This window comes from Grampus griseus (assembly GCF_964374135.1).
Source record: "Grampus griseus genome assembly, chromosome: 5".
In the NCBI taxonomy this organism is placed as follows: domain Eukaryota; kingdom Metazoa; phylum Chordata; class Mammalia; order Artiodactyla; family Delphinidae; genus Grampus; species Grampus griseus.
The window spans coordinates 48,066,655-48,125,491 of NC_138998.1; the positions used below are offsets into that span (position 1 = coordinate 48,066,655).

General features: G+C 39.8%; 2 protein-coding genes across 4 annotated transcripts in view; both read left to right on the forward strand.

Annotated features, from left to right (window-relative positions):
- The first annotated feature begins 1,395 nt into the window (after positions 1–1,395).
- SKIL (SKI like proto-oncogene) lies at positions 1,396–34,581 on the forward strand. Of its 3 annotated transcripts, XM_082655491.1 has the most exons (8): positions 1,396–1,488; positions 3,081–3,414; positions 3,778–4,843; positions 16,566–16,659; positions 25,498–25,730; positions 28,777–29,018; positions 29,313–29,537; positions 30,200–34,581. In XM_082655491.1, the coding sequence occupies exons 3-8, from the start codon at positions 3,802–3,804 to the stop codon at positions 30,356–30,358; spliced, it is 1,995 nt and encodes a 664-aa protein (XP_082511617.1). In that variant the 5' UTR covers positions 1,396–1,488; positions 3,081–3,414; positions 3,778–3,801; the 3' UTR covers positions 30,359–34,581. The 3 variants fall into 3 exon arrangements, with proteins under 3 accessions (XP_082511617.1, XP_082511616.1, XP_082511618.1); XM_082655490.1 differs by having other exon boundaries at positions 3,081–4,843; XM_082655492.1 differs by lacking the exon at positions 3,081–3,414 and having other exon boundaries at positions 1,409–1,488.
- Positions 34,582–49,517: 14,936 nt separating this feature from the next.
- The window catches only part of CLDN11 (claudin 11), a gene marked incomplete at its 5' end in the record, with an annotated part of 13,603 nt that continues 4,283 nt past the window's right edge, over positions 49,518–58,837 (forward strand). The window contains 2 exons of the mRNA XM_082655541.1: positions 49,518–49,743; positions 53,296–53,460. Of these exons, the coding sequence (XP_082511667.1) occupies positions 49,518–49,743; positions 53,296–53,460 (391 nt within the window). The remainder of the gene's footprint in view (positions 49,744–53,295; positions 53,461–58,837) is intronic.

Here is a 58,837-nt window from a genome sequence, read left to right on the forward strand (position 1 = left end):
TGGACCCCATACGAGTGACCTCGAAGCAGTAAAACCAGGAGAAATGGGGCGAAAACTGGCAAAAAGAAAAAAAGGAGGGGGACGAAGCTCGAGTCTTCTGAATTTGGTGCACTGAGACCTGGGGGTCAGTCTCCTGATTTTGCGGTGGGGCGGGAAAAAGGGTTTTTTCTTGATGTTTCGAAATATGACGGAGCAGCTCGGCAGAGTTCAATATGCTAACTAGCCACCGCGGAACACAGACCAGGGAGACCACTGTCCGGCCCCGTGGGTCACAGCCGAAAGCTCTTCAGTCGTCTCTTTCCTCGTCTCATCTCCTGATCGCTTCCAAAACAAAACCCCAAAGCCCTCAGGAAACACTGCAGAAACATGTAATTTCTAGCTCCCTTTTGGAACCGAGAGAGCAGTCTGGTGAGGGGGTGGGAGGAGGGAGTCTGAGAAGCAGAGACAAAAATGTTTTCTCTCTGTTTTGCCGGAACTTCGGCCAGCCCTCCGGCCCGGCCGGATGGCGGAGAAGGTCAGCCCCGGCAAGACGCCTGGGCGGAGGCCGCCCGGGCAAGGCGGGGGCCGCCGGTGTGGGGCGGAGCGCAGCGCCAGCAGCTGGCGGGGCGGCCCTCGGGCGGGGGGGCCCCGCAGGGGCGGGGGGCAGCCCCAGCGCGCAGGGCCCACACTGTGGGGGGTGCGAAACTGGGAGGCCGCCGCTCGGCTGCCTCCGGGGCGGGGCGGCCCAGCTGCGCCCCGCGGGGGGAGGGTCGCCCGTGCCTGACCTCGGGCGGCGGCGCTCGGCCGGGCGGGCCCTGCCTCCGCCCTGCCGGCTGCTGGGGTCGCGCACAGTGCACCGCGCGGCCGCCCTGCCCCCTCTCTCCGTGTCGTGCGGCGGCCGAGCGACCAGGGCGCCCCCGGGTCTGGCCCGTCTCCACCGAGCAGCGGGTGGGGCGGGGGCGGGGCGGTGGCGGCCCCAGACAGCCGGCTGGGCGACTCGAGGAAGGAAGGAGGGAGGGCGGCGGTGGGGGTGGGGCGGGGAGGGAACATCCTGTCTGCGCCGGGTGCACCGCAGACAGCGCCGCGCGCCAGCCGCCCAGACGGCGCGCGGGGCTGGGAACGCCGGGCGCGCGCCTGGGGGGAGGGGCGCGCGCGCCAGGCGACGGGCCGGGGTAGCCCTCGGGAACTACAATAGTCCAGACGGCGCGCGCGTCCCCGAGGGGCTAGGAGCCGCGAGGCGGCGGCCGGCCCGCGGGCAGGGTGCCGCTGCTGGCTCCGTTCCCCTCCCCCCCGCCCCTCCGCCCCTCCGCCCTCCCTCTGCCCCGGGCGGCCGGAGACGGCGGCGGCGTCTGCGGGAAGCCGTGTGTCTCCGCAGTGACGTGGGCGGGCCGAGGACTCGGTGACGTCAGAGGGCTGTGTGTAGCGATGTGTGTGGGGTTCGGAGCGGCGCCGGCACAGCCGAGGGGAGCGGGCGAGCGGCGGCGGCGGCGGCGGCGGCGGCTGGCACAGGTGCGGCCTCGGCTCGCTCGGGGGACGCGGCGGGAGGCAAGGGGCGCGCGGCCCCCGGGGCGCCCGACGGCAGCGCCGGGGGTAGTGGGGAGTTAACAAAGCTCATCGGGCTTCCTGGGGCGCGGAGGCCGGAGTCGGGGGTGCGGATGCGCGGGTCACGGGTGGGGTCGGAGCCCCGGGGCGTGGGGGCGCGGGGCGGGTGTCTCACGGCGTATCTTGTCTCGCTGATGCCGGGCGGTGGGCAGGGGCAGGGCGCTGCACTTGACCGGAGCCGTCGGGACCCCGGAGACCTGGGCGCCAGTCCCCGCCCCCCCGCCGCCTGTCTGTGCTGCGCGGGGATGCCCCGGGCTCGACCCGGTTGGTCGGCGCCCAGCGGCTGGGGGATCCCGGCTGGGCTCCCCACCCGCCCCTCTCTCTTCTGGTCCCGGGCGGGCGAGGGAGGTGCAGCCTTAGGGGAGCTGAGATAACACCCGAGAACTTCCCGGGGAGAGGGTGCACGGGGGATTTCCAGTCTTCCCAGCGGCCCACTCAGCGGGGTGGTGTGGGGAGGGCCCTGGGGGTGTTCCGAGACCGCGGTGGGGTGCTCCTTTTCCTCCACTTCCCACGACCCCCTGGCACGCCCCGAGGCGTCCCGGGTCCCTTCCTCCCCACCGCCCCGCCGCCTCCTCGGGTTTGAGATGGGTGGGTGGCTTTGCGTGGGCCGAGGATTTCAGGGTTTGGGGGCTCCCCCATTCTAGGTCTCGCCTCCTCCCCTCTTCCTTGGCCAGCGTTGGCTGAGGTGTTCCTGTGGTGGGCGAAATCAGTACGTTGGCTAGTGGCCTTGGTCCTTAACCCTTTGGGTCTGTTTTAAGGTAAATTCCTCGCAGTTTGGGAGGCAAAAATTTCTATTTATTGGGATTCCTTTTGGAATTTCTCTCAAGAAGGAAGTGGAAGAAGAATCTCTTCTTTTTTTCCCTCTTCCTCCATTTGCATTCTTTGTGAGGTCTGTCTGCCTTGTGCTTTTTGTCCCGGATTAGTCTTGTTCAAGGATGGAGATTCCCAGGAGTGGAGTCTGTAGCTTTTGGCTTCCATTAAGCAAATTCTCTAACCCTTTAAAGGGAAAGTTAATTTTTGCTTACAGTCATTCCAGAAAAATAGCCTACACTGACTAGATGGATTATGCACTTAAGATTGTAACTTATATATGGTAGGTATGTTAACTAGTATCTGATTTTTTTGGATGAAACTGGTGGGTTTTTTTTTAAATTGAGAGATGAAGTAATAGGTGATTTTAGCTAAAATGGCATAACTGAGAAAACCTTTAGTATTGAGTTTTGGGTGAGATGATCTCTTTAAGGTTCTTCCTGTTCTGAGTAGGAGTAACCCTCTCCCTTTTGAGGGATATTATTGCAACCTTTACCCATTCTCCGAATTGCTTTCCTATTTAAATGAAGGTACTTCTAGTTAACTGGTATTAGATTTAAAGGAATCACTCAAGTGTCACCTTTGGTAAAGTGAACTCAATTTAAGATTAAGAAACTATTTTCAAACTGACCCTTCGGGCTCTGGAGCAAATTCAAATGTAACTCTCCCCTAACCTCCTTCTCTTCCAGATTAATTAAAAGAAGAATGAACAGTAATCCTGAAGATAACTGGGCAGTTTTTCTTTAGGTTTCATTTTTAATTGTAGAAGTTCAAGTGGAGTCAGAGACTCTTCTTAACTGGTGTGAGGATTTATACAAGCCTTCATTTTGTCCACACAGACCAACAGATCATCATTTTTAGAGAAGATACTTTTTTCCCTCCTTTTTTGGTGTCCTTGGTGCCAAATACTAAATTTGGGTGCATAATTTTGCCTCAAGTAATTGCATAAACTTTTTGCGTGTTGTGCTTAAAACCAAACCAAACTATTGCGTTGAACTTGGACATCTTGAATTGAGAGAACTGGTAACTTTATTTTAATACGTATATCTGAAGAACTTAAGAAAACAAAGGCTTCCTCGGAAGTGTGCCTCTTAAAATTATTTTCTGTGTTATTAGACAATAAGAAATTTTATAGCACTTGCAGTGAAATTATACTTGGAGTATAAGCAGAACCAAAACAAAGTTGCAAAATCTATTGAGTAGTTTAGGGAGATCTCTTTGGAAATTTAAATTTTCTGTTTGAATAAGTTACCATAAGTATTGGTATACATTGTGTTTCTCTCTTCAAATAAGCAACTAGTTAACAATGCAAATCTCAGACTGACTTATTTAACACAATAGTTTTTAGCAATGGAAAACCTACAGACAAATTTTTCCTTGGTTCAGGGCTCAAATAAAAAACTGAACGGGATGGGAGATGATGGCAGCCCTCCAGTGAAAAAAATGATGACAGACATTCATGCAAATGGAAAAATGATGGTAAACAAGATGCCAACTGTAAAGAAGGAACACTTGGACGACTATGAAGCGCCAATGGAAACTGATGAAGAGCATGTCAAGAGAACCTGTGCCTCTGTGCCTGAACCTTTACATTTAAATCCCAGTTTGAAACACACTTTGGCACAATTCCATTTAAGTAGCCAGAGCTCTCTGGGTGGACCAGCAGCATTTTCCGCTCGGTATTCCCAAGAAAGCATGTCACCTACTGTGTTTCTGCCTCTTCCATCTCCTCAGGTTCTTCCTGGTCCACTGCTCATCCCTTCTGATAGCTCGACAGAACTCACCCAGACTGTGTTGGAAGGGGAGTCTATTTCTTGTTTTCAGGTTGGAGGAGAAAAGAGACTCTGTTTGCCCCAAGTCCTAAATTCTGTTCTCAGAGAATTTTCACTCCAACAAATAAATACAGTATGTGATGAATTGTACATCTATTGTTCAAGGTGTACATCAGACCAGCTTCATATCTTAAAGGTCCTGGGAATACTTCCATTCAATGCCCCGTCCTGTGGGCTGATCACATTAACTGATGCACAAAGACTGTGTAATGCTTTATTGCGGCCACGCACTTTTCCTCAAAATGGTAGTATACTTCCTGCTAAGAACTCATTGGCCCAGTTGAAGGAAACTGGCAGTGCCTTTGAAGTGGAACATGAATGCTTAGGCAAATGTCAGGGTTTATTTGCACCCCAATTTTATGTTCAGCCAGATGCCCCGTGTATTCAGTGTCTGGAGTGCTGTGGAATGTTTGCGCCTCAGACATTTGTGATGCATTCTCACAGATCACCCGACAAAAGGACTTGCCACTGGGGCTTTGAATCAGCCAAATGGCATTGCTATCTTCACGTGAACCAAAAATACTTAGGGACACCTGAAGAAAAGAAACTGAAGGTAATTTTAGAAGAAATGAAGGAGAAATTTAGCATGAGAAATGGGAAGAGGACTCAATCCAAGGCAAGTTTTTTTTTTTTAATAGCAATTTTGAATAACGGTAATGGTTTACTTTGAAATTAAAAGTCTATTTAGAATATAACTGTTAAACTATTACTGCTCATGCAACAACAGGAAAAACTCATCTAAATAATATGTTATGTTTGTATTACACGTTTTAGGCTATAAAGTGCTTTCCTGTATGTGTTCTCATTTGATCTTCCAAACAACCTACTGAGAGAAGTGGGATTATTCCCATTTTACAGATAAAGAGAATGAGGCTCAGAGAGATCAAGTGGCTTTCCCAAGATTATATAGCCAGGGAGTGGAGGATTTGGGGCTTCTTTTTCAAGCCATGTCCTTGTTTTCACACATCTTGCTTTTTGATGACTAAATCAGTTGTTTTCCTAGGACTCGAGATAATTTACACTTTGGTGTTATCTCTATTTGCAAATGATATAATAGGTAGCCCAAACAACTCTGGTGGTGGGCTCCAAACAGTGTTTTTTCAAAGGTGTATTTAGGATTTCTGACATTGTTTCTGTAATTGAATATTCAGACTTGATCAGTACTGGAGACAAATGCAAAAGACAGATTTATCTGAAAATTTCGTGATTCTAGTCACCAAGAATTTTTTTTAAAGAGAGGAATAATTAAAAAAATTATGGCAGCTAGAATAAAGATTATTTTATTTTTTAAATTAAAAAAAAATTATTTTATTTATTTATTTTTGGCTGCATTGGGTCTTCATTGCTGCACTCAGGCTTTCTCTAGTTGCAGAGAGCGGAGGCTACTCTTCCTTGCGGTGCACAGGCTTATCATTGCAGTTGATTCTCTTGTTGCAGAGTGCGGGCTCTAGGTGCCCGGGCTTCAGTAGTTGTGGTGCGCGGGCTCAGTAGTTGCGGTTCGTGGGCTCTAGAGCGCAGGCTTAGTAGTTGTGGCGCACGGCCTTGGCTGCTCCGCGGCATGTAGGATCTTCCCGGACCAGGGCTCGAATCTGTATCCCTGCATTGGCAGGCGGATTCTTAACCACTGCACCACCAGGGAAGCCCAACATTATTTTAGATTAAATAAACATTAATATAAAAATGTCTCAGCAAAGAGATTTTAAACTTATTTTCCCACTGCATTATCTGGTAGGCTACACTAGTTCATTCTAAGAGTTTGAATGGCTGGCTAATACATAAGATTTAGGCTATTAAATATTCAGTTTGTTGATCTGGTTTTTAAATATTTGCCTACTCGATTAAAATCAGTATAATAGCTAACACTAAGTGTTTAAAATGTGGCAAGCATTGCTTTTGAACAGTTTTACACGTACAATTTTATTTGATTGGTACCACAAAAGATTGGCTGTGTTTCATCTTAAGAATCTAATATTTCCACTATTAATTAGCTTTTATTCCTTGAAATATCTCTGCCCTTTCTGCTTCACAGAAGTATTAAATGACTGAAGTTTATTTACAGCAAGATTAGAGCTTGGGCAAGAAACTTAAGGTTTCATGGCCTGTGCTTTAAACCTTTCAGGTTTTGAGGGAAATTTAGTTACAGTGTAGTTTAAAGACAGTGATTTGCTTCAGAAGCCCAATGAAGATAATTTCAGACTTGAATTCAGGGTAGTTTGCTACTTGCTGATTCCAAACCGGTCAGTACTTCTTGGAAATTCCTTGCCTGTGGCTACTAGGTAAGTTTATATTGTTTAACTGATTTTAAAGCAGAATTGACTTCAAGCCAGTTGTCACATTGTTGGACATGCTTACAGCTGGCCTGGTCCCACGCTGAAAATAGTGTTTAGAATTGTCTGTATTCTCAAAATGTGGAATGCCCCTTTTGACATTTATGATATCTTGCCCTAACGTAACTAGGACTCTCACATGTCCATAGGTGGCCACATTATTTGCCAGATATTCTTGGTCTAATCTTGGTTGCTCTGACATAAGCATTTTGGGGATAAATTACTTTGCCTAATATTCCTGCTCTGTGTTTGTGAGAAAAAATATCTGAGAACCATGATAAAGGTTAAAAAAAAAAGGTGATGAATTTACTTAACTGAAACTGAATGTGCTAGGGTTTGGTTAAAATTGAAACTGTCCTTCATCAGGATGTAGTCATTTATTGTCTCAGAATTTATTAATTTGAATTCAGTTTTTATTTGGGGAAGCCGTGAGATTTTTTTCCCCATCTTTTTACTATGTTATGTTTTGCAGTATTTGCCAGTGTTTCTGGTGTGTTCTGTTATTTTTTCCAATTTTATGTGAATTTTAAGCAATTTAAGGGAATTTGAAAATTTCCAGTAATCAAACCTTTAAGAAAGAAGTGTTTGGGGAGTTCATGCGTAGTAATACATGCTTGCCACTTCACATTTTGAAAATTTACTCCTCAAAACTTGGCGAAGTAGTTCTCTTTTGAAGTTGAGATGAGAAACCGATGGGTTCAGATGGGTCACGTGCTTCTGGTTGTATAACTGGTAAGTGGTAGAATCAGGAGTTGAATGCATTTCTTCTGACTTCAAGTCTAGTAATTTTGCCTACTTTTCCCAGAAGCAAACTCAGTAGCAGAAACTGAATTTTGAGAAACATTAACTTTTCTTATCAACTTACCTTAGTATAATGGTTCCTAAGCTCTCTGTTAACTTGTATGTAGACTAAGGTATTTTACTGGGAAGGGGGCACGGAGATAGTCCTTGGCTGGGGAACATTTTTCATTATCTTCTGTGAGTCACTGAATTGGTTGCCCAACAAACCAAATACATCCAGAGAAAGCTCATTTAAAAAAGTCAAAACAGGCTTTTTTAAAAAAAATTAAAGCATATGCTAAATATATTAACCTCTTATCTAAAGGTCCTTATGTTTAGTGTGAACACTGATGTAATTGGGTATGTTTAGTTAATGTAGTCAGAGTAGGTTTTTGAATTTTAAAAATCCCCTCAAACTCAGTAGGCAATTGTTTGAAATGTAGCAACTGTTGAATTATTTCTAAGGATGGAAATTATATTAGTGATGGTCACCAAACCATTTGCATAACTAAAAACTATATTTGCTTTGCATAGTTAGGAGCTATATTTAGATGGGAGAAATAAGTGGTAGAAGGTCAGTGTTCTAAGTGAAGAGCTGACTATTCTTTGCAGACACCAGAGGTATAGTATTTTGAACTCTCTCACTCAGGTCACCACAAGAAATAATACTTGATTTTTAGATTTGCCTAGGTTGCTTTGCAAAATGGTGTTATCAAAACTGTCTCTTCATATCATTTGAGTTTTTTATGTTTTTATTAGAAAAATGATTATTGTATTTTATAGTGCACAAACATATGGAAGAATATCATATTCTTGATTCTTTTCCATATCTCCAGTGGGTATTGTTTATTTGATCTAATTCTGATTTTGTTGAATCTTAGTTTCTATCTGTGGAAAAAAGGTTTGCCAAGCAAACTGATCATTTGTAAGTAAAATTTGAAGGGTGATGTTTCCTTGAGATTATTTTCAAGCACATTAGAAAAACCTATTTGTAGTCAACTGATAAGATCATTATAGGTGATTCTTTGCTGTTACAGCATGTGGCTGACATTCTCCAGTTCACTAAGTAAAGATGGTTTATGCCTTTATAAATTTTTAGGGGTTAAAATTTAGATTTCTAACATTTAGACTTGAGTACTGTTAGGTAAGTAAAATAATACAGTTCTTACTTTGCTTAGGGAAAAAACCCTATGGATTATCTGTGATGCAAATAGATTACCTAAAGATATCAACTTAAAAGTTTTCCTCTTAAAGCCTATTAATTAAACATTTCACTTTTTTTAGTTTTGCATTTTTCTTACAGTTCATTTCTGCGAGGTCATTGGCAATAATGATAATCCTCCAAAAAATTTCTCCCCTCTTGTAAGCTATTATACTTTTCTTTAGGAAGTGTGTTTCTTGGTACCAACCTAAGTGAGGTAAAGAAATACACTAGAGAGGATGGGTAACTTGCAAAGAGTAGTGTTGGGACAAAATGTGTACCAGTAATAATTATGATAGATTTGATGGTAATTTGTTACATCAGAGGCAGAGTTTGCATTTTATGATTAGCATAAATTTTTATTAAGTGGCTATAAGGTCAGAATCAAATGAAGTATTTGTGCTCATATAAGGGACGAGTATGAATATTTTTTTCTAACTTTATAAAATTAACAACTGTCTTAATGAGTTTTGAGATGATCTTTTTCCTGGTTTCCCAGAATTTAGTTTACTGCTTGGCAGGTCAAAGTTACTCAGTGAAAAAGAAAAAATTTTTTAAACTGAATAAATTTTGGGGAGACAATGCTCCATTGTATTTTAGAATATTGGGGATTTTTTGGGAAAAATTATGGTTTAACCCTTAATAAACTTATATAATTTGCAAATAAACTGTTGAATAAGACAACTGGTCAAATGAGAGAATGGATTTAAAAGTACTTTGGAAGTTGAGTCTAGAAATATCAGATGGTACTTCAAACTATTATTGAAATATTTACTAATATGTATTTCGGGATTTTTCCTTTCCCCAAACATTTTCTTGATTTATCTAGAATTATCTGAAGATATTTCAAAGTAAGATAACTGAGTGTTGGGCTCAGCTGTATCTCACTTTTAGTTGTTTGTACACAGTAATTATACTAGTTGGATATTTGTTTATTTATCAGAATGAAGTATGCAAGAAGAAAGTACAAAACACGTTTGTTATAAAATATAAGAAGGAAATTTCAGTGAAAACACATTTGTTATAAAAAATAAGGAAATTTCAGTGAAATCTTTAGAATGGCTTTGGGAATAGTGCCCCCTTATGGTTTAGGAAATATAGAGTCTATATTCATTTTATCATTAAAAAATTTTAATTTTTTAAACATTTTAAAATGTTAATATTTTAAAAAAGGCTTCTGATAAAACGCTTTATCCTTTTGGTCTGAGAAATGGGAAAAAATTAAGAAACTTCAAGGAAGAAAAGAAAAAGGATAGGCCTGAATCGGTACATAGTTAGCCAGTAGTGTTCTCATACCTATGCATATGTTATAATTTATACCACTTGGAGAACAAGGAAGAAAGCAAGAATTGGATTAATTTCAATGCCTTTAGAATTCTGGTAGTAGAGAGTGTGGAGCCAGAACTCAATTTGTTCAAGTAAAGAGGTAGAACTAGTTTGGGAATAGTTTTAGTAATGGCTTGAACCTTTATTTTGTCAATGCATAAAATTTGGTCTGTTGAGGTTTCATATACGTTACATGTACATTAAAATAATGTAAGGATTTTATTTGACTAAAAAGGCATGAAGAATATATAATTTAAGGTGTGGTTTGGTTCCATCACTAAATAAAGTATTACAGCACCATGCTAGGCAGAAAGAGAAATGAATAGGAAAGATTTAAAGTTAGTTTAAAACTCATTTTGATTCCTAGACTTAGAAATGGGTCACAGAAATATGTATGTAAAGACTAGTTGGAGGCTCCCTAGGGCAGGAATTCATCTCGTAGTTTCTAAACCTAGAATGTGATGTATGCTTAACAAAAGTTTGGATGCAACTGAATGAAAAGTCTTAGTAGCCCTAGAAAGCTACCAGTGATTTTCAAGGAGGAAAAGAGTTTCGTTTTAAAGTGAAACAGCATTTTGTTTTTATTTGTGGTATTGAATTTATTTTGAGATTTCTAATAGCCTTAAAAGTGCATATTTTGTTTATCTTATGGGGACAAGGAATACAAAAGTTAAAATTACTAAAGACCATTTTGGTACATAATACTACGGCTTTCCATTTTGAAAAAAAAAATTTTTTTTTTTTGAAAGCAATATAGGCCCATTAGAGTAAATCCTACAAAAAGTACAAAGAAGAAAACAGAATTTCCTCATAATTTCACCATGGAGTGATAACCACCATTGGAATTTATTCCTTTACGTACATAATGCTTTGTAAATCTGTGCAAAAGCATCTGTAGAGTGCACAGGTTATTAACTTAAGACCTAATTGTTGAAATAATACATTTGGACAAACTTTAGGACATGTACTTAGAGCAGTGTTTATCAAAGTGCAATTTGTCACCCATGCAGCCTTTCTCATCTGGGGTTCTATGAGGGGAGAATTAAGCCATAGAAAGGATGGTATATAGTACCTTTCTAAGTCCTTTGGAGAGAAGTTAATTTAATGCATACAGTGGAAGCTTTGCAGAGTTTGGGCTTAATTTTCTTGAGAACCTCAGTTGAGAAGGGTGAGGGGGATATCAAAAAAGTCAATTTACTGGGTCACCAGCATTTTAAAAATACATGAAATAGAGTAAAATTTTAAAAAATGCAATATATTGCACATAGTAAAATTAACTAATTTACATTTTGATATTGTCAATTGACATTATTTGAAGGCCAAAATCTGAGATAATTTTTAAAAAGCATCTATGCTGAAATGGGATAGAAAAGCAAAGCCTAACGTGTATATAGATTAAAACTTTTTTAAAAAATTAATTTATTTTTGGCTGCGTTGGATCTTTGTTGCTGGGCTCAGGCATTCTCTAGTTGCGGTGAGCATGGGCTACTCTTCGTTGCAGTGCGCGGGCTTCTCATTGTGGTGGCTTCTCTTGTTGCAGAGGACGGGCTCTAGGCGTGCAGGCTTCAGTAGCTGTGGCTCGTGGGCTCTAGAGCACAGGCTCAGTAGTTGTGGCGCACGGGCTTAGTTGCTCCACGGCACGTGGGATCCTCCTGGACCAGGGCTTGAACCCGTGTGTCCTGCGTTGGCAGGCGGATTCTTAACCACTGCACCACCAGGGAAGCCCTAGATTAAAACTTTTTATAACAGATATTTTAGTGAAAAGATGTATATGACATGGAAATTTTCAAATAATTGCAATATTAAGTGGATTGGACACCATAGAATTCCAGTGTAAAGAAATTATTTTTCAAGTTCCAGAAATTAACAGGATTTTTATCAGTTTGTTTCCTTTAAGTTTTTTTTAAAATAAATTTATTTATTTTTGGCTTCATTGGGTCTTCGTTGCTGCACACGGGCTTTCTCTAGTTGCGGCGAGTTCACAGTGTGCGGGCTTCTCATTGCAGTGCCTTGTCCTTGCGGAGCACGGGCTCTAGGCATGCGGGCTTCAGTAGTTGTGGCACACGGGCTCAGTAGTTGTGGCTTGCGGGCTCTAGAGTGCAGACTCAGTAGTTGTGGCTCATGGGCTTAGTTGCTCTACAGCATATGGGATCTTCCCGGACCAGGGCTCCAACCCTTGTCCCCTACATTGGCAGACGGATTCCTAACCACTGTGCCACCAGGGAAGCCCTGTTTCCTTTAAGTTTAAGGGAGGAATATCGTACTACTGACTTTTACATGGCTTTGTTTCCATGAAGGATTTAAGAAGAGAGTTGCACATTATAAGAATGTGACCTTGCTTTTCCTTTGAGAGTTTTTAAGCACTTTAAACCTAAAATTGGCTTTATGAGGTAGATATGATTCTGTAGTGTGGAGGAGCAACAGACATTGTGATTTCTGCAGATCCATCTTTGATAAGTTAGTGGAAGTGCTTAGACCTTATTGTTCCGGTTTTACATTAGGTTGATTAATTCTAATAATTACAATGAAATGAGGCACAAAACTAAGCCTTAAAATCTCTTGAGTAGCTATTTGCTACCTTGTAACACTATTCCTGTTTCAGTTGTTGAAACACTCATTCACAGCCTGTTGGAAGTATTGAGAAAACCTGATCCTATTCTGAGAGATTCAGTTTCTTTCAGTAGGAGTTGTTGGCAGCTGTCTGGTAGGGTGTCTTTTGTGTCCTTCTGAAATCATTTATGGACCACTTGAATGTCTTAGTATTATACACAGTAAAAGGAACCTGGCAGGTATATTGGCTTTATAGCTAAGGAGTTGTTGCTTAACTATGTGTTTGGTCATGTGTTTACTAAGGTTGCTAACGATTTATGTTTGGCTTGTACAAAGTAATGTGTATTTAACATGCATTATACTTTACTTTTTATGTAAGCACACCATTATAGGAGGATAGACTATGAAATTTATCAGTCTACTAGTCCTTCATATGCTTACTGGCTTATAAATACCAAAATGTAAACATTAATCTTTGTCTTTCTAAATTCTATTTTAAAAAATATTTTCCACATATTTTAAAAAGATTTAATTCTGATTTTTTGAGGGGAATTTTTGAAATCCCATCAATACTTTGAGATACTGTCTTGATTTCTTTAGTTCATCAATGTTTGTCATTAGGACTTAAAGATGATAATATTAATCTGACACTGTAATTAGAAACTAAAGTGCCACCTCAAACCAAAGTTTATTATTGAAGATAAATCTGGGAATTTTAAAGCATTTTGATTTTTGTTTTTTGGGGTTTTTTTTTAGTGCAAATTGGAATGTTAGTATACAAAGGGTGCTGAGTGGGTGGAATTGCTTTTGTAACTAGAAAGTGGTGACAAATGCTTATTGGTCTTTTTGTAAATGAAATCAAGTTCTCTAAACTATTTGTCATTGTGAGGCTAATAAGCATGGTACCAAAATACAATGATTCTTTATTAGGAAACCTGATTATTAAAGGGTCATGTGTACATAACACAGTAAGTTGAAATTTAGAGAAACTTGCATAAAGCATTTCCTAATTTTTACTTATTTAAAGTTAACTTCTGTACATTTTGGGCTTATTTAAATTTTGCTTTCATAGACGTTATTTGTTGTTTTACGACTTAGAGAAAGAACTTTTGGAATGAAATCATATGTCTGAAATTTTTCTTATATGTTTCAGATGAGGATGCCATCTGTTCATTTTGTGGTAGATAATTATGGGGAAGTTGGGCAATAGAAGTATTTTAAAATCTTAAGGCTCTAACTTAAGCTACTAAGTGATCTACTTCTCTTCTTTGCCAAGTAATGTAATGTATTCTATTTTAATGTGTAAGTACACGAAGGGAATGAAATTATTCTCATATTGAAAGGTAAAAGGAAAGTCAATAGATGTGCGTATCTTGGTGTCTCATTTTTATTCCTGATCAGTAGTAGCATTATTGCTGTGCCATTTAATTATATTGTTATTTTTTTTGAAGACCTAATTTGTATGTTGCCACAAATGCATAATAGATGAGAAAATCTGGCATGCCCGTGAATGTTCTGTTGTATAATATGTGCTTTTCATAATTGTTTTTAACATGCAGTTAGGATAATTTGTTATAAATGTGTTTATGGCTTACCACAGCATATTAGGTAAAATTAACTCCCAACATTTTATCATGGTTAGTGTTGTGCATTTCCCCATCATTTATATTATTTAATTTGTAGATCTGATCTCTCAAAATACAACCCAGAGACTTAGGATTGTTGGTACTTCATTGAACAGAAGGGTATTAAATGTGAAAGAGACTATCTTGTGAGTTTCCTGGTAGCAGATTAACCTTAAAAAAGGCTACCCTGGGAATTAATGAGCTACACTGTCATTCAGAATTCATTCAACAAATATTTATTGAGTCCCTACTACATGCCATGCATGGTGCTAGGTACTGAAAATACAAAAGTGATTAAGACAGTACTTGACCTCAAGCTGCTGTTTAAGCAGAGGCGGAATAGCCACTCGTCAGGGATTTTGTATAGGGAGTTCAGACATTACCTAGAGGACTGCACTAGGTGATCTTTAAGGAAGGTTTTTTTTAATAACCCCTCCTCTGTGAATCTCTTCATGTGTTGGTGCAAGAATAGGAAACAAAATAAAGGTCAGAAACTAGAGAGGGATGGATGTTTAAATAGAAAGAATGTGCTAGCAGTTATTTAAGGTGGCATTTGAAGTTTAGAGACATCATGGAAACAAAGCTATCCTGAGTTTGGATCATGAATAAAGGTAAAACTTATACAAATCAAGCTGTAGAGTTTAAAAATGAACTTGATCAAAATTGAATCAGATTTGAAGTCAAGATCTCTGGCTGAAGAAGTTTAGAATTTGTTATTCTGAAGATTTGACATTCCAGTTATCTGTAATAGGGAAAACTTTAAAATATATAAATCAATTTTAGTAATTTTAATTTAAAACATCTGGAAACAGTTGATTTCTTGGGCAGTACATCCAGAATTGTCTCAGATATAAAACTGATTTAAAGTGGAGCTTTCCATATTTTCTAAATAATGAGTTTAACAGATAACTTCTAAAAATGAAATTCTCATTTAATTTGAGCCAATCTTGTACGTCACTGATTTGTTAGAGTGAGCTTACCCCGGCTCATTAACACCTTTTTTTATCACAGTGTTGGGGTGAAAAATGTTCTGCCTAAGTGAGTTTTCTAGATGATGAAACTACTCTTCTCAGCACTGTGTCTTTTTAAAAACTTTAACCTTTTTTTAAATGAATTCTAAAATGTCTTAAATAGTTTTCAGTCTTTCTAAATGGTATGTGTATGGTATATATATATGTATATGGTATACTATAAATATAAGTATAAATATCGACTATAAGTATGTCATGTTGACTCAAGACTTCTTACACATCAGTTACTCTGTTGTGATAAGGGTAGGGAACAATTGAGATATATTAAATTATTTGCCCTGGCCTATGTGTGATAAAGCCCTCAGATTGTGTTGCTTTTTGAATCAGTTTTTGTGTTTGTGTCTTGTAATTCTCCTCTCTCCCTAGGCTGTCAGCTGGCACCTGGTATCTATCATTTAGTATTTCTGTTGCCAGCAGTCAGTTCCCTTTCTAATTTATGGTAGAACTAAGCTATAGGCTGAAAAACTGTGTAAACAAATGATTGATTTATTTTATAAATAAGCAGTTGCTTTTGCCCCAGATTCTGAACTTTAGAATACTTGATCAGGATTGTGAGGTTTAGAAACAAATTCTACTCTTACAGAGTCTAGAGGCCCTCACTGAATACTCACCTCTTAAATCCTTTCAAAATGCTCTTCTTTTCGCTATAACCTTGTGCTCTTGTTAGTCTTTCAAATTCCTTGCCCAGTAATTCTTAACAAAACATTGATCTCCTACCAATATGTGTGTGTGTCGGGGGAGGGGAGACAAAATATAAAACAAACCAAATGAGGAAGTTAGTAACCACAGGTTATTTATTCTTTTCTATCTCAGTTTCTGAACCTCAGTTTTCTTAGCTGTAAAATGAAGATAATTATACCTACTTAATCAGGTATTCGTTAGAAATAAGCAGGATATAAAGTTCTTATCGTGAACTTTGAGGTGGCCAGTTACCTTCTCCTCTTACTTTATTTACAGGTAGAGTTCATCCTTCAGGGCTAAAAAGAACTTTTCATATTTATGAGAAAATGTGGTTTACTGATAAGTGTTAGCAGACACAGTGGTTTTAAAGTTTGGCAAAATATTGCTGTAGAATGTTATCTAATATAATATGCTAAGAAATACTATAGGGATGGGGGGGTATATTCTAGGTAATTGTAACAATGAGAAGAATCAGAACTTAGCAATGCTGCACATTTGCAGAGTACTATTATTTAAATGGATTTTTAAAATAGATTCCATAAGTATGACATTTGATGAAATCATTCTGGTAGTCCATGTTAACATACATGCTAAAACTGTTCTTGTGATGGGACAGTTCATGTCTCTTTCGGTTTTAAGTGACTACACATGGTACTTTAAGGAAAGACTGCCTTATTAGAAGATGATTCTTAAATAACATAATTCCTTACTAGTCAGTGTTCTCCGGAGGCAGCCTATGGCTCTGTCAAGTAGATACATAAAACTACCCATCACATCCTCTTTCAATAAACTTTTCCCCTTCCACATTTTTCTACAGATAGATACACCACCAGGAATGGAATTACAGTCATGGTATCCAGTTATAAAGCAGGAAGGTGACCATGTTTCTCAGACACATTCATTTCTACACCCCAGGTGAGTGGGTATTGGCTCATTCATTCATTCATTCAACATCTATACATCAGGTACTATTCTAGGGCCTGGGAATTCATTTTATAGTTTCAGGGTTTTTTGCTAATCAATGAAATGAATTATAAATAGTGTTGAATATTTGAATTAACCTTTCCTGTGTGTTTCTATGTTTTTTTTTTCCCCTAGAAATAGGTCATTTCTTTTTTGCCGTAAAGTGAAAAAAATGGAAGTTTTCTTTTTATTTCCTTACTTCCCTTCAACAAGTAAACTCTTCAAGAGTGTGGTGTGCAACTTTGATATTTTATTTTTATTTATTATTATTATTTTTTTACATCTTTATTGGAGTGTAATTGCTTTACAATGGTGTGTTAGTTTCTGCTTTATAACAAAGTGAATCAGTTATACATATACATATGTTCCCATATCTCTTCCCTCTTGCGTCTCCCTCCCTCCCACCCTCCCTATCCCACCCCTCCAGGCGGTCACAAAGCACCAAGCTGTTCTCCCTGTGCTATGTGGCTGCTTCCCACTAGCTATCTACCTTACATTTGGTAGTGTATATATGTCCATGCCTCTCTCTCGCTTTGTCACAGCTCACCCTTCCTCCTCCCCATATCCTCAAGTCCGTTCTCTAGTATGTCTGTGTCTTTATTCCTGTCTTACCCCTAGGTTCTTCATGACATTTTTAAATTTTTCTTAAATTCCATATATATGTGTTAGCATACGGTATTTGTCTTTCTCTTTCTGACTTCTTCACTCTGTATGACAGACTCTAGGTCTATCCACCTCATTACAAGTAGCTCAATTTCGTTTCTTTTTATGGCTGAGTAATATCCCATTGTATATATGTGCCACATCTTCTTTATCCATTCATCCAATGATGGACACTTAGGTTGTTTCCACCTCTGGGCTATTGTAAATAGAGCTGCAATGAACATTTTGGTACATGACTCTTTTTGAATTATGGTTTTCTCAGGGTATATGCCCAGTAGTGGGATTGCTGGGTCATATGGTAGTTCTGTTTGTAGTTTTTTAAGGAACCTCCATACTGTTCTCCATAGTGGCTGTACCAATTCACATTCCCACCAGCAGTGCAAGAGTGTTCCCTTTTCTCCACACCCTCTCCAGCATTTACTGTTTCTAGATTTTTTGATGATGGCCATTCTGACTGGTGTGAGATGATATCTCATTGTAGTTTTGATTTGCATTTCTCTAATGATTAATGATGTTGAGCATTCTTTCATGTGTTTGTTGGCAGTCTGTATATCTTCTTTGGAGAAATGTCTCTGTAGGTCTTCTGCCCATTTTTGGTTTGGGTTGTTTCTTTTTTTGTTATTGAGCTCCATGAGCTGCTTGTAAATTTTGGAAATTAATCCTTTGTCAGTTGCTTCATTTGCAAATATTTTCTCCCATTCTGAGGGTTGTCTTTTGGTCTTGTTTATGGTTTCCTTTGCTGTGCAAAAGCTTTGAAGTTTCATTAGGTCCCATTTGTTTATTTTTATTTCCATTTCTCTAGGAGGTGGGTCAAAAAGGATCTTGCTGTGATTTATGTCATAGAGTGTTCTGCCTATGTTTTCCTCTAAGAGTTTTATAGTTTCTGGCCTTACATTTAGGTCTTTAATCCATTTTGAGCTTATTTTTGTGTATGGTGTTAGGGAGTGATCTACTTTTACATGTAGCTGTCCAGTTTCCCCAGCACCACTTATTGAAGAGGCTGTCCTTTCTCCACTGTACATTCCTGCCTCCTTTATCAAAGATAAGGTGACCATATGTGTGTGGGTTTATCTCTGGGCTTTCTATCCTGTTCCATTGACCTATATTTCTGTTTTGGTGCCAGTACCATACTGTCTTGATTACTGTAGCTTTGTAGTATAGTCTGAAGTCAGGGAGCCTGATTCCTCCAGCTCTGTTTTTCGTTCTCAAGATTGCTTTGGCTATTCAGAGTCTTTTGTGTTTCCATACAAATTGTGAAATTTTTTGTTCTAGTTCTGTGAAAAATGCCAGTGGTAGTTTGATAGGGATTGCATTGAATCTGTAGATTGCTTTGGGCAGTAGAGTCATTTTCACAATGTTGATTCTTCCAATCCAAGAACATGGTATATCTGTCCATCTATCTGTATCATCCTTAATTTCTTTCATCAGTGTCTTATAATTTTCTGCATACAGGTCTTTTGTCTCCTTAGGTAGGTTTATTCCTAGGTATTTTATTCTTTTTGTTGCAATGGTAAATGGGAGTGTTTTCTTCATTTCACTTTCAGATTTTTCATCATTAGTGTATAGGAATGCCAGAGATTTCTGTGCATTAATTTTGTATCCTGCTACTTTACCAAATTCATTGATTAGCTCTAGTAGTTTTCTGGTAGCATCTTTAGGATTCTCTATGTATAGTATCATGTCATCTGCAAACAGTGACAGCTTTACTTGTTCTTTTCCGATTTGGATTTCTTTTATTTTCCTTTTCTTCTCTGATTGCTGTGGCTAAAACTTCCAAAACTATGTTGAATAAGAGTGGTGAGAGTGGGCAACCTTGTCTTGTTCCTGATCTTAGTGGAAATGCTTTCAGTTTTTCACCATTGAGGATGATGTTGGCTGTGGGTTTGTCATATATGGCCTTTATTATGTTGAGGAAAGTTCCCTCTATGCCTACTTTCTGGAGGGTTTTTATCATAAATGGGTGTTGAATTTGTTTTTGTTTTTGCGGTACACGGGCCTCTCACTGTTGTGGCCTCTCCCGTTGTGGAGCACAGGCTCCGGATGCACAGGCTCAGTGGCCGTGGCTCATGGGCCCAGCCTCTACGCGGCACGTGGGATCCTCCCGGATCGGGGCACAAACCCATGTCCCCTGTGTCGGCAGGTGGACTCTCAACCACTGTGCCACCAGGGAAGCCCATGGGTGTTGTATTTTGTCGAAAGCTTTCTCTGCTTCTATTGAGATGACCATATGGTTTTTTCCTTCAGTTTGTTAATATGGTGTATCACACTGATTGATTTGTGTGTATTGAAGAATCCTTGCATTCCTGGAATAAACCCCACTTGGTCATGGTGAATGATCCTTTTAATGTGCTGTTGGATTCTGTTTGCTAGTATTTTGTTAAGGATTTTTGCATCTATGTTCATCAGTGATACTGGCCTGTAGTTTTCTTTCTTTGTGACATCCTTGTCTGGTTTTGGTATCAGGGTGATGGTGGCCTTGTAGAATGAGTTTGGGAGTGTTCCTCCCTCTGCTATATTTTGGAAGAGTTTGAGAAGGATAGGTGTTAGCTCTCTCTAAATGTTTGATAGAATTCGCCTGTGAAGCCATCTGGTCCTGGGCTTTTGTTTGTTGGAAGATTTTTAATCAGTTTCAATTTCAGTGCTTGTGATTGGTCTGTTCATATTTTCTATTTCTTCCTGATTGAGTCTTGGCAGGTTGTGCATTTCTAAGAATTTGTCCATTTCTTCCAGATTGTCCATTTTATTGGCATAGAGTTGCTTGTAGTAATCTCTCATGATCTTTGTATTTCTGCAGTGTCAGTTGTTACTTCTCCTTTTTCATTTCTAATTCCATTGATTTGAGTCTTCTCGCTTTTTTTCTTGATGAGTCTGGCTAATGGTTTATCAATTTTGTTTATCTTCTCAAAGAACCAGTTTTTAGTTTTATTGATCTTTGCTCTCATTTCCTTCACTTCTTTTTCATTTATTTATGATTTCTTTCCTTCTGCTAACTTTGGGGTGTTTTTGTTCTTCTTTCTCTAATTGCTTTAGGTGCAAGTTTAGGTTGTTTATTCAAAATGTTTCCTGTTTTTTAAGGTAGGATTGTATTGCTATAAACTTCCATCTTAGAACTGCTTTTGCTGCATCCCATAGGTATTGGGTTGTCGTGTCTCCATTGTCATTAATTTCTAGGTATTTTTTGATTTCCTCTTTGATTTCTTCAGTGATCGCTTTGTTATTAAGTACTGTATTGTTTAGCCTCCATGTGTTTGTATTTTTTACAGATCTTTTCCTGTAATTGATATCTAGTCTCATAGTGTTGTGGTTGGAAAAGATACTTGATAAAATTTCAATTTTCTTAAATTTACCAAGGCTTGATTTGTGACCCAAGATATGATCTATCCTGGAGAATGTCCCATGAGCACTTGAGAAAAATGTGTATTCTGTTGTTTCTGGATGGAATGTCCTATAAATATCAATTAAGTCCATCTTGTTTAATGTATCATTTAAAGCTTGTGTTTCCTTATTTATTTACATTTTGGATGATCTGTCCATTGATGAAAGTGGGGTGTTAAAGTCCCCTACTATGAATGTGTTACTGTCAATTTCCCCTTTTACGGCTGTTAGTATTTGCCTTATGTATTGAGGTGCTCCTATGTTGGGTGCATAAATATTTACAATTGTTATATCTTCTTGGATCGATCCCTTGATCATTATGTAATGTCCTTCTTTGTCTCTTCTAATAGTCTTTATTTTAAAGTCTATTTTGTCTGATATGAGAATTGCTACTCCAGCTTTCTTTTGGTTTCCATTTGCATGGAATATCTTTTTCCATCCCCTCACTTTCAGTCTGTATGTGTCTCTAGGTCTGAAGTGGGTCTCTTGTAGACAGCATATATATGGGTCTTGTTTTGGTATCCGTTCAGCCAGTCTGTGTCTTTTGGTGGGAGCATTTAATCAATTTACATTTAAGGTAGTTATCGATATGTATGTTCCTATTCCCATTTTCTTAATTGTCTTTGGTTTGTTATTATAGGTCTTTTCCTTCTCTTGTGTTTCTTGCCTAGAGAAGATCCTTTAGCATTTGTTGTAAAGCTGGTTTGGTGGTGCTGAACTCTCTCACCTTTTGCTTGTCTGTAAAGGTTTTAATTTCTCCATCGAATCTGAATGAGATCCTTGCTGGGTAGAGTAATCTTGGTTGTAGGTTTTTCTCCTTCATCACTTTAAATATGTCCTGCCAGTCCCTTCTGGCTTGCAGAGTTTCTGCTGAAAGATCAGCTGTTAACCTTATGGGGATTTCCTTGTGTGTTATTTTTCCCTTGCTGCTTTTAATATGTTTTCTTTGTATTTAATTTTTGGCAGTTTGATTAATTTGTGTCTTGGCGTGTTTCTTCTTGGATTTATCCTGTATGAGACTCTCTGTGCTTCCTGGACTTGCTTAACTATTTCCTTTCCCATATTAGGGAAGTTTTCAACTATAATCTCTTCAAATATTTTCTCAGTCCCTTTTTTTTTCTTCTCTTCTTCTGGAACCCCTATAATTCGAACGTTGGTGCGTTTAATGTTGTCCGACAGGTCTCTGAGACTTTCCTCAGTTCTTCTCATTCTTTTTTCTTTATTCTGCTCTGCAGTAGTTATTTCCACCATTTTATCTTCCAGGTCACTTATCTGTTCTTCTGCCTCAGTTATTCTGCTATTGATCCCTTCTAGAGTATTTTTCATTTCATTTATTGTGTTGTTCATCATTGCTTGTTTCATCTTTAGTTCTTCTAGGTCCTTGTTAAATGTTTCTTGCATTTTCTCTATTCTATTTCCAAGATTTTGGATCATGTTTACTGTCATTATTCTGAATTCTTTTTCAGGTAGACTGCCTATTTCCTCTTCATTGGTTAGGTCTGTTGGGTTTTTATGTTGCTCCTTCATCTGCTGTGTGTTTTTCTGTCTTCTCATTTTGCTTATCTAACTGTGTTTGGGGTCTCCTTTTTGCACGCTGCAGGTTTGTAGTTCCTGTTGTTTTTGGTGTCTGTCCCCAGTGACTAAGGTTGGTTTAGTGGGTTGTGTAGGCTTCCTGGTGGAGGGGACTAATGCCTGTGTTCTGGTGTATGAGGCTGGATCTTGTCTTTCTGGTGGGCAGGTCCGTCTGGTGGTGTGTTTTGGGGTGTCTGTGGACTTGTTATGATTTTAGGCAGCCTCTCTGCTAATGGGTGGGGTTGTGTTCCTGTCTTGCTAGTTGTTTGGCATAGGGTGTCCAGCACTGTAGCTTGCTGGTCGTTGACTGAAGCTGGGTGTTGGTGTTGAGATGGAGATCTCTGGGAGATTTTCTCCGTTTGATATTATGTGGAGCTGGGAGGTCTCTTGTGGACCAGTGTCCTGAAGTTGGCTCTCCCACCTCAGAGGCACAGCAATGACTGCTGGCCGCAGCACCAAGAGCCTTTCATCCACACGGCTCAGAATAAAAAGGAGAAAAAGTAAAAAGAAAGAGGATAAGAGAAAATAAAATAAAGTAAGGTAAAATAAAATAAAAATATTAAAATAAAAAAATAATTATTAAGAAAAGAAAAAGATTTTAAAGTAAAAAGCAAAAGCAACAACAAAAAATACGGACGGATAGAACCCTAGGGCAGATGGCGAAAGCAAAGCTATACAGACAAAATTCACACAGAAACATACACACTCACAAAAAGGAAAAGCGGGAAAAATCATAAATGTTGCTCGCAAAGTCCACCTCCTCAATTTAGGATCATTCTCTGTCTATTCAGGTATTCCACAGACGCAGGGTACATCAAGTTGACTGTGGAGCTTTAATCCGCTGCTTCTGAGGCTGCTAGGAGAGATTTCCCTTTCTCTTCTTTGCTCTCATCCCTCCCAGGGGTTCAGCTTTGGATTTGGCCCCGCCTCTGCGTGTAGGTCACCGGAGGGCGTCTGTTCTTCGCTCAGACAGGACGGGGTTAAAGGAGCCGCTGATTCGGGGGCACTGGCTCCCTCAGGCCGGGGGGAGGGAGGGGCACTGTGTGCGGGGCGGGCCTGTGGCGGCAGAGGCCGGCGTGACGTTGCACCAGCCTGAGGCGCGCCATGCGTTCTCCCGGGGAAGTTGTCCCTGGATCCTGGGACCCTGGCAGTGGCGGGCTGCACAGGCTCCCCGGAAGGGAGGTGTGGATAGTGACCTGTGTTCACACACAGGCTTCTTGGTGGCGGCAGCAGCAGCCTTAGTGTCTCATGCCCATCTCTGTGGTCCATGCTTTTAGCCACGGCTCGCGCCCAGTCTCTGGAGCTCCTTTAAGCAGCGCTCTTAATCCCCTCTCCTAGCGCATCAGGAAACAAAGAGGGAAGAAAAAGTCTCTTGCCTCTTCGGCAGGTGCAGACTTTTCCCTGGACTCCCTCCCGGCTACCCGTGGCGCACTAGCCCCCTTTAGGCTGTGTTCACACCGCCAGTCCTCTCCCTGCGATCCCACAGAAGCCCGAGCCTCCGCTCCCAGCCCCTGCCCGCCCCGGCGGGTGAGCAGACAAGCCTCTCGGGCTGGTGAGTGCCGGTCGGCACCAATCCTCTGTGGGGGAACCTCTCCACTTTGCCCTCCTCACCCCTGTTTGCTGTGCTCTCCTCCGTGTCTCCGAAGCTCCCCGCCTCGCCACCCGCGGTCTCTGCCCGCGAAGGAAGGGGCTTCTAGTGTGTAGAAACCTTTCCTCAACACGGCTCCCTCCCACTGGTGCAGGTCCCGTCCCTATTCTTTTGTCTCTGTTTCTTCTTTTTTCTTTTGCCCTACCCAGGTACATGGGGAGTTTCTTGTCTTTTGGGAGGTCTGAGGTCTTCTGCCAGCGTTCAGTGGGTGTTCTGTAGGAGTTGTTCCACGTGTAGATGTATTTCTGACGTATCTGTGGGGAGGAAGGTGATCTCTGCGTCTTACTCTTCCTCCATCTTCCCCTCTCTGTCAACTTTGATATTTTAAAACGAAACTTTTTTGAAAGTTAGAGGATTTCATAGTAGCCACACCCTCAAAATCAATTTTCATATTTTCAATAAAAATGCACCTTAGATTACAGTTTATATTTATAAAACCTAGATTTTTATCTGCTACTGTACATATTTATCTCCCCAAGCACAGTGATAAAGAATCTCAATCTTACTTACATTTATATAGTTCCTTCTATTCCTGTTACATTTGAAGTAAGTTTTTGGGTAGTAATAAACCTGTCAGTTTTCTTAGCAGAATACTGAGTTTTCATTCTCAGAATTCATGTGATTGGTAAAGAGGGACTATATAGATGTCCTGTACAAGGAAAATGATATGAGACGAGATTATTTAGAGTTCAGAAGATGAAGTGTTTGGTCAGTTAAATGGTTGCATCTTTTGGCTAGAGGTTAAGCAGATTATAGTTAATCATGTGGCACTTAAATATGTAGCTCAAATTTTGTTCCATGAGTCTCTCAGATAATCTCCTGAACAATTTTATATGAGCTTTGAGTAAAATTGGTAGTTATCCCTTTGATCTTAGTTTTGCACAATTTATTATTGCTGTTTTATCAAATAAGTAAGAAATGCTAAAGTATTTTCAGAAGATTGCTCTGGGGGGTTTGATCCAAGGAGGACTGCCCAGTAGCTGGGCAGCATTCAGAATGCTGGTTCTCTCCCTGAGAAGGGAGAAGGGCCCTGGGAGCTCTTTGTTGGGGCTGTGATGAGTCAGGCCATAGCCTTGCAGTGTGGGACTGAATCAGTCTCACCACAATAAAGGGCAAGGATTCCTTGCTTTGGAGGGGTGGCAGGCACGGAAATAGTCCTCCAGAGTAGTGTATAGTCTGTTTTCTTTCGGCATAAACCTTACCTACTCAGGGCTGTTGAACTGCTCTGTAAAGTACTTCATGGTTTTAGTTCTCGTGGTTTTGAGGGAAGGAGAAGAGACTGATTTTCCATTATCTTTTTAAGTGCTTAGAAACTACTTTTTGTAAAATAACAAAAATAACCTGATAATTTTACTCTTTCTGCCTCAACTACTTATTTTTCAAGAATTCCTTTCTATGACCCTTATTTTCTGAGTTGTTCTGTTATCTGTTTTGATTTAAAGAAAATTGTTTAACCATAGAAATTGATGTAATATATTTTGCTTTTTACCTAAATGTAATATGTATCTTCTTTGGCCATTCTTTGTTTTCAGCTACTACTTATACATGTGTGATAAAGTGGTTGCCCCAAATGTGTCGCTTACTTCGGCTGTATCCCAGCCTAAAGAGGTCACAAAGACAGAGGCAAGTAGATCTATACCAAGGCACTCAGAGAAGCCTCACAGTAGTGGGAAACTTCAAAAAATAGTGTCTTATCCAGATGTTTCACTGGAGGAACAGGAGAAAATGGATCTAAAAACAAGTCGAGAATTATATAGCCGCTTAGGTAAGTATTCAGAAATTATCTTTTTAAAATCAAATATCTAATAAACATATTCAGCATTTTCAAAGAGGACTTCTATTTAAGAGAATTTTCCAGATAATGGAAGCTTTTATCTTAAAAAAAAATACCACCTTTCAAAACTCTTGAGTGACTACATAGACCCTCAGTTGTTCTGCTTATCTAGAATGGTGATATATAGAGAGAGGCTAATGAGCTAGAAAATAGACTATATGGCTGCATATTGCAAGTGACTTTTGTCTAATTATTTTTCCTTCTTCCTGCCTTTTCTTTACTGTCAGATTTCTTAAAAGGTCCTTATTTTTCTTTCTAATTTGCTGTGAACTGAGAAACCTTTTAACTAATAATGTGAAAAGTATATGATAATCTATAAAAATATTGAATCAACTTTGTTATACACCTGAAACTAATATATGGTAAATCAACTATAATTTTTTAAAAAAGTGTATGTAAGAGTAGTTAGGTATAGGACTCAGAGACACTTAGTCATGGAAATAAGCAAGGTTTGAAAAGTCATAGCTGTGGGCGCCAGGCAGATGGCATAAATGCAGAATGCCGGCTGGACATTAAAAAAATACTGCATAGTTACGGTGCCTTTCAAAATACTGTGGACCAGACAAGACATGTCTGCTCACATGCTTCCTGTGTTACCCTCTTCATAGATGCAGAGCTTTGCTAACAGCTTAGGCAAGTGCAACAGTTCTTTTCAGCTTTCTCAGAGCAGTCTAAGAGTCCTCTAGTTACCTGTTTTCATAGATAATTGAGATTCTTCAGGAGTTTTTGTACTTTAATTTTGAGATTTTTAAAACTCAGTTTTCCTTGGATTTAAAGATGGCAAACAATAATTAGTAATGTATTAATACCATTATACCATGTTTGCATTATATTTCCTAAATTATTTAATTCTAGAGACTTTAAAAAAATTGTTGAGATGTAATTCACATTGCTTAAAATTTACCCTTTTAGAGTATACGATTCAGTGGCTTTTAGTAAATTCACAAAGTTGTGCAATGATTACAACTATTCAATTTCAGAACATTTCATCACCCTAAAAAGGAACCCTGTCATCCAGTAGAAGTTACTCTTCCTTCTTCCCTTTCACCAGGCTCTGTCAGCCATAAATCTGTTTTCTGTTTTTATGGATTTGCCTATTCTGGACATTTCATATAAAAGGGATCCTACAGCATATGGCCTTTTGTTGTCTAGCTTCTTCCACCAAGGATATTTTCTCAGTCCATATTATAGCATGTATTAGGACTTCTTCCTTTTTTATGGCTTAATAACATTCTATCATATGGATGAATAATACCCCATTTTATTCATTCATCTGTTGATGGACATTTGGATGTGTCCACTTTTTGGCTATTATGACTAACGCTGTTATGAACGCTTATGCACAAGTTTTAATGTGAACGTACGTTTTCATTTCTCTTGGCTATATATTTTGGAGTGGAATTGCTGGGTCAAATGGTAACTCTATGTTTAATATCTTGAGGGACTGCCGAACTTTTCAAAGCAGCTGCACCATTTTCATTTCCTGCAGCGGCTTCTGAGGACTCCGATTTCTGCACATCTTTGCCAACACTTGTTATTGTTTGTGTTTGTCTTTTGATTATAGCCATCCTAGTGGTTGTGAAATGATATCTCATAGTTTTGATTTGTAATTCTCCAATGACTAATGATACTGAGTATCTTTTCATGTTTTTATTGGACATTGCAAATCTTTGGAGAAGTGCCTGTTGAGATCCTTTGCCTATTTTTAAATTGGGTTGTCTCTTTACAACTGAATTGTAAGAGTTCTTTGTACATTATGGTACTAGAATTTGCCATTCTGTCAGTTGTCTTTTTACTTTCTTGGTAGTGTCCTTTGAAACACAAGTTTTAAATTCTGATGAAGTCCAATTTATTGTTTCTTTCGTTGCTTACTTTAGGTGTCATGTCTAAGAAACCATTGCCTAATTCAGTTAAGAGTTTTAGCTCTTACATTTAAGTCCATGATCCATTTTGAGTTAATTTTTATATAAGGTGTGAAGTTCAACCTCATTCTTTGTATATGGATACAGTTGTCCCAACATTGTTGAAAAGAATACTCTTTCCTGATTGAATTGTTTTGGCACCCTTGTTGAAAACCAGTTGCCTGTAAAAGTACGGGTTTGTTTCTGGGCTCAGTCTTTATGCCAGTACTACACACAATTTTGATTTCTGTAGCTTTGTAATAAGCTTTGAAATTGGGGATTGTGAGTCCTCCAACTTTGTTATTCTTTTTCAAGATTGTTTTGGCTATTTTGGTTTCCTTTTATTTCCACGTGAATTTTAGAATCAGCTTGTCAGTTTCTGCCACAAAGCCAGTTGAAGTTTTGATAGGGGTTGCATTGAAAAAATAGATCATTTGGGGAAGTATTATCATTTATTGTAGTCCATTTGGGCTGCTGTAACAAAAATAACATAGACTGTGTGGCTTATACCACAAACATTTACTTTTCAACGTTCTAGAGGCTGGGAAATCCAAGATCAAGGCACTAGCAGATTTGGTCTGGCAAGGGCTTGCTTGCTTCCTGGTTCATAGATGGCCATCTTCTCACTGTGTACTCAAATGGTGGGAGAGCTCTCCGGAGTCTCTTTTATAGGGGCATAAATCCCATCAATGGGGGCTCTACCGTTATGACCTAATTACCTCCTGAAAGCCCCATTTCCCAATACCATTGCATTGGGGGGCTAGGATTTCAACATATGAATTTTGGAGGTCACTGACATTCAGATCATGATATCATCTTAACAATATTAAGTCTTCCAATCCATAAACATGGGATGGCTTTCCATTTATTTGGGTCTTTTATTTCTTTCAATAATGTTTTGTAGTTTTCATTTTACAAGTTTTATACTATTTTGTTAAGTTTATCCCTAAGTATCTTATTATTTTTTATTTCATTTGTAAATGAAATTGTTTTCTTAATTTCATTTATGGATTGTTCTAGTGACATTTTAACAGAGTGATATTCATACTCTGTTACTTCATTTTTGCCTTTCAAAGATCCATCAGTCTCGAATAATTCTACAAGCAAAAAGAAACCTGAGCCTACCACTTGCAACTTAGCCAGAGACACAGGCAAGGCAGGAACTGACCGTGATGCTGCAGCTTCATCGCCACTTCTTGTCAAAGATGTTATATGTGAGGATGATAAGGGAAAAATCATGGAAGAAGTAATGAGAACTTATGTAAAACAACAGGAAAAACTGAACTCAATTTTGCAGAAGAAGCAACAACTTCAGATGGTAAAATTGTTATCTAAATGATAGTCCATTGTGAAAAGATACTTTTGCATATTCTTAAGGAAAGTCAAGATGAGATGCTATAAATGTATTTAAGATTATTCAGTTTTACATTTATAAGAAAGATTAATATACTTTAAAATTCTTAGAGAAGATAGTTTTCAAGATAATTACTTATGTATAGAATTGATATGACAGCTGAATTTTAGATATTTTCTGTCCTGTTTTTTCCTGAATTGAAAATTCTAATGTGATGGAAATAAAGTAAAAATTATATTGTGATTCTTTAAATTACAGGAAGTTGAAATGTTGAGTAGTTCAAAAGCTATGAAGGAACTCACTGAAGAACAGCAGAATTTACAGAAAGAGCTTGAATCTTTGCAGAATGAACATGCTCAAAGAATGGAAGAATTTTACGTTGAACAGAAAGACTTAGAGAAAAAATTAGAGCAGGTAATGAAGCAAAAATGTACCTGTGACTCAAATTTAGAGAAAGATAAAGAGGCTGAATATGCAGCACAGGTAAGAATTACAGTTTGTATAGTGTTGCCCTTTCAATGTGGAAATTGAAGCCGTTATTTTAATTTCATTAAAGAAATTACTTTATGTTAAGCTCATTTCATTTAGACTAGATTTCAAAATAGACAGTTCTGTTAAACACAACTTTATATCATCCAAGATGATTTTTTGACCTTGATTACTTTATTACTTTAAACTTATCAGGTTTCTGTAGTTTAGTTGTCCAAATTGCTAATCTCTAGCTATCTGAATATCAGAGGTTATGTTATTTTAATGTAGTATATGGACTTTCAAATCAACGAATTAACAAACATGAACTGTTGCCCACTGTGTTCACAGCACTTGGGCAAAAATGAATAGTAGCTCACAACTTGGGGAAGATGAACAAATAACTCTTAACCTGAGCCAGCTGTGATGAGAGGTATACTGAAGTGTAGGGCATAATGAAAGTGTTCTAGGTGTTCAGTTCTCTTGACCTTTTGTTTCACCCTCATTTTAAGGTCATGTCAAAGTCTGATTAATAGTATTAGGTATTCAAGAGATGCATGCATGAAATAGTTCATTTTTGTAATAAGTAATTTGAAAGTAGGTCTTTGCCGTGATGTGAGGAGTAAGTGGAAAAACAACACTGAATGAAAACTGACACAGTCTTCTAAATCACACAGCTGGCAGAACTGAGACAGAGATTGGACCATGCCGAGGCTGATAGGCAAGAACTCCAGGATGAACTCAGACAGGAACGAGAGGCAAGACAGAAGTTAGAGATGATGATAAAAGAGCTAAAGCTGCAAATTTTGAAATCATCGAAGACTGCTAAAGAATAGAAACCTTTAAATAGATTCATCTGTGTGTTCCCAACAGGGTTTATTTTTGTTTGTTTATTTGCTTTGGTAATTGAATTCTGAACAATTTATCTGCATGAAAATAACTAGGCATTGTATCCATTTGTAGATCAGAGAAAGGGAAGAGATTATATATTACTATATAAATTTTTACATTTTCCAAATGAATGAAAATGTATGTTTCTTTGTACTTTTTTTTCAACCAGCTTAGTAACAATACTTTACGGTTTCAACTATTACATAATCTGCCTATATTTCTAATGCAATTTAGCAGTTGCATACTTTTTAAAAGCTGCATTGTGTGATGGAAAATAGTTTTGATCAATTTTGTTATCCATATTTTAGATTCAATTTTAGATACAATGGTGGCTTCATATTTCATATATAGAGCTACTCAAGGGGTTGAATCTCCATTTTTTTTCATGAACACAATCTCCTTTCTAAGTTAATATAGTATACTCATTATTATAATCAAAATCTGCTTTTATTTTGTTCATATTGTTGAATTTCCACCAGTTCTCCTCTATTTAATATCTCCTAAGACATTTTGTCAATAGAGGAATTTCATTGTTGAGGTTATAGCACACCCCATGGGGAAGGATAACATGCTTTCTTATACACTGCTGCTAAACACAAGAAGCGGTTATAATTAGATTTTCTGTTTAAATGTGGTTATATTTAGAAAAAAAATTTTATGCAGCAACTTTAGAAGAGGGAATAAAATGTAATAATTTTTGAACTTTTGTTTATGTTGTTAATAGTGGTGTGAAAATATTAATGTACTTGAGAAAAATTGATGTACATCAGTTCCCATACAATCCATAATCCTCCTGTACAGTTTTTATATGTAGTTGTGGGTCTTCCTGAAACTTATATAATGGATTTGTCTTCCTTTAAATTGTAAAATATTAAACACTTTGAAGGTTATTTTGGACTTTTGTATGTTTAAATGTTAAGTCTTACCAAAATGTGCACGAATGGACCATTTTCAGTTACTATTTAATATCAAAATCAGGAATTTACAGTCAACTGGTAGTGTATGATAGGTTAATATAGGGAAGTTTAGTTATCTGCTACTAAAAGGTTTTTAGATAATTTTTAGAAGACAGGAATTCCATAGTTTGGGGGAGGGGCAACTTCTTCTGCACTTTTCTTTTTTTTTTTGCACAGAAAATCCTGTCATTCTTTAATGGCAAATTTCATATTAGTTAATTCTTGGCTTAAAAGATACTAGGTAAAATTCTTAGTATGCATTTTTTAAAGAAAGTTTCCTGAAGCTACCATTAATTGACATTATTATCCCATGAATTTTATGTTTATGTTCTCGTGTAAGGTACTGTATGAAATTAACTTGAGAGCTAAGTTTATTTTTTAAATATATCAGCTAAGGTTAAGATTATTTACTATTCCCATCTTAGTTGATAGATACTTGGTATAGAACTTCAAAAATAAGTAGGTTATCATTTAACCAGTTATTTTCATATTTTGTTTAATGGTACTTATATATCCTAAAAGAATTTTTGTACTTCCCAATACTAGAGTATGGTCTAAATGTGTATTTTCTATTTTCCATTTAACTTCGACTATATTAAACCTGCAATTAATTTGTTGATTCTTGTTCCTCCTTAAGGAGGAACACATGTTAAAATTACATATAGGAACAAATATTAAAAGTGACATATCCTCCTAATACCATTTCTTTATCTGGAGAAAGAAAAATCACAAATACATTTTATGATACCGTTTCATTTTAGTTGTGTGTTAGTTGTGTCACAGCTAAGCTTTTTGGGGCATATAATTCAGGCCCCTATAATTTCATTTATTTTTCTAATTCACTCAAAATCTACTTATGTTACTTAGTTAAATGGTAAGCTTACTTAAGTTTCAACTCAAAACTTCTAAAACAAATTGCTTAATCTTTGAAATATGTTATTTAAAAATTCTAAGCAATGCTTCATCACCTTTAAATTATCATAAACTCTTAATGTAGAGTTGAGTAAAGAACTATTTTTTCTAGTTCTTCACATAAGGGAAACTTGCCACATGAAATTGTAGTCTTCATTTTCCAGAAGATACACTGATGTGCCATCAGTTTCTGTCTAACTTCTTTGAAAATGTTTTTTTAGTCAATTGTAAATAGTATGCCTATTATAGTTAAAAGTAATTTCAAGTTAAACTGTACAACGTAGCTTGAAAATATAGAGACTTTGTAATACTCTACAAGTGGCCTCTGCTAAAATATCCATATAATTATTGTATTTTTGCATGCTCATTTTGTGTGTTGGTTGCTAGCTTAAAGTTTGTTTCAGTGTTAGTTTTTGTGTGCCAATTCATCAGGCAAGCGGATTTTCCCTCAGACGTCATAATATTTTTCTTTTTAGGAAAAATATAAAAATATTTACTTTAAAAAGCTGCATTAAAGGAACAGCCTATCAAAAGTGCTAGAGCATCTTTAAAAGGAAGAAAAGATAGAATGTTAGTTTACTGGGTGATGAGTAATGTTTAATTTGGGTGATGATGGTTTCTATACTCTAAACTTTATGAGAAAAAGGTACCAAATCTATAGTAAATGTAAAACCTGCTGTCATTGAGGAAGCTCTAAACAACCCTTATTTCACAAATGCAACTTTTAACACTAGGAAAGGCTTTGACCAACAATGTAAGTTTGGCTTGTGCTTTAGTTTTGTAAAGCATATTCTTTTGCTTGAATTTCTGTGTCCAGGAGTCAGGACGTTTTATGGTTCTTGAACTAATTTTATAACATATTTAATATATTACCAGTTGAGCTATAAAATCATTTGTACATATTGAATTGAAAACCAGTTACTAAAGTAGGTGTAATAGACTGAGTACCATGATACTTGCAGGTTATCCATATATTTTAGAAGACATGACAGAACAACCATTTTATTTGCACATCTATGGCTTCTGTTTGAAGGAAAGTAAAATGATAAAGAAACTTGAGTAATATGAAACATGCTCAAGGTTATTTCCCTAAATGTAATAGGAAAGCTGGTGCTGAAGGTTTTTGATCAGTTTCTAAAATTTTCTTCTCAATGACTTACTTTTGATTGCTTAGGGAAGAATCCTCATTTTTATTTGCTCTTACACATTTAATCTGCACGACAGGATATTAAAAATTAATGGAATGAAAAGTTGTGCTCACACTGTACATCTGTTTCTGTGCTTGAAACTACTTGTTAGTTTTTATTGAGCTGCCAGCAATAAGGGACACATTACTGCTGTATTATACATTGTGGGGTTGAATAACTTAAACAGCTTAAAATTTTTTTCTAGCGTAAGACACTTAATTTCCATTATTGGAAGAAATTTGTATGGGTATTCAATATTGCGTCTTGTTTAAAAGGACAGTCTTTTTTTTTTATTTTGTAAAATCTTTCCATTTTAATTGGCTTCTAAACTATAATACATAATGCAATTTTGAGCCTGTTTTTTAGTGATAGAATTAAATGTCTTATATAGTGCTACTGTGTTTGAATTAAAGTGAACAAATGTAAAAACCGAAATTTTAAAAATTAAGCCCAGAAAACAAAATAGTGTATTAAGTTAGTTGAATGTAAGAGAAATTCGTAAGATTTTTTTTTCTTCAATATAAATACCTCACTTGAAAATAAAGCACAGCATACTTAAAGTAGTTCTAGTAAAAAAAAAAAAAAAATCCTACTAAAAGAATTGCTAAATCTTGAACAACTCTTGGGGAATTATAGTTTGGGAGAAATAAAATATACTTGCTTTTAACCACCCTGTTAGAAGTATTTATTTGTCCTGATAATTTTAAGCCAACACAGTAGTCTTAAAGTATTTCTGAAGTTCTAATCTGTGAAGGCAGTAAATGAAAGATCTGTTGTGCAACTGTTGAAACAAATTGTTGACTACATTGACCATAATTCAATTTAAAATCTTGCCAATGATGTACAGTTTTATGGTTAAAATTGCTGTGGTTGGTTGTATTACATGACACACAAAACTGTCCTCTACCTCACGTGAAATAAATATTTTATATGGTTTTACTATAAAACAAGACTCATCTATCTGGTCACTTAGTTTACAAATTTTGAATTATATTTATTGAAACATGACATACTGTGCTCTTAGCTTATACCTCAACTGTATTTTGTGCTGTTCTCCATTTTCATGCCTTGTAAATAACTTGTATAGATTGTGGATTAAATTCCAAATAAAAACTTTTAATGCCAATGAAATTGATTCAAGCTTTCTTGGTATCCTGTGTGAGTTCAATGTTCTTGTTTCTTAAAATTGACATTTTCTCCTTTTGTTTCTTTAAAGTCTATTCATTACATAGCAAATAACTAACTTGAGAAACTTTTTTTTTTTAATTGTAAAATGTGAAATTTTATGTAATATGTGATGAACATAGCATTTTGTGATTATTCTCTTTCAAGATACTTGGACTCTTGCTTTAACATCTTTTCCTCACCTCCACTTCTGGTATTAGTTGTCAATTACTGCATAACAAACTATTCTAAAATCTAGCAGCTTAAAACAACATATCTCACACAGTATCTGAGGGTCAGAAATCCAAGAGCAGTTTAGTTGAATGTGATGGCTCGAGAGCTGTTAGAAAGGTGCTTTTATGATGTTACCTGTGGCTGAAGTCATATGAGAGCTTGACAGCTGTTGGATCTGCTTCCCAGCTCACTCAGGGCTATTGACAGGCAGTCAGTTCCCCACTGTATGGACCTGTTCATGGAGCTCTTCACAGCATGGTGGATGGCTTCCCCCAGATGAGTGATCCAAAGGAGAGAGTGATGCCACAATTTGTTTGATGACCTGCATGGCTTCCCCCAAATGAGTGATCCAAAGGAGAGAGTGATGCCACAATTTGATGACCTGGACTCTAAGTCATATACTGTTACTTTTGCCTTGTACTATTTGTTAGAAGTCAGTCACTAAGTCCAGCCCATACTCAGTCGGAGGAGATTATACAAGGGAATGAATCCCAGGAGGCAAGGATTATTGGGGGATATCTTAGAGTCTGGTTACCATATCCTCCAAACTTTTTTTGTGTGTGGCAAAATGTACATATAAAATTTACCATTTTAACCATTTAAGGTGTGTGTATAATTCAGTGGCATTAAGTATATTCAAAATGTTGTGTAATTATCACCACTAGATCCAGAACTTTTTCACTATCCCAAACAGAAGCTCTGTGCCTATTAAACAATAACTCCCTATTCCCCCTCCCTTCCTCCCTCCCTCCCTCCAGCCTTTGGTATCTTCTATTCTACTTCCTATCTCTATGAATTTGCCTATTCTAGGTACCTCATATAAGTGGAATCAAAATATTTGTCCTTCTGTGTCTGATTTAGCATTGTATTTCAATTAGCGTAATGTTTTCAAGGTACGTCCATGTTGTAGCACGTATCAATTTCATTCCTTTTTATGGCTGAATAATATGCCATTTTGTACATATACAACTGGAGAAATGCCTATCCAAGTTCTTTGCCCATTTTTAAATTGGGTTGTTTGTTTTTTGTTGTTGAGTGGTAGCACTTCTTTATATGTTCTAGATATTAATCCCTTATCAGATGTATGATTTGCAAATATTTTCTCCCATTCTTTAGGTTGTCTTTACACTCTTAATAATGTCCTTTGATACACAAAAGTTTTAAGTTTTGATCAAGTCCAGCTTTTCTATTTTTTCTTTTGTTGTCTGTACTTTTAGTGCTATATCCAAGAAATCATTGCCAAATCCAATGTCATGAAGATTTCCCCCTGTATTTTCTTCTACGAGTTTTATAGTTTTAGCTCTTACTGGAATTGTTTTCTTAGTTTCTATTTCAGATTGTTCATTGCCAGTGTGTAGAAAATGCAGTTGATTTTTGGTGTTGATTTTGTATCCTGGGACTTTGCTAAATTTATTTATTAGCTCTAACAGTTTTTGTGTGTGGAATCTAGGGTTTTCTGTGTATAAGATCACATCACTTGTGAATAGAGATAATTTTACTTCTTCCTTTCCAATTTGGATGCCTTTGTTTCTTTTTCTTGCCTAATTGCACTAGCTAGAACCTCCAATGCTATGCTGAATAGAAGTGGTTAAAGCAGGCGTCCTTGTTTTGTTCTCAGAGGGAAAGCTTTCAGTCTTTTATCTTTGAGTATGATATTAGCTGTGGTTTTTTCATATATGGCCTATTTATTATGTTTAAGAAGTTCCCTTTTATACCTAGTTTACTGAGTGTTTTTTTCTTTTATCATGAAAGGGTGTTGAATTTTGTCAAATGCCTTTTCTGTATCAGTTGAGATGATAATGTAGTTTTTTCCCTTCATTTTATTGCTGTGATATATTACATTGCTTAGTTTTCATAAGTTGAAATTTCTTTTGCATTCCAAGAATAAATCTCACTTGCTCATGGTGTATAATCCTTTTCATATGCTGTTATTTATTTATTTGAAATAATTTGACATATAACATTCTATAAATTTAAGGTGTACATGTTCATTTCATACATTTATATATAGTCTAATATGCTGAATTTGATTTGCTAGGGTTTTGTTGAGGATGTTTGCAGCAATATTCATAAGGGATACTGGTCTGTAGTTTTTTGTTTTTTGTTATTTTGTAGTGTCTTTGTTGTTGTTATTAGGTTAATCCTGCTTCTTAGAATGAACTAGAAAGTGTTCTTTCTTGGTTTGATTGTTTTGGAAGAGTTTGAGAAGGATTGATGTTAATTCTTTCAACATTTGGTAGAATTCACCACTGAAACCATCTGGTTCTGGGCTTTGCTCTGTTGGGAGGTTTTTGATTGCCGATTTAATCTCCGTACTAGTTATATAGGTCTACCTATTCCCTATTTCTTCATGAGTTGCTTTTCGTAGATTGTATATTTCTAGGAATTTATCAATTTCATCTAGGTTATCTAATTTGATGGCATACAATTGTTCACAGTATTCTCAAAATCCTTTTTATTTCTTTTTTTTTTTTTTTTTTTGCTGTACGTGGGCGCTCCGCGGCATGTGGGATCCTCCTGGACTGGGACACGAACCTGTGTCCCCTGCATCGGCAGGCAGACCCTCAACCACTGCGCCACCAGGGAAGCCCGAGATCTTTTTTAATGGATGCCTTTAAAGCTATAAATTTCCATCTTAGAAAATAAAAAGTAGTTACAAACCAAAACTGCAATAATTCTGGCTTTTATATTTGCCTATGTATTCACCTTTACTGGAGATCTTTATTTCTTCTTACTTCTTCAAGTTATTGTCTAGTGTCCTTTTGTTTCAATCTAAAGGATTCCTTTTAACATTTCTTGTAGGGCTGGTCTAGCGGTAGTCAGCTTTTGTTGATCTGGGAATGTCCTAACTTCTCCCTCATTTTGGAAGGACAGATTTGCCAGATAAAAATTTGTTGGTTGAAAGTTTTTTCTTCTGACATTTTACATCATTCCACTGACTTCTAGTGTCCAAGGTTTCTTCTGAGTAGTCAGCTAGTAAATCTTATTGAGGATTCCTTATTTGTGATGTCACTTTTCTCTTGCTGCTTTCAAGATTCTCTCTTTGATTTTGTCTCTCAACAGTTTGATTATAATGTGTCAGTTTATCTTATGTGCAATATATTAAGCTTCTTAGATTTGTAGATTTAAGCATTTCATCATATCTGCAAGGTTTTCAGACATTATTTCTTCAAATAATCTCTTTGCCCCTTTCTTTCTTCTTCTAGGACACCCCCATAATGCTTCAGAATTTCTTTGGTTTATTTTTATAATTTCTATCTCTTTATTAATATTCTTATTTTGTTCATAAAATGTTTTCCTGATTTCTTTGTCCAGATTTTCCTTTAGCTTTTTGAGTATATTTAATACAGTTGTTTTGAAGTTTTTCTCTCGCTAGTCCAATGTCTGTGCTTTTTCAACGGTGGTTTCTATCAATTTGATCCTTGGATGGATTATATTTTTCACTTATTTTTGTATGCCTTGTGATTTTTTTGTTGTTGAAAGTTGAGCATCTGGCAATTATAATGCGGTAATTCTGGAAATCAGATTTTCCTTCTTCCCCAAGGTTTGCTTTTTCTTTTTTTAAATTATTACTGCTGTAGGCTGTGGTAGTGCATGTGCTTTGAGATTTTTCCACACTATTTTGCAAAGACTATTCCTTATTGTGTGTGGTCATGGACGTGTCCCTTTAGCTCATGTTCAGCTAATGTTTTGACATTTCCTTGAATGTCAGGAGTTAAAAAACAAGACAACAAAAACTCACAAAAAATTTTAAAAAGAAGCAGAAAAACAAATCCAACTACTTCTCACAGTCTCTGCATCTTGGCTCTATGTTAAAACACTCCTTCAAATACTCCAGTAGGCTTTCTCTGATCCTAGGAATCAGCCCAAAGTGAAAACTTAAGGCCTTTTCACGTCTTCCTGGGTATGCAGCTTGCCTGGGCATGTGTGTAGCTTTCTAAATTCCCCCTATAGACAGCTGCTTTTGAATGTCCTAATTTCCCAAAGAATCTCATCCTAACTCATCCTCCAGTTCTTAGACAATCTATCGGTTGTTTACACCTGTAATCTTTTTTTTTCTTCTTCTATTTTTTTGGCCGTGTGGCATGTGGGATCTTAGTTCCCTGACCAGGGATGAACCCACACTCCCCGCAATGGAAGTGCATTGTCTTAACCACTGGACCGCCAGGAAAGTTCCTATACCTGTAATCTTTTGTCCCAGGCATCTGTGAGTCTGTAGTCCACCTTGCATCTTTTACAAGCAGTGCCCACTGCTTTTTCCAAGTTCCAAGTTAGGCAAATTGAAGATGAGAGTCTTGTGTCGGTAGTTCATGTATACTCCAGAGATGTCAGAATAGATGTACATGATGCTTTTCAAATAAAGTCTCCTCTGTTCCCTGTTCAAGGGAGGGAACTGGGAACTGGGCTGCTGCTGCTTCAAGATCAAGACTGCTGCTGCACTGGGGTGGGAAGGTGAAAGGGTGAATAAAAATGCCCCCAAACTTCCCTATCATTTTGAAGATGGCTTTTTCTTGATTGGGTATTTGTTTTGTTGCTATAAACCTTTGACTATTTTTCAGAGCATCAACAAAGTTGGTCCTGACATTTTCTTCTCTCTCTCTCTTTTTGGATGTTTCTGTGGAAACATTATCAGTGTTTATCCAATATCAAACATAATGGAGTTTCCTAGTTCATCATTTGTCTTACCACTCTTTTATTTAGCCCCAGTCTTTTTATAACCTGATCTTGCAAGTGATATACCATCACTTCTGTCATGTGCTATTGCTCATTCACTTCTGTCATGTGCTATTCCTGGAACAATGTGGGAGGAACTACACAAGAGTGTGAATACCAGGAGGTGGGGATCACTGGGAGTCATCTTAGAGATTGCTTACCACAGCATAGGACAAGAACTTTCCTCTAAAGTGATGTTGGTTGAAACCACAGTGTTTATTTTATTTATTTTTTCCCTTTTTTTTTTTGGCCATGCAGCTTGTGGGATCTTAGTTCCCCGACCAGGGATTGAACCCAGGACCCGGCAGTGAAAATTCAGAGTCCTAACCACTGAACTGATAGGGAATTCCCTACCACAGCATTTTAGACATTAAGCTAGAACTTTAGTTTGGAAAGCATTAAGAGAAGGTGTTTAGCTCAGATAACAATGATTACTGTTTGCCCTGGCCTGACACTGATACTCTACTAGATATTGGACTTAGGGGAATGAGTCAGACACAGCTTCTGCCTTTGAGGAACTCCCAGACAGCTGAACAGCTAATTTGAAAGCAGCATGACTCAGTCCTATACAGAGGGCTAGGGGAACCTGAGGGGTAGACTTCGCTCACCCTGGAGGGTGAGGGATGTTCCTGTTCCAAATGACACCTGGATGGAACTTAGAGAGATGTGAGCTGTGGCTGTGCTGGAAGGCATTCTAGGTAGAAGGATCTGCATGAGGATAAGTTGGAGGCTAGTAATGAATGCAATATTATTCTTGCTGAGAAAACAATCCACATGGTTAAATTAGAAACTAGACAGCATAGTATGGGTAATTTATGTTTTGATAAAAGCATGCACAAGGTCTTATGGGACCCTTCAGAACTTCATAGGAAGAGGTAGGAAAGTCCTGTCGTAGGAGGTTCTTGGGCTAATTTTGGGTGACTGCTAAGTAGCTGGGTGGAGAGGTCACTTCTTGCAGAATGAAGGTGTAAAGCATAGGGGACCAGAAGGTGTGGTGTTCCGCTACGAGGTAAGTCCAAGGAGTTCATTATGATTGGTGTGGACATAGTGTGGGGTAGGGAGCTGCACGGTGGAGGGGATTTCACTTAATTGAAATGTAAGGGTTGTTGAGGGGTTTGTGTCATAAAGGGCCTTTGTGAGCCTATATCCTAAAGGGCTTGAACTACGTTCTGAAGGTAAAGAGGACTGCTGATGAGGTAGTCACATAATTATCAGGAGGGTCACATAGTGTATAGGGACTTGAGTACTCTTCGTAGACCCTTATAATAATGAATATTTAAAATTTTAAAAAATATTTTATTTTATTTATTTATTTTTTGGCTATGCTGTGTGGCTTGCGGGATCTTAGTTCCCAGACCAGGGATTGAACCCGTGCCCCGCTGCAGTGCAATGTGGAGTCCTAATCACTGGACCACCAGGGAATTCTCCCAAAATATTTTAAATTACAAAATTAAACTTTTTTTTCTCATCATAAAATCAACTCATGTTCATTATGGAAAATTGGAAAATGCCTAAAGAATAAAAGAGAGTAAAACCCCTCAATCTCACTACTCCAAGGAACGCTTGTTAATATTTCAGTGTATATTTTCCAAATATATTTATTTATATTTAAAAACTAGTCTCCGACTGTACAGGTATTTTGAAATAAAATTTAGCCATTTCCATTTTGAAATTAATATTTTATAACGTTATCATCTAGTTCTTAGTTGAACACTTAATTGAAATGTAAATTGAATAAGTTAATTGAACACTTTCATAATAATTATTTTATTTTTTGTAGGTAACTAATACTGAATTTTATTTTTTTAAATTTTATTGAAGTATAGTTGATTTACAGTGTTGTGTTAGTTTCTGCTGTACAGCAAAGTGACTCAGTTAATACACGTATATATTCTTTTTCATATTCTTTTCCATTATGGTTTATCACAGGATATTGAATATAGTTCCCTGTGCCATACAGTAGGACCTTGTTGTTAATTCATCCTATATATACTAGTTTGCATCTGCTAATCCCAAACTCCCAATCCGTTCCTCTCCTAATACCCTCCCCCTTGGCAACCACAAGTCTGTTCTCTATGTCTGAGAGTCTGTTTCTCTTTTGTAGACAGGTTCATTTGTGTTGTATTTTAGATTCCACGTATAAGTGATATCATCATCATAATTTTTTAGATAGACTTTTAGAAGCTGGATCAAAGAACATGCATATTTTATTCTATTTGATATATATTGCTGAATTACTTTTGAAACGGGATTTATCAGTTGTGTTATTGGTATTTGGTGATGTTCATTCTTTGTGTTAGTTATTTTTATTGAATCACTTTTAAATAGCATTAATGAGAGCCTGTGAGAGCCCCCCAGTGGCCAAGCTAATTTCTGCAAAAATATTATCAGTTGATTAAAAAGGAATTGTATCTAGTTGTTAAATCTTAATGGCAAAAAGAGGGGAGTGGCTAGAAATATCTTAGCTGTTTTAAAGGCCTTATCCTATAGTTAGAGAAGAGGTGCAATTTGCTTTCCTTTCAAATTCTTGTCATCAGACTACGAAATGTTTTGAATTTCACTGCTGTGTAATATGAAGGTTAAGATTATGTTAATTTCAGGGTTTCCCTGGTAGTGCAGTGGTTAAGAATCCGCCTGCCAATGCAGGGGACACGGGTTTGAGCCCCAGTCTGGGAAGATCCCATATGTCGTGGAGCAACTACTTAGCGCCACAATTACTAAGCCTGTGATCTAGAGCCCATGAGCCACAACTACTGAACCTGAGTGCCACAACTACTGAAGCCCGCACCCCTAGAGCCTGTGCTCCACAACAAGAGAAGCCGCCACAATGAGAAGCTCGCGCACCTCAACGAAGAGTGGCCCCCCTCTCTGCAACTAGAGAAAAGTCCGTGAGCAGCAATGAAGACCCAATGCAGCGAAAAATAAAATAAAAAATTTAAAAAAGATTATGTAATTTCAAACAGGTTTAATATCAACTGATTATTTTTTGGTGTTAAAGCTAATATTTATTGAGTACTTACTATGTGTTAGTGCTCCAAGCATTTTACATGTAGCAATGCATTTAATTCTCATGGCTATTATGAAATAATTACTATTTTAAATACCATTTTACTGGCAGGAAATAGAATATTAGTTTCTAACCAGAGTTACTTATCAGAAAGGTTAAATAACTTGCCCAAGGCCACACAGCTAGTAAGTATTGGAGCCAAGATTCCAACCAGGGCCCTTAACCTCCCTGCTCTAATGTCTCCCTGGGACTTTGGTGTCCAAGAATGTTCCCATTCAGAATAATTTCATAAAATAGGATCTTTATTTATGTAAGAAACAAACAACAAAAACTATTAGTAAGATTGAGACATAAGCTTCTCTTCTAGCCATTTTTTTAATTGGAACAGTATAGCATTGATAACATAATCTATGACTTTATATTATATATTAAATGAGTAATGACACATGATAGTTTTGATCACTTTATAGTTCATACATTTTCAGTAAAAGACAAAGTTTGACAAATTGCTCTGTACTTTGTTGCCTTAGATAGCTAAATGCAAACAACTGCTCTTTTTTTTTTTCTTTTTTTCTTTTTTTTTTTTTTTTTGCGGTACGCGGGCCTCTCACTGTTGTGGCCTCTCCCATTGCGGAGCACAGGCTCCGGACACGCAGGCTCAGCGGCCACGGCTCACAGGCCCAGCCGCTCCGCAGCATGTGGGATCTTCCTGGACTGGGGCACGAACCCGTGTCCCCTGCATCGGCAGGCGAACTCTCAACCACTGCACCACCAGGGAAGTCCCCTGCTCTTAATTTCTAAGCAAATTTAATAGTGTGGCTTTCTAGTTAATTTTCTTATTTTCCCTTTCCATACTTCCATACTTTATTACTATTATATTTTAGTAAGTGTGATCCCCAGTTAGAGCTAAAACAAAGGACTTTTACTGCTCTTCAGGAAGTATGATCTCATTGGTTGAATTAGATGTGATTTCATCCAATGTATTCTGAAACTTCTGGTAGAGAAGCAGATAAATAGAATTGGCTGTTAGAAAGCAGAAGAGAGAAAACATTTTGGAAAGGACTCAAACCTTATACTCCAGGTACAAGCTTTTCATTATTTTGCTTTATCTCCAAGTGGACAAAGGGGAAATTTGGAATAAAATGGCTTCTGAAGGAACAGTATTTTAGTTGCACCACGAAGGCCAAGAAATGGGACCCTGAAAATGCAAATTTTTCCTTAGTTGAATTTGAAATTCTAGATGGAAGTAATTTGTGAAGGTGCTGCTCTTCTCTTGATGGAGAAAACTTGACTGAGGCCAGCATCTCTCGATAATCAGAGATTTTCCTGCTTGAGACCTGAGTAGCACACATCCCGTCCTCCTACTGGAGAGAGCTCCACTTTAGGCCTTCACTCTGCCTCTTGCCCGCTCCCTAGACCAGTTATAATCCCCATCTCCTGATTTCTTCTGCGCTGTCTTCAGATTCCCATCTGTCATGGACGGCATATTTGTGTCCTACCAAAATTCATATGTTGAAACCTAATCTCCAATGTGATGATGTTTGGAGTTGGGGTCTTTGGGAGGTGATTAAGTCATGAGGATGGAGCCTTCATTAATGGGATTAGTGCCCTTATAAAAAGAGACCCCAGAGAACTCCCTTGTGCCTTCCACCTTAAGAGGACACAGTGAGAAGACTGCTATCGGTGAACCAGGAGGAGGACTCTCACCTGACACGAATCTGCTAGTTGGTGTCCTGATCTTGGATTTATATAAGTTTCATGTGTATGACATCATATTTCTATTTCTGTATACCCTACAGCATGCTCCCCACCAAAAATTTAGTTTCTATCCATCACTATACAGTTGATTCCCTTTATCCATTTTGCCTTCCTTCTGCTTCTTCCTCTCTGATAATCACTACTCTATTCTCTACATGTTTGTTTTTGTTTGGTTTGTTCATTTATTTTGTTTGTTTGTTATATTCCACATATGAGGGAAATAATACAGTATTTGTCTCTCTGTCTGACGTATTTCACTTAGCATAATACCCTCAAGGTCCATTCATGTTGTCACAAATGGCAAGGTGTCATCTTCTTTAATGGCTGAGTAGTATTTCACTGTATATATGCCACATCTTTATCCATTCACCTGCTGATGGACACTTAGGTTGTTTCCATATCTTAGCTATTGTAAATGGCATTTCATTTTTTAAAGCTTATGTCTGACACATTATTTTACACTATGAATTGGTACGACAGTGTTTCTAAAAATGTGTGTGTATGTGGAATTTGCATTACCAAATAGCGAAATCCACCAGAGAAATTTCTCCTTTTAAAAAGGGGTCTTATTAAAAGTATTTTTAAATGAATAATCTCACTTAAGTAATTTCATATATGTCCTATGTTTTCATGTTTGGTTTCCTAAAGAGATACATTTTAATATATGAGGAAAGCTTTCACAAATAAGTGTACATTCCACTTGGATCTAATGATCACACATTTGGAATTTGCGGTTAATCATGTTTCCCTACGAGTCATAGGCTCCTTTACACAGAAAATGTTTTTACCAGCTATGCAATGATAAAAGACAACCACTAGTAGGCGCCGCGAGCCCACTCCTTTGGCCCAAGCTTTGCTTTCAATGTGGGCTTTCGATGCTTGTCAACAAATACATTTGCCAGTACGATATGCATTTGTACTCTAACTGAATCACACTTAGTTTGATTAACTACTTTTAGGTATAAATGGCAGAAGAACAGTTAACCAGGCTGCTTCCTTTGTTCAGTACACATCTGGGGTTTAGGGCACTGACCATCTCTTTAATCCTCCCCTTTAAATATCTTCGAATAAGTTGAGGAACTTATGCTCAGACCATAGGAAAGACTCTTACATTTTTCATAATGGATAGAATATTGGACTTAGGGTCAGAAGACCTGGAATCAGATTTCAGCTATACCTTACCAGTTCTGTTACATACTATAGAAATGTGAAGAGATGGCATGGCAAAATTTTCTGGGAGAAAATTAACTGGAAAAACCTCCATCTGGGAGGTCTGGGGATCCATTGTTCTCACTTATCTGGGGTGACTGGACCCTGAGAGACTGCTTCTCACAACTGAAAGGGTACCTGGGACTGTGGTAGACCTGGAATGTCAGTTTATTAAGTTATGCTATGTAGGAAGGCAGATTCTAATGAAGAGGAGGGCTTGGGGAGTAGAGTCACAGCCAAAGAATGCAGATGATTTTAGGAAAAGTACCTTGGCCAAGATAGCTTGAGGGACTTCCCCACTTTACAGAGAGCCTTGCCAAAGGGACCGCACCCTCGGATTCTGCGGCCACCATGCCATTTCCATCTCCTGTGGATAGTGGAGGATTCTCACGGCCTCTCTCTGCCTCTGGGTTCCCAGGTCTCTATTCTTCCATGGCTGCCCAACTTTCTTTTCAAGGGACACACTATTTATGGCTAATTCGTTCAAATAGGTTATATTTTGCTGGCCTCCCTTGAGTGGCCTTTTGTACATCTGTGCTGTGATCATTTAAACATTCATTTTAAGATTTTTTTCTCCCATTAATAGATAACAATAGCAATAACCTAATTATTTTAGTTTTAGTCTTTATCAAAGGCAACTCATATTTCCAATCGATCAATATTGCCTGTGAATAATACCAAAAGTAGCTAACATTTATGAGTGCCCATCAGTGCCGGGCACTGTGCTATGTACTTCGTAAAAGTTATCTCACTTAATCCTCGCAATAACTGTATCGGGGCATCTGCTAGTCTCACTTTATAGATGAAAAACCTGAGAGTCGCATAGGATAAGGGACAGCTCAAGTAATCAAGTTGGAATATGAACTCAGGAAGTTCCATTCCAAGATCTTAACTGCACAACTCCGTCTACCAGTTAGAGCCTGAGTTCTGAAATCTGCCTTTACAGGTGCCTCTGTGTGTCTGTGAGAACTTTGGGTGATCTGGGCATTGTTGAATTATGATTGGTTGAATTTTTATTGTTAGAATGTCAAATGCTCATGGAGTCGCAAGAGTGCAGATTGCATAACTTCTTTTTTAATGAATTGATGTTGCTTGGGTTTTATGTTTTACTTCTTACAAAAGCTCTTTTTTATGTTATAAGGAAATATCTGAAAACATCCAGGTCAGTAGACCCTGGTGATGAAATGCCTCAAACACAATGACTCACTCAAAAAACGGACATATTCCTATAATATAGTATTTCCTACAAACAAAACTTGTATGAGTTCAAGGAGAACACATAAGAGTACAAAAGCAAGCGTTCTGAATTATATATAAATATATGTGTATGTATGTATATATATATAAAATCATATTATATATATCATATATAATAGCAGCCCAGGTTCCCTGAGGCCTTACCTTGTACCAGACATTGGTTAAAGCTCAGTATGTATATTAACTCACATAATCATCAAGAAACCTATGAGTTAGGCATTATTTTAACCCTCATTTTACACATGAGAAAACTGAGGCCCGGAGAAGTGAGGTAACTTGAATCCACAGCTAGGAAATGGTGGAGACAGGATTCGAGGCCAGGCAGCCTGCATTCTTACCCACTGTGCTCTCCTGGGTGGTTATTGCAGCTTTTTAATTGACACTCATCTCTTACAGAGCCTTTTCTGTCTTGCAGTTGATTCCTTTGGGGTCTCCTTGAGGCAAGTCTTCTCTAGAAGACATGGTGATTTGCTCAGCAGAGATATGGGAAAGCTTACTACCTGTGACTTATGATCTATATCTTGGAGTGTTGAGTAGGAAGTCTTGTGCTTACTGAAATCCTTCTCATCTTTAAATCTCATGATTGTTGATAGAGGAATATAATAAGCCAAATGTATCAAAGGGAGTTAAAACTGTTTAATGTAAATATAGCCCAAGGACAACTTCTCTACATGATAGAAAAGTACATATAATAGGTCTTACTTGAATGCATGGAGAGAAGGTGGCTTGATGATGTTGATGACGGTGGTGATGATGATGATGATGATGATGATGACAGCTTACACTTGCAGAACACTCACTCTAGGCTAGGCAGTGTTCTCAGTGGAGTGCAGATACTAACTTATCTACAGTGAGCAGGAGCTGTCAGCCTAGCTTTTAATGTCAAAAATGAGACACGAGGGCTTCCCTGGTGGCACAGTGGTTGAGAGTCCGCCTGCCGATGCAGGGGACACGGGTTCGTGCCCCGGTCTGGGAGGATCCCACATGCCGCAGAGCGGCTGGGCCCGTGAGCCATGGCCGCTGAGCCTGCGTGTCCGGAGCCTGTGCTCCGCAACGGGAGAGGACACAACAGTGAGACGCCTGCGTACCGCAAAAAAAAAAAAAAAAAAGAGAGAGAGACACGAGCCCTTTAGGAATTTTCAGAAAGTGACAATCAGGACAGGTTCCCAGGAATGGTTAGTGAGGTGGGATGCAGGCTACCCCTTCCTTGTTATGTGAACTTGGGCAACTTAGCCTCTCTCATGCTGTTTCTTCGTGAGTATTATGTGTAAAGAATCATTCCTACCATAAAGGGCTGCTAAGAGAATTAAATGAGATAATTTATAAAATATAAACGCATGCACATGGTACATGACAGCTGCATAAATGTGAGTTGCTACTGGTGTTGTTATCATTACTCTGGCCATGGCCACCTCTGATGATTTTTGACCACTGGCAAAGGATCATTTTCTTTCTACCAGTAACTATGGTATGCTGAATGCTTCAAGTCTGTTTCTTAGGGCAATTCTCAGCTCATCAGTTGCCATCCTGGGCTGACAATGGAATATTACTCAGCCATAGAAAGAAACGAAATTGAGTTATTTGTAGTGAGGTAGATGGACCTAGAGTCTGTCATACAGAGTGAAGTAAGTCCGAAAGAGAAAAACAAATACCGTATGCTAACACATATATATGGAATCTAAAAAAAAAAAAAAAAAGGTACTGATGAACCTAGTGGCAGGGCAGGAATAAAGACACAGACATAGAGAATGGACTTGGGGGGGGAGGGGGAAGCTGGGGTGAAGTGAGAGTAGCATCGACACACACACACACACACACACACACACATATATATATATATATAGCTAGTGGGAAGCAGCCGCATAGCACAGGGAGATCAGCTCCGTGCTTTGGGAAACCTAGAGGGGTGGGATAGGGAGGGCGGAGGGAGGCTAAAGAGGGAGGGGATATGGGGATTTATGTATGCGTGTGGCTGATTCACTTTGTTGTACAACAGAAACTAACACAGTACTGTGAAGCAGTTATACTCCAATAAAGATGTATTAAAACACAAAAACAAAAAACAATCCTGGGCCAAGGAGGAACTGTACTGGGCGCTCTTGGGAGTACCACGGTCCTTGCTCTCAGCTGGGAAGGAACAGGGAGAAGCTGAGGAGGGATGGAGCGAGAGACCCAGAGACAGGATGAGAGAGGGGCAGCAAGAAGAGAAAGAATTCGCAGCAAAATAGAACTCGCGCCTGACGCAGGCCCTCTTGTCACTGTCCATTACTTGGACCTGGATCGAATTATTTTCTTTCGAAATTTTATTATTTCCAACACTAACCGTGCGACGCTCGCCGGCGGGGCGGCGGGATCACCCCCTCCCTAGCTCTGCTTCCCTCCACATCCCACTCCTGACCCCGCCCGGCGATTGGTCTGCTGGACCCGGGGCCGTCGCGGATTGGAGCTCGCCGGCCGGGTCTGCGGGGTTTAAAGAGGGGGGCGGGGGCGCGCTGCCCAGCCGCGCTGCTGTCCTCGCCGCGCGCCCGTCGTGCAGCTGGGCTCGCTGCGTCTCGTGGCTTCCCGCCTCCTCCAGCATCCCGCATCTCGCCGTCGCAGGCCAACGGCTCGCCAGCGCGGGAGAAGGAGGGCCGGGTCAGGCGCCGTCGAGCCCGGGCGCGGGCACAGCTAGTGAGGGGAGAGGCGCAGGGACTCCAGGGCGGCCACGATGGTGGCCACATTCCTGCAGATAGTGGGTTTCGTCACGAGCTTCGTGGGTTGGATCGGCATCATCGTCACCACGTCCACCAATGACTGGGTGGTGACCTGCGGCTACACTATCCCCACCTGCCGCAAGCTGGACGAGCTGGGCTCCAAGGGGCTGTGGGCCGACTGCGTCCTGGCCACGGGGCTGTACCACTGCAAGCCCCTGGTGGACATCCTCATCCTGCCGGGTAAGGACCCTGCCTTGCAAGTGGCTGTCCTAAATAAACCCTTTCCTTCCGGGCAGACGGGGGAGGGGAGCATTAGGCAGCGTTCACAGAATCATCTGGGGGCTTGAAGACTTTGGGGCATCTTTTGACACCTTCAGTCCTACTTTGTTGAGGAGGAATTAGGTAGCCCTGAACTTAACCTCTCTCAGCCTCAGTTTTCTTATCTGGAATTTGGGATGACAGTGGTGGCCACTGGCCGAGTCACCCTGAGAAGGTAATGAACTGAGACATAGACACATAGTTGGAACTCCCTACATATTAATTACCGTAGCCTCACCTGCCGCGTGCTCCCACTGTGGGTGGATCAGAAGTACTTCATCCCCTGGCCTCCTCCTTCAGGCGCCCCGCTTTCCCTGTTAGAATCCACCCGCAGAGGCTGGAGGAGGAAAGAGAGAAACAAAAGCATTCCAGCTATCCGAACAGGCGCAGGCTGAGTTTCCCAGTCCTTGTGGGACGGCCGAGGTGTCCTGGCCAATTTAGGGCCCTCCTACCTGCGCCCAGTCGGTTCCCACAGGCCCCGGGGCCTGTCCCATTTCCCCTACCCCTTGCCCCCGCAGTGAAGGGCGTCGGTCCTCGGGCCTGCCGAGATTCCCCTCCCAGTCTCCGCACCCTGGGGTCAGAGAGGGAAGAACGGGCGCCCCTGGGAGGGCCCACTCACCTTGGGAAAAGGAGCAACTCCGCGGGTCGCCCCCTCCCCTACGGCTGTGCCTCAGAGTGGGGAGGGGAGGGAAGAGTTGCCTAGTTTCCACCTTCCCCGACGCCAGCCGGTGCCGAATCTTAACTTGCTGCCCCGTTGAAAAATTCTGGGCAAGTTTCAATTCAGATTTAAACCTCGAGCCAGTTGGATGATTGACAAGGTCTTCGGAGCCCCTTCAGGTTTTCTGCTCGGAATCTTGGCTTATCCCGGCCCAGGCCTAAGCACGACTGTCTCGCTAGCCTTTGAGGATGGTGTGCCTTTAAAGGCCTATCCCGGTTTCCTTAACAAGTGGAGTAACTGGGCGGTCGGCCGGAGTAACTGGCCCCCGAGGCCGCCAGTCTGGGAGACTTTGGCTTTGGCCTTCTCCTGGATGAGCTTTTCTCTCCCGAAGACTGTCCCTCTTTAAGCCTCACCTCAAGTGCTTCCCATTTCCAGGTCCTTGTAGTCGGAATCTATCCGCCCTTCCTCCTTGCCACCCTGGTATTTGACCCCTATCCCCGTCAATGCACGTTTTGACTTTTCTGTTCCTTGTTTGTGAGTCAAGTTCTCCTAGCACATTTTAAATTCCTCAGAGATATAGATAGCATCCTACCCTCTTTGCATCTTCCCCTGCACCTGGCACTGCCCCTGACACACAGCAGGTACGCACAGTGCGTGCCAGTCCTGCCCTCCATTTTGGACTTTCAGAATGACAGAGGTCTGGGGAACCCAGATGTGGACCCACCTTCAGTTAAAGCTGCCGTTGGTAGACCTGGATCAGACTCTGGGATGCAGTGCTTACAAACCGAGTGATTTGGGACAAGTTCCTAACCTCTATGAACCCCAGTCGTCGTCTTTTAAAAATTAAAATGAAACCAACCCCCTCTCTTTCAGAGTTGTTTTGGGGATTAAATGAGATGAGAAATGTAAGCCTCCTTAGATGGAGTAGGGGCTGCATAAATGGTAGCTATATTTTTTATTAAAAGCCGGGCATGGTATTTTTAAGAATCTGACTTGAAGCATAAAATTACTCTCTGCTTCCTTCCTCCTGAAATTAAGTTTGCTGAGCATTCAGTGACAAGTGGTTTATTTTTAGAGAACATAGGCCATCCTACAGATGGAGTACACTTTAGGGAGGGCCTAATCCTTCCTGCGGTCCCCTCCCTCACACTGTAGGTGGGGACAGGGACAGATCTCAGTCTCCATCTTTAGATTCTCAAATGTGGCCTGGACACCTAGCATGTTCACAGACCGTGCCATGAATTTCAGAATCCGGGTGGCTAGCTGACTCTCCTTTATGTCAGCCCTGGTTCCCTGACCAGTCGCAGGGGCTTAGGGCTGAGGTCAGAGGTCTTGCCTCAGACCTCCTGTGGCGCCTATCTGGGGGTCTTCAAGTCAACAGATACTTGATTGAGTTATTACCCTTAATTCAGAAGAAACTGAGTTGGGCAATTGTTGGGAGCGTGCCCTTGTGGAGTCTGAATTTTGGCAAAACACAACTTGCTAAGAGGCAATCTTGCAGTCGGGTCTTGGTGCACGAGTAGGCTGGCCACATTTGGTGTGAGGGTCCTGCCACATGAGGCAGAAGCTGGGGCTTGTTTTTGGCTTTGCCATTAACTCTGCTTCCCCCAGGTCATTAGCTCTACTTTCCTCTGAGTCAAGAGGGAGAGTTACAACTCCCCCACCCCCTTTTTTGAAGGAGGGAGAGTGTTTTAGTGAGAAACGATACATTTAAGTGTGTCATATTCTCCCAGCATCTTGTCAGATTTATTTTACATAAATATTGCACATATTATAATCTGTTTCTTAATAAAGTAGTTACCTGGCATTTTATTTGACAGTATAAAGTTCAGGTAGCTTTGCTCCACTCTTATTATTCAACTCGTTAATTCCTTCATTCATAATTGTATGTTTACATCATCTGTTGTGGGCACTGTGTTAACTCCATGAAGACCAAGGCAGGTGTCTGTCTTCTAGGAATCCCTGGGGCTGGAGAGATGCCTTTATGGAAAATGGACCATTGTGGAAGCATGCCCAGGGCACAGTCGGGGAGGCAGGAGATGGAGCCTGACCATCTATAGGGGACAGGATTCATGAGCAAGCAGTATCTGGGGAGATATCAAGAGAGGAAGCCTGAATCTTAGCTTAGTCTAGCTAGGGCCACATACTGTTTATATACAATGTGAATTAAAAGCACATGATTAAGGGACAAAATCACCTAGTACACCTGGAGATAAAAGTACTGCCTTGACACAGAGTAAAATTAGGAATACCAGTAATAATAACTGACCCTTTTTGCAGTACTTAGCATGCGCTAGGCACTGTTCTGAGCACTTCATGAATTAACGAATTTAATCTTAGTTGAATTCCATTGGAGAGATGTAGGTACTATTATTATTTTTACTCTGTAGGTGAGGAAAGTGTCAAGACACTTGCCCAAGGTCACACAGGTAGAACATATCAACAGCAGGCTGGGATCAACACAGACCATCACAGAAGAATTCTTCAAAGATTTGAATTTTAATCTGAATTTTTCACAAGGTGATGTAACAGTGTAATCGTACTCTTGGCCTCTTCATCTCGGAAGCTTGGATGAGTGGTCTAAACCAGGGATCCCCATTCAGTCTCTCCAGCCCCCAACCTTCCTTTTTTTTTGTCACTGAGTCACGTTAAAAATTGAACATGCAAAGTGATCTTGGACAACATTTAACATATTATAAGTCCTGGAGTGGGACAAGAGGAGGAAGAGGTAGATGGTGCTGGATTCCCGTGAGGCAGGATTGAGGATCCACGGGGACCCATGGCCTAACCCACCCTGTCTGCACTCTTGTTCCCAGGCTACGTGCAGGCTTGCCGAGCCCTGATGATCGCTGCCTCAGTCCTGGGTCTGCCGGCCATTCTCCTGCTGCTGACCGTTCTCCCCTGCATCCGAACGGGCCATGAGCCTGGCGTGGCCAAGTACAGGCGGGCCCAGCTGGCTGGCGTCATGCTCATTCTTGTGGGTAAGACAGCTTTCTGTAGAGCACCCCAACTCCCAGCGAACCTGAAGAATCTCGGGTCTTGCTGCTGCTTCATCGAGTTCAAGAGACGTGTGCAAGGAAGGCATGTGAATCCACTGGGGGAAAAGCCCCCCACAATGTGTATCCCTTTATGTTTCTTGGGCGGTTGATGCAGAGGGATAAGTAATGTCTGTGGGAATCACTGAACATAAAAGTAAGTTAAGGGACTTCCCTGGCTGCCCAGTGGTTAGGGCTCTGCACGTCCACTGCAGGGGGTGCAGGTTCGATCCCTGGTCCGGGAACTGAGATCCCACAGGCCATTCGGCGCTGCCAAGGGAAAAAAAAGTTAAAGAAAACAAACAAAAAGGATTTTGAGGGTGTGCCTAAGAGAGAGAACAGAAGGCAGAAGAGTTACAGGGCAGCTCTCCACTCAGGCCTCATGATAAAAATCCGTTTTTGGAAACACCTGTGTCCAGGTCCCACTGCAGGTCCATTGAGTCAGAGTTTCTGGGCATTAGACCAGGCAAAGATATTTTTTGAAAGCTTCCCAGGTGACTCTTGAGTGCAACCAGGATTGAGAACTTCAGTTAACATATAAAGAAAGACCAGAGAAAGAGGAGGGCAAGATAAAAGTAAGATGCTGAGGGTGGTAGATCACCAGGTGATGATTCCATCTTTTATTCAGTAAGCATTCACTGAGCACCCGCTGAGTGCTGGGCGGTGTGGTAGGCACTGGGGATATTGGAGAAAAGAAGGTAGTCTGTGCTTTGAGTGTACTTGGACATCTTGATGTACTTGGTATACTTGCTCATCTAAAAAAGGTACACAGGCTGTGCATACACATAGGAAGGCACCTGATCAGATTGGAGGAGTTTTCCAGAGCAGAGGACCCTGGCGATGAATTTTGAGAGCTGGATAGAAGGTGATCAGGTCATGGATTGGAGAGAGGGGCAGCTCAGGCCAAGGACATGCCATGTGCTTGTTCGGTGTTCCTGATTACACCTGCACACGGGGATCTTGATTTAACAGCCTAGGGAGGGTCCTTCTAGCTCTATTCTCTGACATGCATTTTAAGAACAGCAGCTCTTATTGCCAAGTGTCCCGAGACATTGTGAGGAGACATTGGTTTGCATATGAGTTAGATATAAATCATGTTCTCCTGGGACAGGACATTCCCATCCCCAAACTGGTATCAGACCATGTGTTTGAGGGGGAAAGGTAAGGAGCCAGGGTTCTGTGTGGATCAGTGCCACTTAGTGATGGTCACCCACAGTGACACTGGTGAGGTGAGGAGACATGAGGCATAGGGGTGAGGTTTCCCTTGATTGCAAAGGGTTGGAGGTTTTTAGAGCCTTGTGAAGCCATGGAGAATTCAGAGGAGGGGCTTGCGTGTGCGTGTGCATGTGCGTGTGTGTGCATGTGTGTGTGTGCATGTGTGTGTGTGTGTGTGTGTGTGTGTGTGTGTGTTAATAGGAGTGAAAAGACCAGAAAACCTCTGTAATGTCCAGAGAAGAATTTGGGCGTGGACATTTTGGTTCCCGCCACAAAGAATTTGTGTGGGAGTGCCACACGGAACACAAAATCAGCATCATGTGCTTCAGTCAACTCACAGGGTCCTTCCTTGTAGTGCTTTTCGATGGCCAGATCTTTGCATCTGAACTCCCTTTCCAGTAGGTTGACAAAAGCTCTACAATTAAACTGGTTTGCAGAATCCAGGTGAAACCCTTCTCATCCTAGATATTTGCGGTTGTTTGTAACTTTCCTCACATTCTTACAGAAGCCCCAGAAGGCTTTCTCTTTAGCTCTGAGGATCCCAGAACCAAAGGATGGGTCCGTTGTGTTGAGCGTTCATCTTTAGAAATCCTAGCCTTCCATATGAGAGTCACAGAATATCCACAAGTAAGAGAATACATGAGAAAACCCCAAACCCAAATCCTGTAGAAAATAAAGATATAAAAGCAAAGTCACAGAGACAAATTGGTATTTAAAAAACCCCTGAAAACAACTTAATTGTCCAGTTGAATATAATGATTATTAAAAAAATAACAACCCGTCGTTTGAAACTTCCTAGACGAATTAAATACTGTTTTTCTTCATCTTTTTCAAGTGGGTTGGTGGATGCAGACAGAATCATAGAGAGGAGAGTGAGAGGGGTGGGCAGGTATGGGTGTGAGCTCCTCAGTCTTTGTTTGCTGCCCAGAGGGAGACGATGGACGGGGCATTGAGTGATCTGACACCCCTTCCCCCAGGGAGGCTGCCCCTTGCCCTCTTGTAGCCTTGCATCTCCAGTGGTACTTGCGTCCTCTTTGATGGCTCCTGTCCGGATTTGTTTCTCAGTGGGTCGCGGCTTGCCTTTGGGTTGGATGTTGTTTAGACTGGAACAAGCTCCCTTGCTTGCTAGATCTGGAAATGTAAAGCTCATTGTCTCAAGTGTGGCACCTGCTGGCCTCCCCTAGGTCTCCTCGGCAGGGAGCCCGTGTGCCTTGTTTGTTTCCCCTGCTGGGCAGTGGGTGGGAGGAGCAAGAGAGAGTGAAGCCTCCCTTTGTGTGGCTCAGGATGGGCTTCTGTCCTAGGGGTCACCAGAGGTGCTCCAGTTGAGGTGTGGTCCCCTTCCAACGGGGGCCAGGCACACTGGGGTGTGGGAGCCTGGGAACCGGAACCAGTGTCAAAGCTAATCTTGGGATGAAAACTGTAAGCACTTTTAATGAAAATCAGTTCTTCCTGACTCTGAAAACCTTTATTTTTCAGAAAGCTTAAAATAAATTATGTCTGTGGTACAACAGCTTATCTTCTCAGGAGTCTGAGTTCAGTGTTGTGAGGATTTGGTTCCTGCTGTGGGGGAAGGAATGGGAGCCCGAAACTGCCGACTTCTTAAGCTAGATGAGTAGTTCAAGGCGCAGTGGGCGCCTCAGATCCAGGATGGAGCAGAGGCAAATCTAATTCTAACCTATGGCTTTTCAAGAACCCCCGCTGAGGCAGGAGGTATCTATGCCCTGAGATGCTTCATCCTATCATGTGGAGTCAGACCAACTGTACTAAATCTTGGACCTACCGCTTTCTAGCTGTGTGAATGGGGCCAGTTACTTAATGTCTCTGAGGCTTTCTATAAAATGGGGACAATACTGCCTACTTCTGAGGTTGGTAAGAATAGTGAAATGATGTATGCAAGTTATTTAACGTGCACGGTGTCTGGTGCCCAGTAGGTGCTCAACAACTGGTTGCTACCTTATAGATGTTGTTGTTTAGAGGAAATAGAGAGCTAACTAGAAGGTAACTGGGTATTCCTTCCATCACATCTAATTTCTGCAGGGTCATCTCCACACGTGAAACTGGTAAGGAGAGATGACGAGCTGTTCCTGGAAACACCAGGTCACATCCTGGTCTAATGGAAATATTTTCTTTGCTTACTTTGTAAAAACCAGAGTGTAGGGATCAATAGTTTGAGTTTTGGACTTATTCCATTATGAAAAGTCATGATAAGCTACCCAACTGAAAATGCTCAAGCTTAGTTCTGATTCAGTCTACTTCTCATCTCACTGTAAGTTACAAAGTCCTTGATTTGGGTGTTTCTTGGGGAGATGGGGTAGGGAATGGAAGGAAAGGAAATGTATTTTCCTTCCTAAGTGGAATCCTTCGTCTTCTCTCCTCCTTTTAAAAAGTATGGCCTCAGGAATCCAATATTTGTATTGGAAAAAAGGTTTCAAAAGTATGGCCTCAGGAATCCAATATTTGTATTGGAAAAAAGTTTGCAACTTGGAACTTATAGGCTAATAATGAAAGTGCCGTAAAATAAAGGGTATATGCAAATGTGGGAAAAATTGAGCTTGTCACACACAGAGAATCGGATGTCCTAGGGGGATTGGGAATCCTTGGGTGTGAAATAAACAGTGATGCCCTTAATCCCGGAGTACTGAGATAATAGAAAAAGTCTTCTTTCAAACTCATTAACTTTACACAAAGTTCCTAATCTAAATCAAATTTCATGTGGGTAGAAGAAAGGATGTAGCATCTTAGTATGGTTGTGGCTTAAAATGACCTTATTAGTAAAATTGGAGGAATTAACTGCTTTATGGGGTCTTTCCTGTCTCTAACTTCAGTGTTTTTTAAAAACTTAACAAATAACCACGAAGCTGGCTTTTTAAAAAGGTTGTAGGAAAAAAGAGATAACGATGTGTGGAATAGAAATAAAGGGGAAAAAGGGCTGAAAGCAGGCCAGGAAAATAATGTACTCAGATATTCCATTGACTTGATGATTGTTGTAAACATTAGATCTTCATAAAAGTCATTGCATAGAGGCCTGTGTCCTCTGGCGGCTGTTTTCTTAAGTCAAACTTTAGACGGTGACAAATGGAAAAAGGAAAGACGAAACATTTTGTGGTTTCAGATTATAAGGAAACAACAAATACGTATGACTCCAACCAACAGCTGGTTAGAAATCTGATTACTTGCTGTCTTGAGTTAACCGGCTTCTTTGTGAAAAGCTAAAGTGAATTGCTAGTTAGATCATATGAGATAATAGCATCAATTGCGGAAGATGGCGTTCGGTGCACTGTAAAATGTTAAATGGAAGGGGATTTTAAAAAAAGGTGTTGTGGAAAATTTGAAGCATACGCAAAAGTAGAGGCTAGTGTAATGAACCCAAACTCATTCCCAATAATGATCAACTCACCTTCAATCTGCTTCGTCTCTGTACGTCTACTTTTCTCCCAGTCCCCAGATTTTTTTGAAGCAAATCTCAAGATATCAGATCAAGGGAGATTTTTTCCAGTATTACTAATGTAAGTCAGAGTAATTTATTTTAGTGAAAATATTGCTTTGTGCTGGAAACGATGCCTTTAAAAGTTGTTTCAATGCTTAGTACTGAAAGTGACGAAGCCTGAAAACAGAGGTGCTCATTGGAGGAAGGAAGAAATGTCAGGGTCTGCGGCTCTTCTGTCTTTCTGGGCTTCTTTGTCTGTCTGTCCTTCTCTCTCTGTCTCTAAGTTGTTACCTCCAAAGCCAAACACACCTGTACCAATTTTATTTAACTTCATCACATTTATTTAACTCCATGTATTACCCTGTGTCATCTAATCCCTAAAGAGATGAAAAGCTACACTTACATTTCATGTTTGCTCTTAAACTGCCTTCCCAAGTATTTTCTGTGTTTGGCTACATCAAAATCATTGCTAACTTTTAATAAGGGTATTTCCTATCAACTAAAGAACTGATTGTATTAAATTATTTGAAATTTATCCAAAAGGGCAAACAATTTTATTCTATGAGGAGCAAGGATTTCTGCTTGTGAGAGGACCAAGTCCAGATGAATCTATATCTACACAGTGAAGCTTTCTTCTCCCCTTCTCCTTCTTTTCTTTTTTCAGATGAAGATATCCCTAAT

Excerpts from the sequence above, each read along its gene's own strand:
- SKIL (XM_082655490.1), top strand. The coding sequence starts at position 3,742 with ATGGAAAACCTACAGACAAATTTTTCCTTGGTTCAGGGCTCAAATAAA. Across the intron at positions 4,844-16,565 it reads GAGGACTCAATCCAAGGCAA|ATACACCACCAGGAATGGAA; the intron begins GTTTTTTTTTTT and ends TTCTACAGATAG. Across the intron at positions 16,660-25,497 it reads CATTCATTTCTACACCCCAG|CTACTACTTATACATGTGTG; the intron begins GTGAGTGGGTAT and ends CTTTGTTTTCAG.